A 72,089-nucleotide genomic window follows, 5' to 3' on the forward strand; every position below is an offset into this window, starting at 1 on the left:
TCTTTCTATGCCTGCGAATGTGCCGGCAATGTCAGGAAAACTGAGGAAAGGACACCACGCTTGGCTGCGCGGCTGTGTGAAGTGGCAATTCGGGGAGCAAGAAAAGGGCGAAATTTTTCCCGTTTCCCAGCGGATGAGAGGTTAGCACACTTTTTTTCAGCATTCGTTATGACAAAACAAGCTCTGTGCTTATCATAACAGCTCTAGGACGAAACGAAAGATCTTCCGCGCTTGTTTTCTAGGGAATATCTTTTTTGATTTGGCGTGGCGCATTTTTCAGCGGTGTTGTAAGAAACCGAAACCATTTGACCGGTCGATGCTTCCCGACGCGCAGACGGAAATTTCGCTTCGGTAGATGTTAGCGGTTAATCTTCATTTTTTCCACGCGTAGAAAACTTGCAGTTGATATCTGCCGAAGGTATTTGAGCGCTTGCTGCACAAATTGGTTACGCTGGAGAGCATTCCGGTGACCAGTTCTTTATTACATTACCATCTTCCAATGGTCATGAGCACGGCAGAAGTAAAAAAAAAATCAATTACGTTGCAGTCACCGTTTGCGTTTGGAATTACGAAAAGTTTGAGTTACCTATGTGAGGACATAGGTTCGCTTCACTTTTTAACCTGTGCCTAGAAAGACAGAATATTTTAGTGGCTTCTTCGTACTCTGAATTTAGGTTTCGGTTTTAAGAGGAAGCTTTAGCTCGGCTGCTCCTATCTAAATACATGTAAAAAGAGAATTCGTTTTTCTCGGCAACCACAGCACCAAATTTGACTGGGTTTGTTGCATTTAAAAGAAAAACTTAAAATCTAGTGACTGTTGGTTTCGCATTTTCGATTTAGGTCGTCAATTTTTTATTAAAAATTGGCGAAAATCGCAAATTTTCAGAAAACGAAACTATCAAGTTTACAACTCTGTAACTCAGCAAGAATAGGTGATATCGCAATTCTGTGAATTGTACCTAATAGCACATCTAAAGCGGACAAATTTTACATCTTATACATGAATCTCAAAAAATTTATTAATATGTAATTACAACTTTTGCAGAACCCTCGTAAACAACGTAACAAACTCACGTAAGATGTAAAATGACATATGAAATTTGTCCGCTTTGAATGATCTAATGGATGCCGTTTACAGAACCGCGATATCTGTTCTTGATGCAGAGCTATTACTTTGTAAACTTCGTGCTTCTATTTTTTTCAAAGTTCTGAAATTTTGTAAATCTCTTTAACAAAATTCAAGCCCTAAATCAAAATTCCGCTTCCAACAGTCACTAGAATTTAACTTTCTCTCTCAAAAGCAACAAATTTCATTAAAATCGGTCCAGGGGTTATCTCAGAAAAACGTTTTTGCGTTTTTACATGTATTTGAATAGGCCGCGTCGGAGTTGGGCCCGAGCTAAAGCTTCCTCTTAAATGTTCTTCAGTGATGACCACGCGGTATTTTGCCCCTTTTTCAGATGTGACATACGGCGAAATGACGCTAAATGGGGAATCCTGGCCGGGCTGACATGGGAGCAGATGTATAACGGCTACGGCCTCTGCTCGGACCACTTCACGGAAAGGCACTACACCGACCCTGTCGTGGTCGGCTGTGTCGGCTATTAGAGCGAAAGAGCGGTCCCTTGTTGATGAAGGTAAAGAAAAGAGGTTATCAGTGGTTGCCAATCAGTGCTTCAGTAGTTCATTATTTTCGTACAAAAACCACTTGACATGGGTCGGCGCAAATGTCATGAGCACGGCAAGCGCTGTATTTTCCTCGTCGGATGCTACGGCGCCGGGTGCCCTGTGACGTTGCGCAGCGAAATTGGCTCCGCGTGCGCCAAGAAACCGCGTGCTTGTCAGTTTCTCGTTGTCGTTTGCTTGTCTGAGGTGCGCGATATTCCCGATTATAGGCGAAACTAAAAAGGCGAACAGTTTTTACTGACAACAAGCGAATTCACGTTAGTAAAATGTCGCGCAGAAGAGTGGACACTCGAGCCGTTTCGCGGCCGAGCGATAGAGAAGGAAATATGGCCGAGCTAAGGAGCTTCGCCGATTCCGCCAGGTGGCAGAGCACATCAAGAAAAATGTGGCTGTGGCTGCGGCTGCGGCTAGCAGCTTGACAGGCGGCCCGACCCAACACGTGCGAAGCCTAGTCAGGCCCCGTCGCTGTGCTCTTTCTGTAAAATGCGCGCGAGGATCGTTGTTGGGTTCTTCTGCCAGCGTCTGGCATAACTGCTTCGTCGCCGTTTCATGGTAAGGCCACAGGAAGCTCTTTTGCACGTTGTTAAAGACTTATTCTCTTCGTATTTTGTTATGTCACCGTTAGCCGCATTATCAAGTGACGGCGGCCTTGAAGCCATAAACAGCTGCTGCCCATTTGCTACGCTGAGTTTCATTTCGCAGTCTTTTTTTTTATGCGCAGCAATGAGCGGTGATGCTAGCGATAACAGCGACGCCGCAGTGTCTGAGCTGCGAGGCACGTCCGATACAATAACGAAGTTAGAAAAGAAAATGGTTCCTTAAGAAATACGGCCTATGAACACATGCCTTTCGGGGCAGATAGCTTTATGTTACGCGCGGCGGCTTCTGAAAAAGTATGGCGCTCCACTTTTGCAAAAGAAATGTAGCTATTTCTAATTGTAGCTATTTCTATTTCTATTTCTCCGAAACTCTGTAGCAGGCATGTGCGCTCGAGCGTTGTTAGCTGTTTTGCATTGGGCTGAGGATACGTGTTTTCATGTTTTAACTGAGTATGTAGTCCTTACCGTAGAAAGTTTCTTGTTTCTTAGCATTTATAACAGTGCTTCCTTGACCTTAGATCAGAAGAATATGCATTACATGAAGGAACGCAGTATCCCCATTCTAAAGCTTTGAAGGCTCTAGTATTGCTTATACGAAGGAACGTAGCATCTACATTCAATTGTTTAGAAGCCTCTAGTATTGCTTACCTTCTGCCTGTCATTCTACGTATTGCAGGCATCTCCACTATTTCCTCAATATACATTCTACAGCCAAAGGACATCATGCATATTCCAGGGCAAATTTCCAAGTATCAGAAAACGATTGCCAGGCTTCGAAGACAGCGGGTGAAGACGTCGAACACAAAGTGCTTAATTGGATCTGTTTAATGGCGGGCGTACTCGTTTACACATTCGAGATGAGGATGTTGGTGCGCGCCCAATTATTTTTGTAGCCAATTTATTGTGGCACTCAACCATTCACATAATTTTGATGCCTTTATTAAGTACAAGAAAAGTGTTATATTTTTGCTTGTAAAACAATCCCCTTTTGAGCAAATTAATTGCTGGCGGGTCTGTGTACTATATTTTTATTATCTGGATAGTTGCAACACGTCTTATATGTGTCTTGCTTGGGTAAACTTATTGCCATCACGCCATTAATTTCCGACTATTCCTCATTATACCAGTGCCACACGAGCACTTTCGATCGCGATCAAGCCCGATCCGGATCTAAATTCTCGACTGCGATTGGCTCCCTCGCCCAGCTTGCGCAAAAGAACCAATCGCGACCGAGAAATTCAAATTGGATCGGGCTTGATCGCGATTAAAAGTGCGCCCTGTGACACCCGTATTACTTGCATTTCGCGGTTTCTTCCAGTTTTCATGTATGTGGCTCTTAATTTTGCTGCAATAAACTGTTGTCTGCTATTTTCGTGTTCTTGGCTGTGCAGCAAGTTGATTTATATTTAAGGGACGTGGCACAATTATTTACGATGCTCCTTTTGGCGTAAGTTAGTAGACGGACAATATCACATGCGATAAAGCTCTACTTCCACAACAGTTAACAACCCGCCGTGGTTGCTCAGTGGCTATGGTGTTAGGCTGCTGAGCACGAGGTCGCGGGATCGAATCCCGGCCACGGCGGCCGCATTTCGATGGGGGCGAAATGCGAAAACACCCGTGTACTTAGATTTAGGTGCTCGTTAAAGAACCCCAGGTGGTCTAAATTTCCGGAGTCCTCCACTACGGCGTGCCTCATAATCAGAAAGTGGTTTTGGCACGTAAAACCCCATATATTATTATTATTCCACAACAGTTAACATGATTGTTGCGCTAAGTTACAGCTTGAAACAGCAAATGTAAACTTAAATAAAACCAACATAAACTGAAACACCTTTGCGCCCTCGTCGTCGCAACATATAAAAGCGGCACAAGCGCCTGCATGAAACCACTCGATTGAAGCAATGGTAGGGCTGGGTCACAACAAAAATAAATAAATAAAACGAAACTGAAATTAGGGCCTCCGAGATTCTGCGGCGTGCGGTGACCATCTTGGAGGCTGATGCGTTTCGCCGATTCCGCTAGGTGCGCTGAAAGCCAAACTCGGCTAAGGTCTTTAAACTCGGCTCGTGTCCCTGTATATGCTCCCGCAGGGAGCACAGTTGCGCATAGGTCCACCGTTGTGCTCCAGCTCTACAATGAAGCAACTCCGAGCGCGCAGGAGGCAAATGCAGCGCGGTGTTCCATTTGCTTTCTTTTCTGCTGGTCGTGAGCTACATGCGCCAACTGTTCGCAAGTGGTGAGCAAGATGACACTTTTTAATGCAGGCAGCTCTCGAACGATTGGCGCAGCCGGAGGGGTGCCAACCGCCCGAAATTTTTAGTTTGTATGTACATATACATATACAAACACACGCCACGAACGTACATATAGGAGCCCATTCGCTCCATCGAAATCAAATCGTGATTGCGCCCGTGACTCGAACAGCTCCAAAATTCGCGTGTAAACGCGTAACACCTTGCAAAAAAAAGCGGTGCAATGTTTTTCAGCATGCATATGAAGTTTTCTCGCGGAGGCCGGAAGGCAAGAAATATATAAAGGGTGTTAAAAGTAAACTTCGCGCATATGTGGTGGACAATTATGTGAGCCCATTTTGCCAGCCGAAACCAAACGAATAATGACCGTGGCCAAGAGAACTATCGCGCCTGCAGTTATGTCAGTGACCGTTAACCATGACCGTCATTCGTCGCTAACCGTCATTCACAGCTGCAGCACGTTTTCGATATATGCGGTACAGACACGTATATTTAAACGCATTTCAAAGGTTCACCTGCGCACATTTTATGCAGAGCTTATTTTTATGATTCATACCGCAAACTTAACAGCTGCTTCGTAGCAGCGAATTTATGAGAAGAAAAGTATTCAAAATGCACGAGCTTCTGCATCAAATTTATTTCGTACAAGGTAAGGGATGAGCAATGGCTCGTGGCAGCAGGGGATGAGTGCCGGTACTTGGAGCCTTGGGGGCAGAATTCAAAGTCACTGGAAAGGTAACAAGTTATTAAGAGTAACAACAGGTTATTTCTTATTGCACTATAATCACATAAGATGGCAAACTTGCAAAGTAATTATTCACAGCGTGCACAGGAGTGTTTCAGCGTGCACAGGAGTGTTAGTCGAGATGAATGCCGCTTTAGTTTAAACAAGCCGAACTCACCTCTGTAAAGAAGGCGAACGGACCTCGCATATCCTGGCCCCTTTCGGAGCCGGCCGGTCTCGTCCGTCCGCACGGCACCGCGTAAAAAGCTTTGCCAGCTTCCGTGCCATTTGCGTAGTTTGGTGCGCTGCAGCCCGTAATACTGCAATACAAGTGTCAAAATGATCTGCTTCGTAGCACTTCACCGAAGTCATTAACTTATTGTCCTCGAATACCGTACCTGCAACCAGGAGCCGATCGTTGCTACGCGCGCTCGACGGTCCGCTGATTGCAATTTTGATGGCACTGACGGAAACGACGAGTCGGCGCCGTGTCCGTAAAGTTGGCTTCGAAGCGCGCGGTTGATCATTTGACGTCATTTTGCACCACGTGATCGCTCTCGGCGAATAGCAGTGCGAGCAGCGCCGGAAAAGTTATGCGCAACTCTGCTCCCTGCAGGAGCATATACAGGAACACTAAACTCAGCTAGTGTTCCTGTATATGCTCCCGCAGGGAGCATATACAGGAATATACAGGGACACTATATACAGGAATATACAGGGACACTAAACTCGGGCGCAGGCGCCTACGGGAGTGCCCATTCTTTTACGTTTTCTAAATTACTCTATCTTCGCGCCTCGCTTGCCGTTACAGCATACGACACGGCTAAGCCAGTTCTTGTCACGCGCTGCAGTCTTCTCTCTGAGCTTGGTTTTCCGCTCTATAGCAGAAATTCTTTCGGAGCAACAATTCCGATGATCAGTTGCCCAGCAGCTTTAAACTATTGGAACTTAGTTGAAGACCTGATGCATTGAATGCAGCCGACTTGCATTGGTTTCAGAAAATATTTCTCCACGTCTCGAAGCTACGCATTCAATGATGCTGTTGTGCATTACTCTGCCCTTGCCCAACCTCTACTGACAATGAACAGCCGATTGACACATGCTTCTCCTGCATATACTGTTTCTCGACAAAAACAAAAAACAAAAAAAAAACTTAGCGCTATTTGTTGTTATCGTGTTGGAACTGTGGCATTTATGCCTTGATCGCGATAAAACAAACGAAGTGCATTGCATATCTTAATTTGATTTAATTGTGGGGTTTTACGTGCCAGAACCACTTTCTGATTATGAGGCATGCCGTAGTGGAGGACTCCGGAAATTTCGACCACCTGGGGATCTTTAACGTGCACCTAAATCTAAGTACACGGGTGTTTTCGCATTTCGCCCCCATCGAAATGCGGCCGCCGTGGCCGGCATTGCATATCTTAAGAAACATCTAGAATGTGGTCGCGAGGAATTTCTTAATGATACCTTGTTCGCAATGCTATAGATCTGAATGAAGCTCTAGTGGTCTTACATGTTGTACTGCCAAACAAAACCACACATGAAAAAAGGCTACAGACATTTTCAATATAATCTGCTGAATATTCATCGGCACATTAGCACAAGGAGAGCTATGCAGGAAATTGATTAGGTATAGCATGTTGTTCGGACTGGCAAGTGTACCCTTTGTATAGAATAAAAAAACAAAGGTGTTGTTACTGGTATGCGAGAAATGTGGATCTGCTGCTCTTCATAATCCTTTTATTATTCACAAATAACTGTTATGACAAAAACTACTTCGGTAGAGTTGTGTTCTGCACATCAAACAAACATGGCCTCTGTAGCAATTTTCTGTATATGAGAAATTGTAGGAAGCTGTCGTATGTGTGCCTGATCGTAGTACAGAATGTGCGCATTAGTGCTGAATAATGAATGAAATACTCAGATCTACGTTATTGTGTTGTGTATGAATGCCATAGGTGGGCAATTTTAAAGTGTCTAATCGGAAAATATACAGGCGTCAAATTCACTTCGGTTTTCATTCGTAAATTCTTTTTGCCGCTGGTCGGCTGCCTTTGCTAGTGACATCTGCAACGTAATGATTGGGTGCGCCTCCGCTCTTACGCACAATTCTAGTGTATGAATGTTTTCTGAATATAGGCGCTGGTTGCATTTTGGAAACGTGAAATTATTCTTATAGAGGTAGTTTCATTTACCCAGCCTGCCACTTTCACTAGGTAGTCTAAAATTTAAAAAAAAATTGTAATATGTAAGGCCTCCTAATATTCAGTCGGCAGTAAATTCTGTTTAAGGTAAACATTTATCTTGCTCCAGGTGCGGAGTCCAAGTGATGCCGTGTCGGGCTTATTTCCGGATTGATCGAATATCTGAACTATTAGAATATCTAAACTGGATGGTCTTTGACTGACTAATTGAAACTTGACAATTCGATAGATTTGTGCAAGGGCAGCAAGGGCCGTATTCAGAAAAAAACTTATTCCCTTATAAGTGTTCGTAAAAGAGCATGTGCGGGCCAATCGTGTTGCTGGATGCATTCATTTGTATTTATTTATTCATGGTACCGATATAGGCCCGTTACTGAAGGCAATAAATAGGAGAGGGGGAGATAACACGAAAAGAAGAATGTTCATCATCATCACCATCTTCTTCTTCTTCTTCTTTTTCTTCTGCTTATTATTATTATTATTAATTATTATTATTATTATTATTATTATTATTATTATTATTATTATTATTATTATTATTATTATTATTATTATTATTATTATTATTCGCGATTGAAGCCGACCAATTGGAAGCAGCGCTTATGAATGACAGGCCTTGTGAATTCCATCCCTCCCCTCCCCCATTGGCTTCTGGATTGTATTCACAAAACTTATCTAACGCTAGCGCTTCTTTTTTACCAGTGCGGTGGTACCCACGGCTCCTGGGAGTGATCGGCATTGTAACAAGATGACCGCGGCGACCAGTCACGTACGTCAGTTACGTAAAGAATGTATTTCTATACGGGCCAATAATAGCAAGGAGTCGTGCTGTACATTTTTTACCGAGTTAACCCGCATAATACTTTGTGGAAACAAACTGTTTCGCATTTGGCCGTGGTATTGGTACGTGTTTATCGCCGAAACCTTTCCTTTACAGCAAGTCAGCAAACAAGCCTATCAGGAAGACGATGGCATGACCTAAACACGGAGAGTCTTGCGTAATCGGCAATTGATCATAGCGGCTGTTAGATACGTTCAAATCTAAGAGCACAAACATAATCCGAACGTATCTACCCAGCATTATTAAGGATCTGCGAAGCAAGGTGGAATTGAGTAAAGAACTTATGAACAAATTTCGGCTTAAGAAAGATATTACGAGAAAAATTATTCACAAAGCTCAAACTGTTGCTAAGATCAGGTAGCTTGCAATGCCCTCCTCTGCAGAGACGAGCGCTAGAGGAAGCAAAAGGTATAAGGGTGGCACAGGTGCGAACTTCAGTACTTCCGCCAAAAGTAAGCATAAGTTGATTCACAAAACTCAAGCAGCCGTCGCAACTTCCAATGCAAGTAGGAATTCGAATTGCTGTTATTGGGCGTAGAAGTCTTACGAACGTAATTATGTCTATGTACGCCGCTCTAGCTGACGCGGGTAAGCGGTGGAACGCGCTGTTGACGCCGATTGGCCAGACGCCACATATGATAGCCGAGGATGGCGCGTGCTTATATCTTTGTGACACAAAAGTATAAGCACGCATTTATATATATATATATATATATATATATATATATATATATATATATATATATAAGATATTCAGAAAGAAGGGCCAACACCTACCTTGCGTCCCTCTCGGCCTGCCTCCGGGAAAATTGGCTGCAGCTTGACATAGCGAAAACAAAGTGCATAATATTTAGTGCACTTACCAAACCACTAAGTACGGTAATAGTTTGAACTTTTGAAGGGACACCTATAACCAGGGTTAAGGAGCTAAAGTTTCTTGGTGTTTGGTTCCAAGAGCACCTTTCATTCAATCTACACATTAATAATTTAGCTACCGAACTCTCCCGATCTGTTGGATGCTTGTATAAAATTGCACACTTAATACCTCTCTGGCTGAAACAAAACATATATACTTCACTGTTCTACTCCAGATTATCGTACTGCATATTGGTATGGGGGGCATCACAAGAAAAAAAAAAAACTAACTACAACTTGCTCATTACTCTACAAAACAAGATAGTGCGCATTTATGAAAACTTTCGGGGACCATGTATGTTATGAACTAAGCACATTACCATTATTTTTTAAATACCGAATGCTTAAAGCTAACGTCGTTTCCGATTTTAAACTACTACAGTACATATATAACAATGCACCATATATACACGAAAAAATTATTGAATTTCCTTACGATACGAGACTAAAAAGAAAACGGAGGCTAAAGACAAGGACCAACTATGGTAAACAAACAACCAGGTATCAAGTACTAACAATCCTAAATAACCTAGAAGATAACATTGATTGCAATATGACTAGAAACGCCTTCAAAAACCATGTGAAGGAATTGTTACTAACACAGTGCTTGAGAGAGTGATTATTGCAACATAGATATATTTTTCCGTTTTTTCCGTTTTTTTTCTCGTTTAGGTACATACATACATGTTCATGGCCATATATTGCACCTTAGTGTACAATGGTAATTTACATGTTGAACCTGTGCTTCACTGCTTGTGAATGGGGCGAGGAAAGGGGAAGAGAGGGAAAAGGGGAACCTTTATTATTTCACCATCTATATTCGTAAACCAACTGTAGCCAAATAATTTGAAAATTTCTGTTGTTCTCGGTTTCTGCGTAAACTCACGTGGAATGTGTAAAAATATGTGACGTTATGTGTGTTCGCTCACTGCCAATGAACTACCACTAAATAATGTATAATACACGCGTACTTTGCGGGTACAGAGGCTCGTGTCAGGCGCTGTGTGCCTTTTGCCCCTGCACCATTCTTGAAATTGTACTCATGATGAAATAAACATTCATTCATTCATTCATTCATTCATTCATTCATTCATTCATTCATTCATTCATTCATTCATTCATTCATTCAAAGTGCATTGAGCAGTATTTAGTGCATAGCTGTATTGGACGTGCGCTGCTGTGGACCGCTCTTTCATATTACCCAGACCCCCCATCCACCTTTCACACTTGCGAATGTTTACAATTTCCCGAATTCCACCACCATTCCGATCCTCTCTTTCGCTTTCTTCGAGGCTTTCCAAAACATCATGACAACATTCTCGGTGGAGACTTCAGTGCCCCAAATACCATCTGGGGCTACTCAAACACTCTGCGCCCTGGCCGCCGTCTTCACGCACACACTATACAGCATTCATATGCCCTCATCAATCCACCAGACACACCCACACGAGATGGACACGCGAAACAACGCCATACAACGCCTGACCTCACCCTTCACCATGGCCGCAATCCTCCATAGACTTGGCAAGTCCTTGCGGACACCCTCCTATCCGACCATCACAAAATTTAAATTAAACTAACCCTCACTCACAAGCCGAAATTACTTATGACCCAGACCAAATGGGACCTCTTTCGCAGCTTTCGAGTCTAGGAGTCAACTCCCAACTATGATGTGTGGGTGGACTCGCTGCGGCGAACGAGGTCCCAGGTCACCACCGCTACAGAAGCTAACGCTCCCTCGGACCACTCTGATCCACACCTCATGCGTCTCTGGAGACGCCGTAAACGTCCGCTTAGTCACATCCGCATCCTACCTCGCAACACCAAACTTAGACACACTCAACACTCATCTACTAATACACTGCTCCCACCTTGACACAACCAACTGGAACCGCATATGCGATTCTATCAACTCTTCCCGCCAAACTAAATCAGCCTAGCTGCTCCTCCGGTCCCTCCTTGGCCTTCGAACAGCTCTTCTCCCCACAATCCGGAAGCATCTTTCCGAGCATGGTGTTACTTCCCTCCTTCAACAGGTAACGGATATGCACATCCCTCCCCTACTCCCTTCCCAGTACCCCAAATACACAGGGCCTCGCAATAGCGGCTTGGACTGACGCTTCGCTCTACCTGAGCAGGAAAGGGGCTTTGCTCAAAACAAGGCTGGAACCAGTCCGGGCTCACCTGCTCCCTATTGAAGAACATGCCTGATTTAGATAAATAATTTCTTTTACGCAAAATTAATCAACGCATAACCACTGGCACTCTTCCCGATGAATGGACAACTTTCATCATTCTGAGATTCCCCACCTATGCTGATGCTGATGGTACAAGCTAGTGGCGTACTCAAGGGTCACCGGGAAAGTGCAAGTCACACCGACATCTGGCCGTACCCTCATTTCCGAATTCCATTTCCGAATTTCCGAATTTAAGTGTTACTTATTGTGGAACACTTCGCTATCCGTTTGCAACCTGCCGCACGAGAGAGGTTGTCCACGCTGGAGAATATGTCGCGAAATAAAAACATGTATAGCTGCGCTGAAATTTCGTATTGTGGAGTATTGTCATCATCGGTGAATTTTTTTTTCAGCTCAATCGGCCTTTTCCCTCTGTTTATTTCTGCAAAGTGTGTGTCTATCGCTGTGGTTACCAAATATGCCTAACGGTAAGCTATCATTCAAGCCTTCCTGGCCACCTGAGCAACTGCAGTAGCAGGCTTTTTTCAACACGGCGTCGACGTTCAACATGGCGATTCTACAGTATCTTTCAGTGACTTAGCTCACCGCTTTCTCTCCAATGCCATCGCGTACTCTACGCGCTCGGGCTAGACACACTACAAACACTGAACGATTTTAACGAAGTATCACTTACACGCTAGTCGACATGCTGTCAATGTACAATTCCACTGATAACCAGGATAGGAACGTGGTGCTGTATTTCGTGACATCATAGTTCCTGCTTCACATTTTATTTCTCTGCAAGAAAATTAGAAAAATACTTTTCAAGAAAAGTGTCACGAAAAGAGGCACAATCTCTCCAATGCTGCTTACTACATGCTTAAAAGAAATATTGATGCTATCAGACTCGGAAGGATAAGAGAGAGGTTCAACGGATAATATGTCAACCACATTCAGCCTGCATATGACATTGTCGTGTTCAGCAACGCTGGAGACACATTGAAATGTATGATTGAAGCCCTTAACCGAGAAAGTGTAAGCGTAAGGGTGAAGAGTAGTAGGCAGCAGACAAACAGAATTCATTGTACCATTTGAAACAGCACGAAAGGAATATGTTCAAGGGAATAAAAATACGACAACACACCGCCATGTTGTCGTGTTTTTCTTTCTTTGTCCGCTGTTACAAAACGTACTATGAATCCTAAGCAATTCGACCATCTTGCTATTTTGCTCCGACGAAGCTAATGTTGAATAGCCTTCCAAGCCAACAAATATTCATGATCCGCAATCAGTCTCTGGAATCTGCGGAAGAGCAGCAAATATAATGGTCAATTATTCACAGCGACCCCTTATCACGAGAAGTAAATTACAGAACAATGAGAATGGATCGGTGGTTGCATTCTACCGGTACTAACATATAGGACAGAAACTCTAAAGTTACCAAAGAAGCTTGAGAACATGTTAAGGACCATCCAACGAACGATGGAATGAAATATGTTAGGCGTAAAGTTAAGACAGTAAAAGAGCGGTATGTATCAGAGAGCACACGGGGTTGCAAATGTTCTACTTGACATTAAGAGGAAAAAGTGGAGCAAGGCATGTCATGTAATTCGTAGGGCACATAATCGGTGGTCCATTAGACTTACAAAGCAGCTGCTAAGGGAAAGGAAGCGCTCTGGAAGATGGCAGAAAATTAGGTGGGGTGATGAAGTTAAGAAGTTTGCCGGCACAACTTGGAATCGGCTGGCGCAAGTCAGGAGTAATTGAAGATCCAACGAAAAGGCCTTCATACTGCAGGGGGCAAAAATAGGCTGACAATGTTTTACAACATGCAAAATTCATCCTGAATTTTAACGCACTGTCGCTTTTGAACCGCAGTACGCTTCGTACTGCGATGCCGCATTCACATCATGTTTACAGAACGGCATCTGCCGCCGATTGGATACCAAAACGTGAATCTTGGCCTCGTATTACATGCTCAATCACGGCTTCGTACAAAGTGCGTTAATATAACATGATCGAGGAGCTGATCCGATTTAATCTGGAACCCGCTTTAATGTTAAACAGTTATGTGTTTTGCGCGTGAGGCACGGTGCACTATTCTGACGTGCCCTTGAGCGTGTGCTCTAACGAAGCTGGTAAATTTATGGAAGTGTTGGCGCTCTTCATTATGCTGATGCTTACTGATTAACCATGTCTTCCATGAGGTGCCGCTTGGGCTATGACAGATACCGTAGTTAGGGGCTCCAAGGCTTGATGTCACCAAGATATGATTTATTACTGGTGAAAAAGATCCAGTAGCCGCTCCACTATGCATTTTGGTTTGGTCATAAGGTGGTCACCTGAAATTTAAAAGCGAACTCTTGGCTTTGTGCGAATCATCACCGTGTTTCATCAGCTGAGGGGAAGCCAAGGAGAAGCGATAAACGCTCATACGATGTGAAAGTGTGAGATGCAGCGAAACTTGCATGTACGGATGTTACGTTGCGAATTTTCTGTCATAAATTTGGCAGTCGCGGTAGCCACTGCTTCTTCTTTGATTTGTCTTTCATGGTCTCTTTCATAGCTTTCCATGTCTTCTACAGGGATCCTATGCGAAGGGAGTGCGCGTTTCGTTGTCGGTGGAAGCTCAACAGCATCGTTAACCAGTGCATTATACAGGGTTCCGGCTGCCGAGGATGCTGATATTGAGCCTATGCGTGACATTAGAACCGCACCTGCAACCGTGTGCAGCACAATCACATAATATCCCAATGCGAACATTGTCTACCATCGCCGGTACCGTGAGCATTAGCGCTCGCCGCAGGATCTGCATCGAACGACAATCCCTGCTGTGTGCTGCTTGACTTGCCTTGAGGCCATATGAACTATTTATTATGCAGTTTTCTTTTGTTTCGGTTCCCTAATTACTCTAGAAAGAAAGACATTTAAGCACTTTCTAATATGATGGTGGCGGTGATGTTGCTACTGGTGGGGTTAGCCTGGCAGATCTGGCCGGCAATTCCAAAGCCCAAGAGTGTATTTCTATACGCCAAATATATCACCATGTGCCCATCGGTCCTGTCTCCCGCGGAAGTGTGAGAAGGATGCGTTACACTTCCACTGCCCTTGTCATGACGGCGGCACGGTGAATGGGATAGTGCGATTGCTCTTGTCGGCGCTGTAGTAGACGCCCGGAAAAGGAAGTAGTCGACAAGGCGTGTGTAGCAATTTGCCCTGAGAATGTAGCCTCAACTACATATGCATGATGTGCGATTATGCTATCAATTGACCACACTCATTTCTTTCCTTGTCGTTTAATTCACCTTTGCTTTCTAACTCTCATACGACGCCGTAAGTTTAGTGCGCTTCCACTTCTGTAGCGCTCTTATCTTAGCGTAGGAACTTCTTGGCTAAGAAATTGCATATGAATGGTGCAGCTTAGTGCACTCCGCCCCAGTTCCACAACGACTTTTTGGAGGACTGCATGCGGGGTTGGGGTCAAAAAAAAAATTTGTCGTAGTTATTGTATAGTTTTCTCATGCGAACGAGTTTTCTGGAGAGATTGAAGGGGAAAAAAATAAAGAACTTCCCTCGACATACAGGTTTGCATTTCGCCTTCGCTCAGGTCATCTAAAGAATGTTTTGTACAAAGAAAGCAAATGAGACTTTCAAGGCATTTTTGTTCAAAAGTTCAATGGCCAGTCTCCACAAACACACGCAACCGCACCGCTTAGAGCTAAACCGCTATGTATGGTGGCTTAAGGTAGAAAAGAGACCGACATTGTATGGCGTATGACAAAGAGCGAAGAAATATTTATTCTTGCAGCCCGCTAATTTCGGGAACCTCAAGAAATGAGCCACCCAGAAGAGACAACGCTAAGGCGTTAGCTATAGTCACGTGTTTGTACCGTTGGTATTGTCATGTCCTCGTCATAATATTTCTGTGTTCGACCACGAAGAATGCGGAACATTCTTTTTTTTTTAGACTATCAAAGCGAAGATGTGAACATGAACATGATAGTAGGTTTTAGTAACTGGGAAATGAATAGTGGAGGTCGCCTGCAATAGCTCACCCCTCTTTATTTTCGCCTTGTTATGGTTTTCGTAAAATGAAAGGCATGGACTTGAAACTGCCGTTCAAAACTCTAGCTGCACCTGGGGCTGCGCAAAATTCTGTAGCTGGACGAGTCCATTAAATCGAAGACCACAGCGTTATCTATCATTCTTTTTCTGTTGATCATTTCGAAACTCAGTATCCGGTGTTCATCCTACTCGGAAGAGTATTCAGTATGGATGTTGTTAAAGTGGCGTTGGTTAGCATCCATAACACTGAGATTCATCCCTTCTAGTGGACCGCATATGGATACTTTAGATACACCGATAACAATTATATTATTAATAAGGAATCCTGTTTTTTCGGTTTCAAAGAAAATATTTATATAACTGTTGCGTCTTTTTTTTTTCACCCGCCGTGGTTGCTCAGTGGCTATAGTGTTGGGCTGCTGAGCACGAGGTCGCGGGATCGAATCCCGGCCACGGCGGCCGCATTTCGGTGGGGGCGAAATGCGAAACAGTTCAACGCCACAGAGCTTTATACAGGCTAACTCACTAAAACACCGGTTGCTCGACTCCCTGCTATTCTTGGATCGATTACTAAAGAAAAGGAAAATATTTTACTTAACTGGCATTTCCAAATTATTATCTTATTATCGCGCCGATCACTCTCAGGAGCAGCAGGTCACAGAACACTAGTCAATAAGGATACGCTCTAACCCAAGAGACGTTTTGTGAATACAGCCCAAAGGCGTGGGGACTAAATTACAATGTTTTTCATTCGTAAGTGCTGCCTGCCAATGGTCGTTTTCAATCGCTAATATATAGTAATCATAATGGAAACAACACTGTTTTTTTTTTCGTGCTACTCCCCTCCCTTATTTAATGCTTTCAATGGAGGACATAAGTTATCAGTACCATGAGTAAATAAACACAAATAAATGTATCGAACCGCACGATAGGTTGGTACGTGTTCTTGTACGAATACTTCAAACGGACGAAGCATTTGCTGGATACGGCCCTTGATGCCCTTCCGTAAACGCATCAAATCAGCAAGTTGGACTGAGTCAATCAAAAGCCATCTAGTTTAGATTAACAGTCTTTAGCCCAAGCTCTAGCAATCCGGAAAATGCCCAATACAGCGTCATTTCGACTTCGAACCTGCAGCAAAATAAATGTTTATCTCTCTCTCTTTCTGTAGGTTAGCGTCACCTAAACACGCTGTATTACCCACTGAATAGTATAACGTCTTATATGCTACGAAATTTTTTTAATTTGGAATTGAATTTTGGGGTTTTACGTGCGAAAACCACGATTTGATTATGAGGCACGCCGTTGTGCGGGACTCCTGATAAATTTTTGACCTTATTTTGGCTTCTAGCGCGAAGTGAAACACGGACACAGAAAGGAGCAGACAGGATAGCGCTCGTCCTGTCTGCTCCTTTCTGTGTCCGTGTTTCACTTCGCGCTAGAAGCCAAAATCATGGTACCGTACCAACTGTTTAAGCACCTCCCTGATGTTACCCTATGCTTACATAAAAAGAGCTTGCGAAAAAGATAGAAATAGGTAAAAAACTGCTTTGTTTTGCCTCTTTTCCGCAGTTCAAGAAACAGGGTGAATGACTAAACCAGTAGCAGCTTCGAATGTTTCTTCGTGGGCGGCTGAGACGCCTTACGTGCTTTTGGTTTATTTTTTATTTAAGTAAACCCGCGAGTAGCTCTTTTCTGGTCTTCCGTGAGCTGTTATTTTTTCTTTTTCGGGCTATTTTGCGCACTGTTTCTTTTAACATTGGTTGAATTTCTTTTGTAGCTTTGTTTCATGATACGCGAAAGTTAAAGCTATCCCGAGTGCCTCATGACCGAGGACAACATTCTTGCGTCCGCAGATGCTTAGGCTTATCGCACCACGCTAGTTAGGTCGCGAAACCTCTCGAGCCATCCTACGCGACGAAGCCTTATACGAAGCGGCGATAAACGAATGCAGCGGTATATCTTTCAAAGGTTGCTTGGAGGCGCTTGAGTAGCGGCGCGCGAGTGCGCATCTATTTCATATTTCGCGTATTTCGCGGGCTTTTGTTCTTTCTTGGAAAAACAACCAGGCACACTTCAGCACGAAATAAATGCTTGATTCCGAGATAATTTAAGGCGCCCCACAACTTTGTAATTGACATCGTTTGCGATACAAGCAATAATGAAAGATTTCGCTAATTGAAATCAATTAATCAAACAATACTTTGTGAGTGCACGCGACTGCCGCTGCTGTGCACTCAGTACGACTTCTATAGAGCTCTTGTTTTTTTTTTTTTTTTGAGTATTGGCCCAAATTAACTGGGACACCCGGTATAACTGGCGATGAAGTGAGAAGGGCCTTGCAAGACATGAACCGGGAAAAAGCGCCCGGAGAAGATGGAATAACAGTCGATTTAATCACAGATGGGGGAGATGTTATGCTACAAATGCTTGCGGCCCTTTATACGCAATGTCTCACGACTTGAAGGGTTCCAGAAACTTGGAAGGATGGCAACATTATACTAATCCACGAAAAGGGAGACTTTAATGAATTGAAAAATTATAGGCCCATTACCTTACTTTCAGTAATGTACGAAATAAAAATTATGGGGTTTTACGTGCCAAAACCACTTTCTGATTATGAGGCACGCCGTAGTGGAGGACACCGGAAATTTCGACTACCTGGGGTTCTTTAATGTGCACCTAAATCTAAGTACACGGGTGTTTTCGCATTTCGCCCCCATCGAAATGCGGCCGCCGTGGCCGGGATTCGATCCCGCGACCTCGTGCTCAGCAGCCTAACACCATAGCCACTGAGCAACCACGGCGGGTACCACCATGTAGACTCAGGCCCAATAGCGTAACTCAGGTTTCCCGTTCCTAAAGCCACTTTTTTCCGGCTTAAATTCCGGGATTCTCAGTTTTTTTTTGTCCCTCATTCCTAGCTTCGCGGACATCGGTTCCTTCCTGTAATTGGAGATGATCCAGTCCTTATTGCCGTGCACTCTGCAACAGCTTGTGCGGACCGTACGTAGTCGTCACAGGACAATGCTTCGTAACATAGCATAAATTATGCATGAGAGATCATCACATAATCATTTATCTAACCTTCCCTCGTACTTTATGGTTTGCATTTCGCTGGGAAAGGATCACCCGAGATTACCACACCGTGAACGATTGAATGGGGTGAGGGGGCGAGGGAGAAGAAGAAGAGAGAAGCAAGAAACGAGGAGCAAAGAAGAAAAGTGAGCGAGTGAGCCCTCGGACGCCATGAACCAGCCAAGGAGTACGGGGGAAGGGCAGCAGCTGGACGGGGGGGGGGGGGGGGGGTGGAGTACCCACCGTGTCCGCGCCAATGCTCGTGCCCGTGCCACCGCGTGCTGCTCACAGCATTTGCAAGGCCAAATGAGCCCTCGCCCTTACACCCTTGCGCCGGTTGCGTCCATCTTTGTGTGTCGCGCGCCTTTTTCTCGCGTCGCGACGTCATTCTGTGGCTCGATTCCCAGGTTTTCCTTCTTTTTCCTTTCGAACCTCTCTCCACGCAATGTCTACCTGTCTATAAAAGCAAGTGCGCTCTGCAAAAGCTTTAGATCAGCTCCGAAAGACCGAGTCAATAGTATTTCGCTGATCGCAGACGACTGGCGCACTGCATAAACATGAAGGTGAGATTTGTGGTTTCGCTTCTTGTACCTTTCGTGGCTAATTTCTCTTTGAACGAAAGTGCTGTTGAAATCGGTTTATCTCAGTAAACAGCGATGTGCTTGTATGATGACTGTTGTTTTGATCTTATCATTGATGATGATGGTTTCTGATGACATTACCATTGAAACGGGGCGGTGACAAATAGTCACACAGTCTCCTTGAGTTAACCAGGTTTTACTGCAGCCCTCGCACTCACGCGTTTTCCATATCTTTACTTTATGTTTCTTCTTTTCATTAAAATTTCTATCTTTATCGTCCGCAACAGTCCTCATATTTCGTCCATTTGCTATAGAGCTCTTTTCAATAGCACAGTAGCCAGTTGTACACTGAAAATGGCTAAATGTTGAGGACAGAGATCACTGACTACAATGTTTATAATTTTCTTTTATTTTTCTTTTTTCATTCAGACGTTCGCGTGCACACACACAAATGTTGAAGCTTGGTCGGGGTCATAAATGTGCATTGGACATTTCCCTTTCGCCCTCATCTACTACCCATTGCAATTTAGAGCACCAGTCGACCTCCTGGTACTCCCAGTTGCATTATCCTCAATTGATATATTTTTTTCTATTGAAGTGCCTTTGCGTTATCTGAAGCTTATTCGTCTGGACTGAATTTATCTTTGTCTTGTCGTTCGTACAGCTTCATACGCGCAGCAGGATCTAATTTTACCTTGCTGAGACCTCTACTCTCGTAAAGGTGCACCATCGAAGAAAAAAAATATATTAACACATGTACAAGCATGCACATATAGTCCACAACTCCCATCAAGCGAGTAAAAAAGAAGAACCATCTTTCTATGTTATGAACGAGTAGAATGGACGAAACAAAGCTTGAGTTTACAGGGTAGCTTTGATGAGTCAAATGAGGCACTGATATGAATTGTTTTGCCGCTGTCCACCCGCAGCTCCTGTGCCTTGCTGTGTTCGCCGGCGTAGCGTGCCTTGCCCTCGCCGATGAAGCCAAAAAAGACGAGAAGGCTGCCGGAAAGGACGAGAAGGTCGAAGCCCGCGGAGGTCTCATCGGAGGGTATGGTGGCGGTCACGGTGGCGGGCACGGTGGCGGTCACGGTGGCGGTCACGGTGGCGGACATGGAGCCGGCTACGGGCAATCTTCCGGAGGCTACCAAGGTGGCTTCAAGCAAGGAGGTGCAGGATACAGCCAGGGCTCGGCAGGCTTCGCTGGAGGCGACTCGTCTAGGAACGTTCAGGGCTACAACAACCAGCAGGGGTACAGCTCCAGCTCAGGCTTCTCAAAGACCGACAAGAATCGCCACGGAAGCGGTTCTAGCCAACACTCGGGTGGCTTCGCTGGTGGCTCCGCGGGTCACAAGTCTGGTTTCGGAAGCCAGCAGCACGGCCACGCTGGCGGAGGCGGCTATTAGAAGGCAAGGAAACCATCCTTATCGGCATCGACTACTCTCCTTTGCCTTCTATGGGTGGCAAAGAGAAAATTGATGCCATGCATGCGAAACACTGGCGCGCTTTCCGTCATTGTTTTTGATATCGCGTGTTATCGAGCGTTTTTATGCGTTTGTTTATTTTGAGCTTAGTTCTAAGTTGAGTGCTGGCTGAACCCAACTGATTTAGTATGGAGAATTTCTTCTAGTATGGGTATGGGGTATGACGGGTAGAACCATAGCCACCGGAGAGCCTATTTATATGCAAGTTTCCGTTTAGTTAAGAAAAAAGTAAACAATGCGGGTATCAGGAAGCAATTGACTTTGATAACGGTAGAGCCTGCTGCGGTATTGGAGAACCGGGCACCTTAGATAGGGTTTAAGCAATCGTCTGCTCTTTGTATTCATGTAACAGACGAATAACTCCAAAATATTTCTCTTTCTTATCTGTATTTTTCCTTGCCATTTTTTTCAGGTCTGAAGCATCACCTCTAGTCGTCTTTTAAACATCGCCTACTGTTATCCTCTACTCTCGTGCTCTTCCATACTCCACCGCAAGACAGAAGAAAATCACAGACGCTGAGAAAGAAACTTCAGATCAAGCTACCAAACATGAAAATGCAACGCCATAGAACGTAAAACCGTTCTTTCTTTAAAAGAGATTGTATTTTTATAATAAAAGTATCCACTTGTATTCCAAGTCTGTGTGACTCGTTTTCCTTGCATAAATGCACGCTTTGGCCCGACGCGCTCCTCAATAAGGCCGAACTTCTGAACCTTAAAACTTATAAATATGCGTTCTTTTTCTCTCTTGGCTACAAGATTAAAAGAAAACGAAAAGAACTTTGACAATTTGTCAAATCTAGCGGTAAGGACGATACTGGCATCCCATCGTTTGTGCACAGCGATGCAACTGTTGCGGATAGTGATGAGGCGAACCACTTCAAGCAGTATTGTGAATCAATTCTTTTTTTTCGCGCTACATCTAAAAAATTACCGCATTGGTTATGCCTAGAGTGTGAATATATGCCCTAGATGATAATAAACGGCGGTGGCATCATAAAAGTGCTACAAAATGTAAGTAATAACATGGCTCTGGGCCTTGAAGACATCCCCAAAGTTGTTTTAAAGTCTTGCGCCTCTGTCCTGTCTTAGTATTTTGCGTTATTATACAATCTATCCCTCGACACGTGCTCACTTCCACAGGATTGGAAAATGGCCAACGCTGTACCTATTAAATAAAGAGGCTCTCGCAATTGCGTTGTTAACTACAGACCGACATCCATCAGAAGTGCCCGTTGCAAAACTTTGCAAAGTATAGTACATTACAGCATTTTTCATCACCTTCAACTTATTTGGGGATTACCAATAACACGGTTTTAGGGCAGGTTATTCTTTCACCACACAACTAAACGAATTTTATTATAGTCTGTTCAAATCGTTCGACCTTGGTCGTGAAACTCATTGTGTATTACTAGATTTTAAAAAGCATTCAACAACATTTTGCATGTTCTGTTATTGCATAAATTGTCTTTCCTCGGATTACCTAGAATCATTCCTCGACAGCTGCAGTCACTACCCCTGTGGTCTATATCAAGTGGTTGGGGTCAACGGAATGGAATAGGCGACAACTTCTGTGTCTTCTGAGGTCCCTCAGAAGTCAGTGCTGGGGCCACTGTTATTCCTCATTTTTAATAATGAGACATCGGCATAACATCAACAATCAGGCTTTATGCAGATGACTGCGCCACATATAGAGTGATTAATAATGATTCTGATAAATTCGCATTACGAGCCGACCATGACAAAATATACACTTGGTGCAACACGCTGTCTATGTCTTTAAACATCGCTAAGTGCAAATACATACGCTTTTCTCGGAAACGCAAGTCATTTCTAGCCCATCATTATTTATATAACCAGCGCATTCTGCAAACGACTAAAGCAAGATATCTAGGCGTCATCTTTTCATCAGACCTGACTTGGAATCGCCACACAAAATAAGTAACTCTAAATCTACATGCACTCTCAACTGTATTCGCTAAGTTTAGACGTGCCCCTCAAAAAGTAAAGGAACGATTATATTTATCAAACATTTGTCCCATTCTCGAGTATGCTTGCACTGTATGGGACCCACAAACGCAGAATCTCGCCGAACGCCTAGAAAGGTTTCAGAATCGAGCGTCTCGTTTAATGTCTGATAATTTTAAGTTTCCTAGCAGTATTAGAGAAATAAAGAACTCGCTCGGTTAACCTAATCTGTCATCGTGGCGGAAGCTTGCCCGCATCACCTTTCTACGCGACGTCTACCTTAATCGCACAGCCATAAACAGGGGCATTTATTTGGAATCGCCAGCTTTCGTGTCTACTCGCCGTGACCACCCATTCAAGATGAAAGAAATAGCCCGACGTACATTTCTCTTTATAAGTTCAACTTCCCCTTTTCTTTCAAGTAGGATTGTTTCCCAATAAACAGCGCCAACAGAATTGCGCCGATGCAGAGTTCGCTACTTTGAATGTTCAAAAGTCAACCCCCAACCCCATTTCTCAAGAAAATAATGAAAAGTATTTATTTTCAAGCAACTTAAAGGGCCTTCGAATTTCTTTATCCTAGTTCAACGGTTATTAATGATTTAAAGGAGGTGAAGGAACCCTGCATACTGCAAATTCACTGCGGCCCCCAAAGAGTTCTAATCGCATTAAAAGACTCCACGTTTGATATTACAAATTTTTCTTTACAGGCAGCCTTTCTCTTGCTGCTATGACAGTGGAAATAGCGCTAGTAATTGTTTTGTCACGGCAATCAAACGTCTGCCGAAGTAAAAAAAAAAAAAACATCTGTTGCCTAAACCAGATGCACAGAGTAAAACCCAACTTCGCGTTTTATCGAGAAAGAACGAGCCAAACAGCGCGAAAACGATGGCTCGATGTTCTTAAAGGTATTCCTTGTGGTACGAAGAACATCGCAAAGTTCTTCATATTTCCATGGTATTTATAGCAATTGCCCACGTGTGCGCAGGTCCTTTAGGCAGCACGCAAACTTTCGTAAAGAGCGATACCAAATTCCGCTCTTCGGCGTACCTTACGGCCGCTATAGATGTAGTGTGGAAGCACAATATATTTTTTCCGCCTTAAATTCATGACCTTCACTCTAAACTTATTCTTCATATTGTAACTTTACTTCAAAAAGCCTTTGAACAGAGATATAAGAAAAGTTTGCCTACTTTTATGGCAGAGAAGGTTCTGCGTGGGTGTATGTGTATACGTGCTTGCTTGCGTCCATCTGGATACGTGTGAATGCGGGTGCGTGCTTCAATCTGTACGAATTTTTTTATTGTTTACAAAGTTACGTGTACATAAGTGTGCCGGTCAGAACGAAGAAGCGGTCAGTGCTTGCGACATTCAGTTGCTCACAAAATAACCACAACAGCGTGACATCGCTACAAATCATGCCCGTTAGCAACCTTGTCAAATGGACTGGTGCCAAAAACGTGACTAAACCTACACCACCGTTTATTTTGATTGCGTATCCGGTTTAGTTAAATCTCACGCAGTTCTAAGTGTGCGCGTGGCATACAACTAAGTCAGACACAACCATGCAGAACGCGCGCTAAGCGCCTTTTCCTTTCTCCAGCAAACGTTTACGCTGTGGCGGTAAGCACCAGCTATTGGGGTGTTTACCGCTAACAGTTCTCTGAAATGGCCAGTCACGTCGACTTATTGTTAGAAACCCACATGCTTGATTTGTACAGAGGGCATTCGTAAAGTAAGACTGCGTGCTTGATCGTGACGCCTGCGCGTGTGGTAGCTAACTGAATGCAGGCACGCTTTTGCTTAACTTGCTACTTACCTGTGTCTCTGCTGTACGTCCGCTGATAAGACTACTCGGAGGCGCTGCAATTGAATAGGTTAGTCACGAAGCCCTATTATTGCGTGAAATTATATGGCATTGCACGCACCGCTATAGAAATATATAGGTATGCGCGCAGGTTATATAGATTATATATGGTAAAGGCGCCACGATTTTTATTGCATCAAACTTGCAGCGAACTATACACAAGCGATGTGGCGTCAAATGTTCTATTATGTTACAAAGCAAACGTATTCAAAACCCTGTTTGAATACCGACAGATAAATGTAAGCTAGCATCCGGGACAGTGCGCTTGCTCTATATCAAGTAAACCAAGTTGACCGATCGCCTAAACTAGTTGAAGCTGATATCACGTAGTAATTACTTGTGAGTGGATACGCTCAGATTTCGTAAAGTCTGCTAAGTAAGCTTGTAGCGGCGCGAATATCGCCTCCAGAGCAGGTGAAGTAAAATACGGGTCACGAGCAAGGAGCGCAAGAATTGAACACGCTGTCGCGCTCGACCTTAGCGGCCGCGGTAGCTGGCGCTCCAGAGATTCCGCGGCACCATGGCCGGCCAGCCTAAATAAGCCGTGGCCACGGCAGTTACCTCTTCACGCCGCCTCCCACAAATTGGTGACCTGGACGACTAGCCTCAGCCATGGCAGCGCCAGCGCACTGACTCTACCAAGGCGTGAGTGACGTGGCCTCACGCGGTCCGGCAGCCGTCCCGCGGTTGTGGAGTGTCAGGGAATTCTATATCGACAATGCTGAACATCTGGTACATTCAGCTGGACAGAAAGTTCCGTCTCAACAAGGTTCCAGGCTCCGGCTGCGTTCCAGGCTCCAGCTGCGACTTCTACGAGGACTTCCGGGCCGCCGTTCTTGCTCACTACACCACCTCGATCTCTCAGTCGCAACAGTTCTCGCTATTTAAACCATCGCATCATTAGGCGCTTTGTCGTTCCACACCGTCTGCGTCCACCTGTGTCGATCGTTGGCACGCGCTGTCCCCACCATCGAACCTCTACTCTGTCCGTGAGCCTCCTCCTCATAGCAAAGGCAGCTACGCGATGACTCTTTCCAAGTAATTCACTAGGCCAAACGCAAGCACTTTCAGCTATTGTACGGCCTGCAGCACTCATTCCTTGGACATTATCGCAAGCTGTCCGCTTTCCTTTCGGGTGCACCTCACTCATCACCTATTTAGAGGCTCTTCCACCGGCGCCACTAGACGCAAATTTCGCTCTCGCGCAGGAACGGGACGCCACAAGCACAACCTTGGCGATGCCTTCAGCGAACGCTGCAACCCGATGCTATCGGCATTTGAGATTTCGCCGCAAGCAGCAGCAAGCGAGCCTTTCGATGTTCTGTGCTCGCACCTTGAGCGGATGCATGGCCTATCGAAGTTCTGCCGGAGCCGCTCTACCATATGGTTCCTTCAGCTCGAGAATCACGTCTACGTCAACAACGTGAGCGACCAATACTTGTGCTATCTCCACGCAAGTTGCATGCATCCAGAGGGTCCTCTTTCGGAGCTCCGACACCTACGGGCCCAGGAATCTATGAGAACTTGCGGCAGGTCGTGATTTCGCGCCACGGCATCACTGTGGCTGCGCCTGGCTCACAACGTACGCTGCCGGTGCTGCCTGGTACGTCCCTTTCGGACTGCGTAAACCCGGCAATGTCCTCAATGCACCAGACAATGGGCCCCGGTGTCACGACTTGGGGTTCCTGCGGCACGGCCCGCACATTTTATTGGACTCCTTTACGTGGACCTTACCTGGACTTATTACCGGATGCTAATACGTTAAGCGTAATCATGCTTAAGCGTTAGGCGTAATCATGGGGGGGGGGTGAAGGGGCTGTAACGTATAGCGGCGGGACTGTCGCCTCCAGAGGTGTTGAAGAAGACGGCTCACAAACAAGGAGCGCGAGAATAGAACAGTGCACATGCGCGGTACAACATGCGCAGTGGCGTCTGCGCTGGCCCGCTGAGCTATAACTAATAACACAGTCGCCGTACGCCCAACGCTTTACGTGCAAGCGTAAATAGTGAAAGCGTGCGAAGGGAGCCGACGATCGCGGCTCAATCTCGTCCGCGCGAAAGAGCAAGATGGAAGCACGCCTTCTTCGGGTCGCGCGCGAGGCACCCATCGTTGTAAGGCACCGGGAGAAGGTGAGAGAGGGGCGTTGTTCTACTCCGGCTTCAAATGCGTATGCGGCGGCTGGGCGCGGTCGCGTGGCCGTATCTTGAGAGCGATTTGCGTTTTGGGCAGAGTCTAGGCAGTGGGTGGACAGTGGGGCTAGTTTCGGTATGGGCAGCAAAGCGTCGCCATGACGCTGGTAGCCGAAGGAAAATTTAATAACTTTCGCATATGTGGTTCTATCTTTTCAATTTACATAACAATAAAGTGAAGTTATGCAATTATGTGTAGAAATAAAATGCGCTTCTGGCTATTTTCTTTTCTGGCGTCTTTATTTGACCGCTTCATTTCTTGCGCCAACGGGCGGCGATTTCGCTCTGATGGCTTCGGCTGCTCCTGCCGCTTTCTATGCACGTGCACGTATTTTCGTGCGCTCTGCAGTTTAAAACGTTCTTTCTTTGCCTGCGAATGTGCCCGCAATGTCAGGAAAACTGAGGAAAGGACACCAGGCTTGGCTGCGCGGCTGTGTGAAGTGGCAATTCGGGGAGCAACAAAAGGTCGAAATTTTTCCCGTTTCCCAGCGGATAAAAGGTTAGCACACTTTTTTTCAGCAGTCGTTATGACAAAACAAGCTCTGTGCTTATCATAACAGCTCTAGGACGAAACGAAAGATCTTCCGCGCTTGTTTTCTAGGGAATAGCTTTTTTGATTTGGCGTGGCGCATTTTTCAGCGGTGTTGTAAGAAACCGAAACCATTTCACCGGTCGATGCTTCCCGACGCGCAGACGGAAATTTCGCTTCGGTATATGTTAGCGGTTACTCTTCATTTTTTCCACGCATAGAAAACTTGCAGTTGATATCTGCCGAAGGTATTTGAGCGCTTACTGCACAAATTGGTTACGCTGGAGAGCATTCCGGTGACCAGTTCTTTATTACATTACCATCTTCCAATGGTCATGAGCACGGCAGAAGTAAAAAAAAAAGAAAGTCAATTACGTTGCAGTCACCGTTTGCGTTTGGAATTACGAAAAGATTGAGTTACCTATGTGAGGACATAGGTTCGCTTTACTTTTTAACCTGTGCCTAGAAGGACAGAATATTTTAGTCGCTTCTTCGTACTCTGAATTTAGGTTTCGGTTTTAAGTGTTCTTCAGTGATGACCACGCGGTATTTTGCCCCTTTTTCAGATGTGACATACGGCGAAATGACGCTAAATGGGGAATCCTGGCCGGGCTGTCATGGGAGCAGATGTATAACGGCTACGGCCTCTGCTCGGACCACTTCACGGAAAGGGACTACACCGACCCTGTCGTGGTCGGCTGTGTCGGCTATTAGAGCGAAAGAGCGGTCCCTTGTTGATGAAGGTAAAGAAAAGAGGTTATCAGTGGTTGCCAATCAGTGCTTCAGTAGTTCATTATTTTCGTACAAAAACCACTTGACATGGGTCGGCGCAAATGTCATGAGCACGGCAAGCGCTGTGTTTTCCTCGTCGGATGCTACGGCGCCGGGTGCCCTGTGACGTTGCGCAGCGAAATTGGCTCCGCGTGCGCCAAGAAACCGCGTGCTTGTCAGTTTCTCGTTGTCGTTTGCTTGTCTGAGGTGCGCGATATTCCCGATTATAGGCGAAACTAAAAAGGCGAACAGTTTTTACTGACAACAAGCGAATTCACGTTAGTAAAATGTCGCGCAGAAGAGTGGACACTCGAGCCGTTTCGCGGCCGAGCGATAGAGAAAGAAATATGGCTGAGCTAAGGAGCTTCGCCCATTCCGCCAGGTGGCAGAGCACATCAAGAAAAATGTGGCTGTGGCTGCGGCTGCGACTAGCAGCTTGACAGGCGGCCCGACCCAACACGTGCGAAGCCTAGTCAGGCCCCGTCGCTGTGCTCTTTCTGTAAAATGCGCCCGAGGATCGTTGTTGGGTTCTTCTGCCAGCGTCTGGCATAACTGCTTCGTCGCCGTTTCATGTTAAGGCCACAGGAAGCTCTTTTGCACGTTGTTAAAGACTTATTCTCTTCGTATTTTGTTATGTCACCGTTAGCCGCATTATCAAGTGACGGCGGCCTTGAAGCCATAAACAGCTGCTGCCCATTTGCTACGCTGAGTTTCATTTCGCATTCTTTTTTTTTATGCGCAGCAATGAGCGGTGATGCTAGCGATAACAGCGACGCCGCAGTGTCTGAGCTGCGAGGCACGTTCGATACAATAACGAAGTTAGAAAAGAAAATGGTTCCTTAAGAAATACGGCCTATGAACACATGCCGTTCGGGGCAGATAGCTTTATGTTACGCGCAGCGGCTTCTGAAAAAGTATGGTGCGCCACTTTTGCAAAAGAAAGGTAGCTATTTCTAATTGTAGCAATTTCTATTTCTATTTCTCCGAAACTCTGTAGCAGGCTATGTGCGCTCGAGCGTTGTTAGCTGTTTTGCATTGGGCTGAGGATACGTGTTTTCATGTTTTAACTGAGTATGGAGTTCTTACCGTAGAAAGTTTCTTGTTTCTTAGCATTGATAACAGTGCTTCCTTGACCTTAGATCAGAAAAATATGCATTAAATGAAGGAACGCAGTATCCCCATTCTAAAGCTTTGAAGGCTCTAGTATTGCTTATACGAAGGAACGTAGCATCTACATTCAATTGTTTAGAAGCCTCCAGTATTGCTTACCTTCTGCCTGTCATTCTACGTATTGCAGGCATCTCCACTATTTCCTCAATATACATTCTACAGCCAAAGGACATCATGCATATTCCAGGGCAAATTTCCAAGTATCAGAAAACGATTGCCAGGCTTCGAAGACAGCGGGTGAAGACGTCGAACACAAAGTGCTTAATTGCATCTGTTTAATGGCGGGCGTACTCGTTTACACATTCGAGATGAGGATGTTGGTGCGCGCCCAATTATTTTTGTAGCCAATTTATTGTGGCACTCAACCATTCACATAATTTTGATGCCTTTATTAAGTACAAGAAAAGTGTTATATTTTTGCTTGTAAAACAATCCCCTTTTGAGCAAATTAATTGCTGGCGGGTCTGTGTACTATATTTTTATTATCTGGATAGTTGCAACACGTCTTATATGTGTCTTGCTTGGGTAAACTTATTGCCATCACGCCATTAATTTCCGACTATTCCTCATTATACCAGTGCCACACGAGCACTTTCGATCGCGATCAAGCCCGATCCGGATCTAAATTCTCGACTGCGATTGGCTCCCTCGCCCAGCTTGCGCAAAAGAACCAATCGCGACCGAGAAATTCAAATTGGATCGGGCTTGATCGCGATTAAAAGTGCGCCCTGTGACACCCGTATTACTTGCATTTCGCGGTTTCTTCCAGTTTTCATGTATGTGCCTCTTAATTTTGCTGCAATAAACTGTTGTCTGCTATTTTCGTGTTCTTGGCTGTGCAGCAAGTTGATTTATATTTAAGGGACGTGGCACAATTATTTACGATGCTCCTTTTGGCGTAAGTTAGTAGACGGACAATATCACATGCGATAAAGCTCTACTTCCACAACAGTTAACATGATTGTTGCGCTAAGTTACAGCTTGAAACAGCAAATGTAAACTTAAATAAAACCAACATAAACTGAAACACCTTTGCGCCCTCGTCGTCGCAACATATAAAAGCGGCACAAGCGCCTGCATGAAACCACTCGATTGAAGCAATGGTAGGGCTGGGTCACAACAAAAATAAATAAATAAAACGAAACTGAAATTAGGGCCTCCGAGATTCTGCGGCGTGCGGTGACCATCTTGGAGGCTGATGCGTTTCGCCGATTCCGCTAGGTGCGCTGAAAGCCAAACTCGGCTAAGGTCTTTAAACTCGGCTCGTGTCCCTGTATATGCTCCCGCAGGGAGCACAGTTGCGCATAGGTCCACCGTTGTGCTCCAGCTCTACAATGAAGCAACTCCGAGCGCGCAGGAGGCAAATGCAGCGCGGTGTTCCATTTGCTTTCTTTTCTGCTGGTCGTGAGCTACATGCGCCAACTGTTCGCAAGTGGTGAGCAAGATGACACTTTTTAATGCAGGCAGCTCTCGAACGATTGGCGCAGCCGGAGGGGTGCCAACCGCCCGAAATTTTTAGTTTGTATGTACATATACATATACAAACACACGCCACGAACGTACATATAGGAGCCCATTCGCTCCATCGAAATCAAATCGTGATTGCGCCCGTGACTCGAACAGCTCCAAAATTCGCGTGTAAACGCGTAACACCTTGCAAAAAAAAGCGGTGCAATGTTTTTCAGCATGCATATGAAGTTTTCTCGCGGAGGCCGGAAGGCAGGAAATATATAAAGGGTGTTAAAAGTAAACTTCGCGCATGTGTGGTGGACAATTATGTGAGCCCATTTTGCCAGCCGAAACCAAACGAATAATCACTGTGGCCAAGAGAACTATCGCGCCTGCAGTTATGTCATTGACCGTTAACCATGACCGTCATTCGTCGCTAACCGTCATTCACAGCTGCAGCACGTTTTCGATATATGCGGTACAGACACGTATATTTAAACGCATTTCAAAGGTTCACCTGCGCACATCTTATGCAGAGCTTATTTTTATGATTCATACCGCAAACTTAACAGCTGCTTCGTAGCAGCAAATTTATGAGTAGAAAAGTATTCAAAATGCACGAGCTTCTGCATCAAATTTATTTCGTACAAGGGAAGGGATGAGCAATGGCTCGGGGCAGCAGGGGATGAGTGCCGGTACTTGGAGCTTGGGGGCAGAATTCAAAGTCACTGGAAAGGTAACAAGTTATTAAGAGTAACAACAGGTTAGTTTTTATTGCACTATAATCACATAAGATGGCAAACTTGCAAAGTAATTATTCACAGCGTGCACAAGAGTGTTTCAGCGTGCACAGGAGTGTTAGTCGAGATGAATGCCGCTTTTGTTTAAACAAGCCGAACTCACCTCTGTAAAGAAGGCAGACCTCGCATATCCTGGCCCCTTTCGGAACCGGCCGGTCTCGTCCGTCCGCACGGCACCGCGTAAAAAGCTTTGCCAGCTTCCGTGCGATTTGCGTAGTTTGGTGCGCTGCAGCCCGTAATACTGCAATACAAGTGTCAAAATGATCTGCTTCGTAGCACTTCACCGAAGTCATTAACTTATTGTCCTCGAATACCGTACCTGCAACCAGGAGCCGATCGTTGCTACGCGCGCTCGACGGTCCGCTGATTGCAATTTTGATGGCACTGACGGAAACGACGAGTCGGCGCCGTGTCCGTAAAGTTGGCTTCGAAGCGCGCGGTTGATCATTTGACGTCATTTTGCACCACGTGATCGCTCTCGGCGAATAGCAGTGCGAGCAGCGCCGGAAAAGTTATGCGCAACTCTGCTCCCTGCAGGAGCATATACAGGAACACTAAACTCAGCTCCCGCAGGCGCCTACGGGAGTGCCCATTCTTTTACGTTTTCTATATTACTCTATCTTCGCGCCTCGCTTGCCATTACAGCATACGACACGGCTAAGCCAGTTCTTGTCACGCGCTGCAGATTTCTCTCTGAGCTTGGTTTTCCGCTCTATAGCAGAAATTTTTTCGGAGCAACAATTCCGATGATCAGTTGCCCAGCAGCTTTAAACTATTGGAACTTAGTTGAAGACCTGATGCATTGAATGCAGCCGACTTGCATTGGTTTCAGAAAATATTTCTCCACGTCTCGAAGCTACGCATTCAATGATGCTGTTATGCATTACTCTGCCCTTGCCCAACCTCTACTGACAATGAACAGCCGATTGACACATGCTTCTCCTGCATATACTGTTTCTCGACAAAAACAAAAAACAAAAAAAAAACTTAGCGCTATTTGTTGTTATCGTGTTGGAACTGTGGCATTTATGCCTTGATCGCGATAAAACAAACGAAGTGCATTGCATATCTTAATTTGATTTAATTGTGGGGTTTTACGTGCCAGAACCACTTTCTGATTATGAGGCACGCCGTAGTGGAGGACTCCGGAAATTTCGACCACCTGGGGTTCTTTAACGTGCACCTAAATCTAAGTACACGGGTGTTTTCGCATTTCGCCCCCATCGAAATGCGGCCGCCGTGGCCGGCATTGCATATCTTAAGAAACATCTAGAATGTGCTCGCGAGGAATTCCTTAATGATACCTTGTTCGCAATGCTATAGATCTGAATGAAGCTCTAGTGGTCTTACATGTTGTACTGCCAAACAAAACCACACATGAAAAAAGGCTACAGACATTTTCAATATAATCTGCTGAATATTTATCGGCACATTAGCACAAGGAGAGCTATACAGGAAATTGATTAGGTATAGCATGTTGTTCGGACTGGCAAGTGTACCCTTTGTATAGAATCAAAAAAACAAAGGTGTTGTTACTGGTATGCGAAAAATGTGGATCTGCTGCTCTTCATAATCCTTTTATTATTCACAAATAACTGGTATCACAAAAACTACTTCGGTAGAGTTGTGTTCTGCACATCAAACAAACATGGCCTCTGTAGCAATTTTCTGTGTATGAGAAATTGTAGAAAGCTGTCGTATGTGTGCCTGATCGTAGTACAGAATGTGCGCATTAGTGCTGAATAATGAATGAAATACTCAGATCTAGAATATTGTGTTGTGTATGAATGCCATAAGTGGGCAATTTTAAAGTGTCTAATCGGAAAATATACAGGCGTCAAATTCACTTCGGTTTTCATTCGTAAATTCTTTTTGCCGCTGGTCGGCTGCCTTTGCTAGTGACATCTGCAACGTAATGATTGGGTGCGCCTCCGCTCTTACGCACAATTCTAGTGTATGAATGTTTTCTGAATATAGGCGCTGGTTGCATTTTGGAAACGTGAAATTACTCTTATAGTGGTAGTTTCATTTACCCACCCTGCCACTTTCACTAGGTAGTCTAAAAAAAGAAACATTGGAACGTGTAAGGCCTCCTAATATTCAGTCGGCAGTGAATCCTGTTTAAGGTAAACATTTACCTTGCTCCAGGTGCGGAGTTCAAGCGATGCCGTGTCGGGGTTATTTCCGGATTGATAGAATATCTGAACTATTAGAATATCTAAACTGGATGGTTTTTGACTGACTAATTGAAACTTGACAATTCGATAGATTTGTGCAAGGGCAGCAAGGGCCGTATTCAGAAAAAAACTTATTCCCTTATAAGTGTTCGTATAAGAGCATGTGCGGGCCGATCGTGTTGCTGGATGCATTTATTTGTATTTATTTATTCATGTTACCGATATAGGCCTGTTATTGAAGGCAATAAATAGGAGAGGGGGAGATAACACGAAAAGAAGAATGTTCATCATCATCACCATCTTCTTCTGCTTCTTCTTTTTCTTCTGATTATTATTATTATTATTATTATTATTATTATTATTTTTATTACTATTATTATTATTCGCGATTGAAGCCGACCAATTGGAAGCAGCGCTTATGAATGACAGGCCTTGTGAATTCCATCCCCCCCTCCCCCATTGGCTTCTGGATTGTATTCACAAAACTTATCTAACGCTAGCGCTTCTTTTTTACCAGTGCTGTGGTACCCACGGCTCCTGGGAGAGATCGGCATTGTAACAAGATGACCGCGGCGACCAGTCACGTACGTCCGTTACGTAAAGAATGTCTTTCTATACGGGCCAATAATAGCAAGGAGTCGTGCTGTCCATTTTTTTAGCGAGTTAACCCGTATAATACTTTGTGGAACCAAACTGTTTCGCATTTGGCCGGGGTATTGGTACGTGTTTATCGCCGAAACCTTTCCTTTACAGCAAGTCAGCAAACAAGCCTATCAGGAAGACGATGGCGCGACCTAAACACAGAGTCTTGCATAATCGGCAATGAATCATAGCGGCTGTTAAATACGTTCAAATCTAAGAGCACAAACATAATCCGAACGTATCTACCCAGCATTATTAGGGATCTGCGAAGCAGGGTGGAATTGAGTAAAGAACTTATGAACAAATTTCGGCTTAAGAAAGATATTACGAAAAAAATTATTCACAAAGCTCAAACTGTTGCTAAGATCAGCTAGCTTGCAATGCCCTCCTCTGCAGAGACGAGCGCTAGAGGAAGCAAAAGGTATAAGGGTGGCACAGGTGCGAACTTCAGTACTTCCGCCGAAAGTAAGCATAAGTTGATTCACAAAACTCAAGTAGCCGTCGCAACTTCCAATGCAAGTAGGAATTGGAATTGCTGTTATTGGGCGTAGAAGTCTTACGAACATAATTATGTCTATGTACGCCGCTCTAGCTGACGCGGGTAAGCGGTGGAACGCGCTGTTGACGCCGATTGGCCAGACGCCACACACGATAGCCGAGGATGGCACGTGCTTATATCTTTGTTACACAAAAATATAAGCACGCGTTTATATATATATATATATATATATATATATATATATATATATATATATATATATATATATATATATATATATATAAGATATTCAGAAAGAAGGGCCAACACCTACCTTGCGTCCCTCTCGGCCTGCCTCCGGGAAAATTGGCTGCAGCTTAACATAGCGAAAACAAAGTACATAATATTTAGTGCACTTAACAAACCACTAAGTACGGAAATAGTTTGAACTTTTGAAGGGCAACAGATAACTAGGGTTAAGGAGCAGAAGTTTCTTGGTGTTTGGTTCCAAGAGCACCTTTCATGCAATCTACACATTAATAATTTAGCTCTCCCGATCTGTTGGATGCTTGTATAAAATTGCACACTTAATACCTCTCTGGCTGAAACAAAACATATATACTTCACTGTTCTACTCCAGATTATCGTACTGCATATTGGTATGGGGGGCATCACAAGAAAAAAAAAAAACTAACTACAACTTGCTCATTACTCTACAAAAGAAGATAGTGCGCATTTATGAAAACTTTCGGGGGCCATCTATGTTATGAACTAAGCGCATTACCATTATTTTTTTAAATACCGAATGCTTAAAGCTAACGTCGTTTATGATTTTAAACTACTACAGTACATATATAAGAATGCACCATATATACACGAGAAAATTAATGAATTTCCTTACGATATGAGACTAAAAAGAAAACGGACACTAAAGACAAGGACCAACTATGGTAAACAAACAACCAGGTATCAAGTACTAACAATCCTAAATAACCTAGAAGATAACATTGATTGCAATATGACTAGAAACGCCTTCAAAAACCATGTGAAGGAATTGTTACTAACACAGTGCTTGAGAGAGTGATTATTGCAACATAGATATATTACCCGTTTTCTCCGTTTTTTTTTTCTCGTTTAGGCACATACATACATGTTCATGACCATATACTGCACCTTAGTGTACTACGGTAATTTACATGTTGAACCTGTGCTTCACTGCTTGTGAACCGGGCAAGGAAAGGGGAAGAGGGGGAAAAGGGGAACATTTATTATTTCACCATCCATATTCGTAAACCAACTCCAACCAAAATATTTGTCAATCTCTGTTGTTCTCGGTTTCTGCGTAAACTCACGTGGAATGTGTAAAAATATGTGACGTTATGTGTGTTCGCTCACTGCCAATGAACTACCACTAAATAATGTATAATACACGCGTACTTTGCGGGTACAGAGGCTCGTGTCAGGCGCTGTGTGCCTTTTGCCCCTGCACCTTTCTTGAAATTGTACTCATGATGAAATAAACATTCATTCATTCATTCATTCATTCATTCATTCATTCATTCATTCATTCATTCAAAGTGCATTGAGCAGTCTTTAGTGCATAGCTGTATTGGACGTGCGCTGCTGTGGACCGCTCTTTCATATTACCGAGACCCCACATCCACCTTTCACACTTGCGAATGTTTACAATTCCCCGAATTCTACCACCATTCCAATCCTCTCTTTCACTTTCTTCGAGGCTTTCCAAAACATCATGACAACATTCTTGGTGGAGACTTCAGTGCCCCAAATACCATCTGGGGCTACTCAAACACTCTGCGCCCTGGCCGCCGTCTTCACGCTCACACTATACAGCATTCATATGCCCTCATCAATCCACCAGACACACCCACACGAGATGGACACGCGAAACAACGCCATACAACGCCTGACCTCACCTTTCACCATGGCCGCAATCCTCCATAGACTTGGCAAGTCCTTGCGGACACCCTCCTATCCGACCACACAAAATTTAAATTAAACTAACCCTCACTCACAAGCCGAAATTACTTATGACCCAGACCAAATGGGACCTCTTTCGCAGTTTACGAGTCTAGGTGTCAACTCCCAACTATGATCTGTGGGTGGACTCGCTGCGGCGAACGAGGTCCCAGGTCACCACCGCTACAGAAGCTAACGCTCCCTCGGACCACTCTGATCCACACCTCATGCGTCTCTGGAGACGCCGTAAACGTCCGCTTAGTCACATCCGCATCCAACCTCGCAACACCAAACTTAGACACACTCAACACACACCTACTAATACACTGCTCCACCCTTCACACAACCAACTGGAACCGCATATGCGATTCTATGAACTCTTCCCTCCACACTAAATCAGCCTAGCTGCTCCTCCGGTCCCTCCTTGGCCCTCGAACAGCTCTTCTCCCCACAATCCGAAAGCATCTTTCCGAGCATGGTGTTACTTCCCTCCTTCAACAGGTCACGGATATGCACATCCCTCCCCTACTCCTTCCCAGTACCCCAAATACACAGGGCCTCGCAATAGCGGCTTGGACTGACGCTTCACTCTACCTGAGCTGGAAAGGGGCTTTGCTCAAAACAAGGCCGGAACCAGTCGGGGCTCACCTGCTCCCTATTGAAGAACATGCCTGATTTAGATAAATAATTTCTTTTACGCAGAATTAATCAACGCATAACCACTGGCACTCTTCCCGATGAATGGACAACTTTCATCATTCTGAGATTCCCCACCTATGCTGATGCTGATGATACAAGCTAGTGGCGTACTCAAGGGTCACCGGGAAAGTGCAAGTCACACCGCCATCTGGCCGTACCCTCATTTCCGAATTCCATTTCCGAATTTCCGAACTTAAGTGTTACTTATTGTGGAACACTTCGCTATCCGTTTGCAACCTGCCGCACGAGAGAGGTTGTTCACGCCAGAGAATATGTCGCGAAATGAAAACATGTATAGCTGCGCTGAAATTTCGTATTGTGGAGTATTGTCATCATCAGTGAATTTTTTTTTTTCTGCTCAATCGGCCTTTTCCCTCTGTTTATTTCTGCAAAGTGTGTGTCTATCGCTGTGGTTACCAAATATGCCTAACTGGTAAGCTATCATTCAAGCCTTCCTGGCCACCTGAGCAACTGCAGTAGCGGGCTTTTTTCAACACGGCGTCGACGTTCAACATGGCGATTCTACAGTATCTTTCAGTGACTTAGCTCACCGCTTTCTCTCCAATGCCATCGCGTACTCTACGCGCTCGTGCTAGACACACTACAAACACGGAACGATTTTAACGAAGTATCACTTACACGCTAGTCTACATGCTGTCAATGTACAATTCCACTGATAACCAGGATAGGAACGTGGTGCTGTATTTCGTGACATCATAGTTCCTGCTTCACATTTTATTTCTCTGCAAGACAATTAGAAAAAAATTCTTTTCAGGAACAGCGTCACGAAATGAGGCACAATCTCTCCTAATGCTACTTACTACATGCTTAAAAGAAATATTGATGCTATCAGACTGGGAAGGATAAGAGTGAGGTTCAACGGATAATATGTCAACCACATTCAGCCTGCATATGACATTGTCGTGTTCAGCAACGCTGGAGACACATTTAAATGAATGATTGAGGCCCTTAACCGAGAAAGTGTAAGCGTAAGGGTGAAGAGTAGTAGGCAGCAGACAAACAGAATTCATTGTACCATTTGTAACAGCACGAAAGGAATATGGACAAGGGAAGAAAAATACAACACACCGCCATGTTGTCGTGTTTTTCTTTCTTTGTCCGTATTCCTTTTGCGCTGTTACAAAACGTACTTTGAATCCTAAGCAATTCGTCCATCTTGCTATTTTGCTCCGGCGAAACTAATGTTGAATAGCCTTCCAAGCCAACAAATATTCATGATCGGCAATCAGTCTCTGGAATCTGCGCAAGAGTATCAAATATAATGGTCAATTACTCACAGCGGACCGTTATCACGAGAAGTAAATTACAGAACAATGAGAATGGATTGGTGTGCATACAGCAGGCATTACGAAATCATTACCCGTAGCTCACCGCTGTACTTGAAACTATCTGTGCACAATGATTGCATTCTACCGGTACTAACATATAGGACAGAAACTCTAAAGTTAGCAAAGAAGTTTGAGAACATATTAAGGACCATCCAACAAATGATGGAATGAAATATGTTAGGCGTAAAGTTAAGACAGTAAAAGAGCGGTATGTATCAGAGAGCACACGGGGGTTGCAAATATTCTACTTGACATTAAGAGGAAAAAGTGGAGCAAGGTAGGTCATGTAATTCGTAGGGCACATAATCGGTGGCTCATTAGACTTACAGAGCAGCGGCTAAGGGAAAGGAAGCGCTCTGGAGGATGGCAGAAAATTAGGTGGGGTGATGAAGTTAAGAAGTTTGCCGGCACAACTTGGGATCGGCTGGCGCAAGTCAGGAGTAATTGAAGATCCAACGAAAAGGCCTTCATACTGCAGGGGGCAAAAATAGGCTGACAATGTTTTACAACATGCAAAATTCATCCTGAATTTTGACGCACTGTCGCTTTCGAACCGCAGTACGCTTCGTACTGCGATGCCGCATTAACATCATGTTTACAGAACGGCATCTGCCGCCGATTGGATACCACAACGTGAATCTTGGCCTCGTATTACAGGCTCAATCACGGCTTCGTACAAAGTGCGTTAATATAACATGATCGAGGAACTGATCCGATTTAATCCGGAACCAGCTTTAATGGTAAACAGTTATGTGTTTTGCGCGTGAGGCACGGTGCACTATTCTGACGTGCCCTTGAGCGTGTGCTCTAACGAAGCTGGTAAATTTATGGAAGCGTTGGCGCTCTTCATTATGCTGATGCTTACTGATTAACCATGTCTTCCATGAGGTGCCGCTTGGGCTATGACAGATACCGTAGTTAGGGGCTCAAAGCCTTGATGTCACCAAGATATGATTTATTACTGGTGAAAAAGATCCAGTAGCCGCTCCACTATGCATTTTGGTTTGGTCATAAGGTGGTCACCTGAAATTTAAAAGCGAACTCTTGGCTTTGTGCGAATCATCACCGTGTTTCATCAGCTGAGGGGAAGCCAAGGAGAAGCGATAAACGCTCATACGATGTGAAAGTGTGAGATGCAGCGAAACTTGCATGTACGGATGTTACGTTGCGAATTTTCTGTCATAAATTTGGCAGTCGCGGTAGCCACTGCTTCTTCTTTGATTTGTCTTTCATGGTCTCTTTCATAGCTTTCCATGTCTTCTACAGGGATCCTATGCGAAGGGAGTGCGCGTTTCGTTGTCGGTGGACGCTCAACAGCATCGTCAACCAGTGCATTATACAGGGTTCCGGCTGCCGAGGATGCTGATATTGAGCCTATGCATGACATTAGAACCGCACCTGCAACCGTGTGCAGCACAATCACATAATATCCTAATGCGAACATTGTCTACCATCGCCGGTACCGTGAGCATTAGCGCTCGCCGCAGGATCTGCATCGAACGACAATCCCTGCTGTGTGCTGCTTGACTTGCCTTGAGGCCATATGAACTATTTATTATGCAAGTTTCTTTTGTTTCGGTTCCCTAATTACTCTAGAAAGAAAGACATTTAAGCACTTTCTAATATGATGGTGGCGGTGATGTTGCTACTGGTGGGGTTAGCCTGGCAGATCTGGCCGGCAATTCCAAAGCCTAAGCGTGTATTTCTATACGCCAAATATATCACCATGTGCCCATCGGTCCTGTCTCCCGCGGAAGTGTGAGAAGGATGCGTTACACTTCCACTGCCCTTGTCATGACGGCGGCACGGTGAATGGGATAGTGCGATTGGTCTTGTCGGCGCTGTAGTAGACGCCCGGAAAAGGAAGTAGTCGACAAGGTGTGTGTAGTAATTTGCCCTGAGAATGTAGCCTCAACTACAGATGCATGATGTGCGATTATGCTATCAATTGACCGCACTTATTTCTTTCCTTGTCGTTTAATTCGCCTTTGCTTTCTAACTCTCATACGACGCCGTAAGTTTAGTGCGCTTCCACTTCTGTAGCGCCCTTATCTTAGAGTAGGAACTTCTTGGCTAAGAAATTGCATATGAATGGTGCAGCTTAGTGCACTCCGCCCCAGTTCCACAACGACTTTTTGGAGGACTGCATGCGGGGTTGGGGTCAAAAAAAAAAATTTGTCGTAGTTATTGTATAGTTTTCTCATGCGAACGAGTTTTCTGGAGAGATTGAAGGGGAAAAAAATAAAGAACTTCCCTCGACATACAGGTTTGCATTTCGCGTTCGCTCAGGTCATCTAAAGAATGTTTTGTACAAAGAAAGCAAATGAGACTTAATGCAAATGAGACCTTCAAGGCAGTTTTGTTCAAAAGTTCAATGGCCAGTCTCCACAAACACACGCAACCACACCGCTTAGAGCTAAACCGCTATGTATAGTGGCTTAAGGTAGAAAAGAGACCGACATTGTATGGCGTATGACAAAGAGCGAAGAAATATTTATTCTTGCAGCCCGCTAATTTCGGGAACCTCAAGAAATGAGCCACCCAGAAGAGACAACGCTAAGGCGTTAGCTATAGTCACATGTTTGTATCGTTGGTATTGTCATGTCCTCGTCATAATATTTCTGTGTTCGACCACGAAGAATGCGGAACATTCTTTTTTTTTAAACTATCAAAGCGAAGATGTGAACATGAACATGATAGTAGGCTTTAATAACTGGGAAATGAATAGTGGAGGTCGCCTGCAATAGCTCACCCCTCTTTATTTTCGCCTTGTTATGGTTTTCGTAAAATGAAACGCATGGACTTGAAACTGCCGTTCAACACTCTAGCTGCACCTGGGGCTGCGCAAAATTCTGTAGCTGGACGAGTTCATTAAATCGAAGACCACAGCGTTATCTATCATTCTTTTTCTGTAGATCATTTCGAAACTCAGTACCCGGTGTTCATCTTACTCGGAAGAGTATTCAGTATGGATGTTGTTAAAGTGGCGTTGGTTAGCATCCATAACACTGAGATTCATCCCTTCTAGTGTACCCCATATGGATACTTTAGATGCACCGATAACAATTATATTATTGATAAGGAATCCTGTTTTTTCGGTTTCAAGGAAAATATTTATATAACTGTTGCGTCTTTTTTCGTTTTGGTTGTTATACGCTCTCCTCTCACATCAGTCTACAGCACATTTCTGTTTTCTCATATATATTTCCTCTGGCATGTGAGTTCAGGGGACTATTGATTCTTTACAAATTTACCCGGTAAAAGAAACAGCAGATGGAGATTTATTGTCCTTTTTTCAAATTGTTCCAGGAATGACTGCCTATAATTATTCTGTGCATCCTTTCGCGGGCACTCATGATGTTCGCTTTATCCTCATTTTCCTCATCAGTCTCCCTGCCACTTATTTCCCGTGTAAGGTAGACATGCGGACATTCGTGTTTCTTTTGCTGTATTTGATCAACCTGTGTCACTTTGTCTCCGTTGATGAATCCGTTAGAATATCACACAAGCAGAGTCCGAGCGTTCCTTCAAGGATTGACGCTGCATCCTGAAGAACTTGGTCGACTCGCTTATTCATTACCACGACAGAAATGGAACCACCTGAGTTTCACGCGCTCCAGGCTGCAATCTGCACTACGTCGCTACAGCACTGACCTCCACTCGACTCCCTCGTCGCGGGGCAACTTTCCTGCGTGAACTAAGCCTCCGACTTGCGTTTACGAAAGCTTGCACCGGCATCACAATAATGGCTCTCTGTGATGCAGGCTCTGTTTGCTGTAGCTCCGAAACTATATCGACGGCCTGGTGCGTGTCTCAGTCGACAACTGATCGTCTACGCATTACCACCGTTGAACCACCGGCCTTATGTCTACCGAAAGGATTCTAGAAATGCAAACCTGCCGCGATGGCTCAGTGACGTGTGGGGCTGCGCTGATGAGAATGGAGTTGCCGGTGCGATTCGTAGCCGTGGAGACTGCATTCTGATGGGGGTGAAATGCCAAAATACTCATGCTCTCCAATCGTGTAGTTCCTGGAATTTTTTATACAATTCGCAAGATGTAGTAATACGTACTATGCGTGAATTTTACATGTGGGAGGAGGGAAGTGAAGAACAACGTAAGAATGAAACATGCACGTGCGTCACATGCTGATCGGGCGGCACTTCACGTTTGGCAAATGATCGACAATCTAGCACAAAATTGGAGCAAATTGGTAGGCTGTAATCGGAAGCCTGGATTGGTCGCCTTCGAAAATGCTTGAAGGGCTGTGTATGCGTGAACACGTTGGGACGCGCGACCAAGTTGGAAATATAAAGTCGTTCATAGTATTGTCATCCTTTTTTTTTTATCTCTCTCAATATCTCTCGTGTTCATCACTCACTATTCTTTTTCGATGTACCCTATCTTTTTTAGCACCGGCAGGCGTTCTAGCCCTCCTGGTGGCAGCTAGCGTCTTTCTCTCCTGTGGGATTGTTTCTATTTGTGAAAAATAATAATAAGTATTAATTTCGCGTGAATCTTGTAGGACACATTAGAAAAAGATTGAATAAAGCAAATACAGAAGGAATAATTTGGACAGAGTATGAGGGTTCTAGTTTAAATGAATCTAATCTCGTAACGCTGCAACTACATTACCATGTGCCGAGTGGCGGGACCTAACATAGGCTTCTGTAATACGACAACCCGCCATGGTTTCTTAGTGGCTTTGGAGTTGCGCTGCTAAGCATGAGGCCACGGTATCAAATCCCGGCCGCGATGGTCGCATTTCAATGGGGCGAAATGCAAAAATGCGCGTGTACAGTGCATTGAGTGCATGTTTAAGAAACCGAAGTGGTCCAAATTAATCCGGAGTGCCCTACTATGGCGTGCTTCATAATGATATCGTGGTTCTTGCACTTGAAACCACAAAAAATTAGTTAGTAATACGGAAGTATTAAATGGCTCATGAGGCGGAAAATCCGGCGTTGGCGGCTTGGCCAAACGGTGGTCCGAAAAGGCTACGAACCCTCGACCTTTATTGGGAATCAAACCAACGACTTTTGTTCCTAAAGAAGGCCACGTTAGTTGAGCCGTTTAATTAAGATCGAGTAAATTAAGGCCGTTGGACCCACAAGCTCTGGTGTTAATTAAGGCGAATTTAATTAAGCGACAATTAATTAATACAACGTTAGTTAAGACACTCGAACCCACAACCTAGGGTAGGAGTCAAGCCCACGACCTTTGTTGTTAATTAAGACGAAGTTCATTAAGGCACAGTTAACTAATATAGCGTTAGTGAAGGCACTCGAGCCCATAACCTATGGTTCGAGGCGAACCCCCTGACCTTTGGTGCTACTCTTAAAACAGTTGCACCCATTGGGGTGTATATTTGTCCCACAACAATAATCGTCATCTGCCTTGCTTGCGTTTCCTTTCTTGAAAACGCAGCGCTCGCTACTTTTCTGTGGGCAATGCTGTCACGCTGAAAACGCCCAAGCCCTTTGTGACTTGGAAGTACCGGGCTCGCAGCGCTAAAGAAATGCGGGCAAGACAGATGACGATTATCGTTGTGGGACAAGATACGTCCCAAAGGCTGCAAATTTTTTAAGAGTGTAATTAACCTACATTTAATTAAGGCATTAATAATTAAGATAGAGTTAATATAGGCCCTGAAACCCACGACCTTTGCTGTTAATTAAGGCGAAGTTAAATAAGGCGCAGTTAATTAAGATGGCATTAGTTAAGGCACACCAACCCAAGACATTTAGTGTAAATTAAGGCGCATTGCATTAAGGCACAAATAATTCAGACTGCGTTGTGGCATAATGTCTGAGCATAGCGTCGTAATCGCAAGGCTTTCACAGTCATTTATCCACATAGGGATAAGTGCCACATGACATTGATTAATGCTGTAGATATATATATATATATATATATATATATATATATATATATATATATATATATATATATATATATATATATATATATACCTTCTGTAATAGCACTTCCAGAATCAGGATGAGCTGAAGTTTTATGTGCCCAACAATTCAATATTAAGTTTTTTTGTGTGTGAAAATGGGCCAGAACTGTTATGTTCCAAGCAACCACAACGCCAATGCAGATGTCACGGTCGTATCTCACAAACTATAGGTAGTGGTCCTAAAGAAGCACGATTGAACTAATCTACAGAAAAAGGAAATTAGAATATAAAAGTTAGAAAATAAAAGGAGAAGGGTGGGGGGGGGGGGGGGAATAAAAGGTGTATTGAAGCCACAAAGCTTGGTCTGTCTCAAAGTTTCTCGTCTGTTGCAAGACACGTTACACAACTGGTTACAGATAGTTGCTGCGATGAGACCGCATACAGGAGACGCTATAGCTGACGCTATAGCTTTCCTTATAGATAGGCTGTTGTTATTGCAGCTGCTGCGCACAAAGACGCAGAAGACTCAGCTCTGGAATCGGCCTTGGCTTTATTTTTTATTCTTTTGCTTTATTGACTCGCCTTAGCCTTGCTTTAATGAGTGTCGCCCCTGCCTTGTAACGCCACATTTTTTTTTTTTTTTTTTTTTTACCTGGAGCGTCTGAACAAGGATAAGTGGTTTCCTTAGTGTGTATCGAATACGGCAGCTATGCATACATTTGCTCCTCAAAAAAAGTACGGGTGCGATAAAGGTACTACGGAAATATATCTAACAAGAAATTACGTGTGCAATGGAAATGCAACTTTCAGTGACTCACCAAACGATTGACTGGCCAGACGCTAAGAAGAAAGATTTTGCTAGTCTTCGACCATTTACTTCTTATATTCACAGCCAGCGTGCACAGCGTTGGGCAAACTACTTTCTTTTGCTTACTGATGGTTCGAAGCAAGAGCGTACTATTCAGAAGATGTCAAGTTACTAAGATAAATAGGTGTATTTCGAGTTTACACTGTTGTTACAAACTATATAGACGTTGCACATCTCCAATAACTTATAGACGTATGTTTGTCTTTCGTAGCGGGAGAAGGACCAGCTTGTAGTATTCAAGGCAGTAGCTTATCACTGGAAAAGAACCGCTGAGGTTCGGAACGGTTCATAATGAGGACAACTAATATCATTTTTACGTTTCACAGAATGTTTAAAAATTGCCTGTGACTGATAACACAATTCTAGTCATTGAACTGGATTGTATAAAGAGGCGGACAATGCTTGCGCATGAAATCGACGCACATAATCCACTAATAACGAAAATTCCATAACTAAGATATTAATTTATTATTTTATGGCATATATTGCAATTTACGAATTGTAACCGGTGAACTTGCAAGTATATTCACTTGGAACAAATTTTGAGGATGGCAAGCGTTCTGAGATAAGCGCCACCAAACTAGCGCTAAAAACCCACTGCTGTTCCACTTACTTTTTCAATAAAACGCTCTTTCATGCATTCAAGCACAAAAGTAACTGTAACGCAAGTGTATTTCGTCCCATAATAGTTTGGGCACTAAAGTCTCGAAACTGGTGTCGTCTTGGAGATTCATTTTAAGTGGATAAGTCTTTCGGACTCACTGGATCCAATTCGTAAAGTGCAATATGTGTTGTAAAGTAAGTAGTAACAACTTGTTTAGTGACTTCTTGATGAGTAGAATATGTGTTTCGATTTCTTGTGGAAGTAATATTCGCCTTTGAATAATGCAGCTCAAGGACCAGAATTGATTATGCAAAAAAGAGGTGAGGTGTGCAGACAGGACACATGAGTAGAGAAGTGGACAACACGAACGCCGACTATCAACTGAAGGGAGCACTGAGGCGAAAGAAGAAAGACACAAAACTCATCTGCGCAAGCTCAGGAATGGTATCACCACGTGTCAGTCGGGTACATGTGCCGGTCTACGTGAGAGATAACTGTTAAGGCACTTATTCTCTTCCGTACGTAAAGTAATCGAAGGCTGACTCACGCACGCACTTCCACCATTATATATATGCCATGCCTCTACCATAAGACGCGTAACTTCATTCTTATGCCTGTAAAATATCGCGCATTCATCTAACTCTGGCGTGCAGTTACAATCTTGGCAATGTAGGGAAAGATTAGAAGGCGATCCACCGGTTAACGACCTTTTATGTTCCATTAGCCTCTGATTGATACACCGTCCCGTTCGCCCTACGTAGAAGTGGCCACAACTAAAGGGAATTTTATAAACCACACCCATACGACAGTCAGTAAAACTGTTGTTCTTATTGTGCTTCACTGGACAAATTTCTGTTCTTTTTTTACCTTTTACCTGCTCCTTTTTCCTCTGTACGGCAGCGCATATCTTACCTAGCTTATTCGGAGCAGTGAAAGCAACATTAACTTCATATCTACTTGCAACTTCTTTAAGCCTGTGCGACACTGAATGAATGTACGGAATAGCCAGTACTGTTATTTTGCTATTACTGCTTCCTATAATCACGTTCATCTCCCTCGAAATCGACTTTTTTAGGCACTGAGCCACATTGGCCACTGCTACACTAGGATAACCTGCTTCTAATAGGCACCGGACCTGGGCATTAAAACCGGCGCTCATTTTGTGTATGCAGGATCTGGTGAGAGAAGACTTAAGGCTTCTCTACTCTTGTGTCCTCTGCACGCCTCACCTCTTTTTTGCATAATTAATCCTTACGAACTAGCTCAGCTTTCTGTCGTTCTAAGACCAGGATTGTGCTATCTGCCACAGACTGTAATTAAAAATTCTGTATAACTGAGAAACGATTGCCTGTTATAGCTATCAAAAGCTACGAGGTGGTATGAGATGTCGAGCGTTCCGCTTAAAAAAGTCATTCACCATTACGGTGAATGACTTTCTTCATGGCAGTACAAAAAAAAAAAAAAGGTTGGAAGTGATCAAAATACTTTTTTTACGAGATCTACTCGTGACTAAAATATGCCGAAGTGTCAATTCCCTTTATATAAATATTTTATTACGCATAATTATTATTTCCGCTCTCAATTTTATAAATGTAAAATACAAAATCTCTCTTCCTCGCAATTGCGCACAGTTTCCAAGAAAGCAACAGCTACTCGGGGCATTTTCGACACGAGGTGTGAACAACGTCTTGCCCCTAGACTGGCGAACCTGATGACTACAAGAGCTCTACTCACTTTGACATTACCATTGGCATTGAAATCTGTTCAAGGTTTGGCACTTTCCAAGAACCGGAAGCGCGTGAAATTTCGTAACCGCATACGTTGTTTAGTGACTTCGTTGTCTGCGCCTTAACAACAAGATCTGTTCGGCGAACGCACCAAGTTGCTCCCTTGGAAGAACGAAGCGAGGCTCCCTGTCACCAGACAATGACACCACTGTGGCACGCCTTCTTTCTCATGAAGACGTATAACTCATGGGTATAGCTTGTTCGAAGGTTGCCTGAACTATATTGTTGCGGGCTCTGGGTGTTGCCATTGAAGTGTGTCAAGAATGATGCGAGGAACGGCTGATGTAACAGCATGCAAATCTCTGTAGGCATGTGATGGTGCATCGACTGTGTCGATCTATTTCATTTGCTTAGTTCATTTCGGTATTTATTTTAAAGCAAAGCTTTCTTTAAGCCTAGCTCACCACGCTTTTGTGTACGTTAGTCGGCCTGTTGGTCAGTATCTCATATGATGGAACACAGACAACCGGCTGATATAGCATGGAATTCCGACCAAAAAAGTATTGTCAATAAGCGCACCTTTGTTCTGCGTAATCAAACGAGAAATCACTGCACAAAACCTGTAGGTATAATGACGGTTCATAGGTAACTGTATCCTTCAATTGAATGGCGCATGCTACTTAACGATTACGTTCAATTTTCTTTTCCCCTATATTTCACCTGCCCCCTTTTGTGCCACTGGGTATGTGCTCATTTTTGGCCAATCTTCCCCACCTGAAAACGCGCGAACGCACCCAGCGCCCCTGCCACCACCAACCCTACACCTGAACAGCGAGACACCATGCTGTCCAGCTCGGACCCACGAGACCAGCGATAACTGGCGTGGCGGGCCCGGGAGACTGCTCAAGCAACAGGAGTCCTGGGTGAGCAAAATCATTTCATGCTTAACAAGGCAACGCAATTATAGTAATAAAGCTCAAATGTCACCAAAAAGTGAATTCGCACTTGAGATGTTCCAGGACTATAAGTGGTAAAAGAAAGAAAACAAAACCAAATAATTTTACCTTAGAGATTTAATGACATATAATTGTATCGCTCCGATTAAATGCTTACAAATGAGTGTGAAGTTAATTATTTATTATTATTACTTTTTTCCTATTTCTTTTCTTTTGAAAGGACTGAGATGCAGGGGCGGACCGGTTATGGGCCGATACGTTGAAGTTCAGTGAAAAAAGCAGAAAAATCAGCAAATACGGAAAGATTCTCTAAGAAAGAAATGTTTATTAGGCTTCAGCATCCTCGATACTAAGATGTAAAAGCTGCATTTTCAAAGCAATAGCTTCGATACCGTTTGGAAGGAGGCCCATAAACTCGAACTCCCAACTCACTGCTTCCAAACGGGTAAAATCCGGTTTTATTTCTCATCAAGACATTGCATCACGTTTCCGCTAGCAACAGGTGTGCCTGTGACCACCAGCACGCACCCAGCATCCTGTAATTTCCAGCTAAGAGCAATGACATCACATGCGTGATACCCTTCTCTTCTTGCTTCTCATATGTGCCTCGCGCATCAAGGGCGCTCTAGGCAATCTCCACTTACTCAAACGGAACGGGGCAAAAACCGCCGCCCGTTCCGTACACGCTTCACTGGCCACTGGAAACAGCGCGTCAACCGCCGTACGTATTGTCCCCAGCATTTCTAATGCAAGGCCTCCCCAAGCCTTCTCTGTATGACCCAGACGAAACGGCGTGAGTGAGAGCGTGCGCTGCTTGATGGAGACACCTGGGTTTAACTTTCGTATCTTTTTTTCTTGTCTGGCAGCAGAGTGACGTAACACTTAACCCGTCTTGAAACTTCCTCTCATCTTCATTTTGTGGAACCTGCCTTTTTTTTTTTTTGCGCCGTATATAAAACGGACAGCTTTCTTATCGCTAAGCCATACGAGCCCTCTTGGCGGAGAAAGGAACCCACGTTCAGAGATGAAGGTGAGAGACGGACTTTCCTGTAGAAAAAGTATTTCTCAACGAAGGCATTGCAGTTTGGTGAAGTCGAAGTTGCAGTGCCTTCAATGGACGAAATACGTGCTCTACAACTAAGGTATTGCAAAAGGTGTCGCAATGCTTATTTATTCCCGTTTCTTTATGCTGATGTTTCTTACCTAAACTTCCCCACTTCTTCCACAAAGAGACGAGCCTGTCTCGAAGAACAAGTTCAACTGGAAAACTTCTGTGTGCGGACCGAGTAGTCACATACAAAGTCGCCTCCAATCGTTCTACGTATTCAATGACGCGAATAGAGTTCTTCAGTGACAAACCCTGACGAAGTCTCACAGCCTCACTTTCCACACCCGTTCGTCGTCATTAGCCTACAAGCACTTTGTTCATGCAACCAGCAAGAAACATATTCTGATGTATATCGCCGTTATTTTGACAAATGAGAAAAGAAAAGTGTAAGCCGCTTTAAGCTGACTGGACGACAGAACGCTCACAGAGGAAAAAATACTGGGGCCATGGATTCAGCTATCATCCGCACAGAGGGCCACAATTGAAAGCTCTACTGCACATTTTGAAGACGTCTGAGCCCGGCGAACGCCTTTCCTTGAGGGGTAAACGCAGTTGTGCGTGCGCGCATCACCTGCTATTCCTTTCATTTACCCTGTCCTTTGCCACGGCGGCCGCATTTCAATGGGGGCGAAATGCGAAAACACCCGTGTACTTAGATTTAGGTGCACGTTAAAGAACCCCAGGTGGTCAAAATTTACGGAGTCCTCCACTACGGCGTGCCCCATAATCAGAAAGTGGTTTTGGCACGTAAAACCCCATAATTTTTTTTACCCTGTCCTTTATTCATTTCTTCCCGCTTCTCCTTCCTCAAGGGTAGGCTGCAAACTAGGTGCAACCTGGTTATATTCCATGTCTACTTTTCTTTCCCTCAATCTGATCGGCCTGCGCTGTTTTGTCAGTTGTAGTTCAATGTAAGCTCTTCAAGTCGCACTGATTCTCATTCGTTGTTCGCTAGCTCCTGAACATCGCCGTTGTGTCCGCCGTGGTCTGCCTGGCTGTCGCTGGGCCTGCGCCCAAGATGGACGCCCCAGCAGCAGCACCAGCTGCAGGCAAGGAAGAGAAGATTGAAGGACGAGGTGGTTTCTTCGGCGGCCCTGTTGGATACGGAGGTGGCTACGGAGGTGGCTACGGAGGCGGTCCCGTGGCACTTGGAGGCGCCGCCTACGGCAACGCCGCGGGCGGCTACCAAGGTGGCTTCGCTAGTGGCGCCCAGGGCTTCAACCAGGGATCCGGTGGCTTTGCAGGTGGCGACTCATTCAGGAACGTGCAAGGCTACAACAACCAAATGGGTTACAGCTCCAGCACTGGCTTCTCGAAGACCGACTCAAACCGCTACGGAACCGGTTTCGGCCAGCACTCGGGAGGCTTCGCCGGCGGAGCCGCTGGTCACCAGGCTGGTTTTGGCCAGGCTGGCTTTGGACAAGTCGGCGGAATTGGCCACTACTAGCACAGGTTTGGAAAATTAATCAGTTGCGTGTGTGTGCGCTTTTCAAGTCTTCTTAAAGCGCATAAATGCATAGTAAGTTGAAGATGGTTCGCTTTTGGAATGTGGGCCCGTATTCGCAAGACGTTCTTAAACAAGAATTGTTTGCAAGGAAAAAAATCAGCCAATGGTGATGGTATACGCGTTATTAGCGAAGGCGGCCAGTCAGTGACAAAGTGCACTTATGTACTGAAAGCTTTGTGAATTCGGGCCCTTAACTATGGCATGCACTTACATTGCATGAAGCAGGTGTGTGTGCGGATTCAATCCACTCCCCTTCCATTTTTGCGTTTTGCAAGAGTATTGGCTGCTCTCGATGCAATTAGGTTCGTAAAACGAGACGTGCACTTGTTTTCGGTTTAGTTCATAAATCCTGTTGCAGTTCTTAAGTAGTTGTGAATCTGCTTTCTACCTCTGCTTAGTTGCAAAACACTGCTAACGTAAGTAGTAATGCTTCTATAGCATTACGTGTAAACCATTTTGCTATGTGCCGGCGTTGGCGACAAGCAATGTCCTCTGCGCACTGGGAAACTTGATAAGTTGCTGCTGGAATCTGTAGTTAATTACACACCTCATATCCACGAAACAAATATTTTGTTACTTTAGTTTTGCAATAGTACTGGTGCAGTGTAGTTATCTACGATCTTTGTGAAAAAGCTTGAAATAACGTCTATTTGTTTATGCTCGGATGGAATGCTGGGGTGAAATACTAAATTAAAGAGGGAAAGAGATCAGTCAGTCTGCTGAGCCTGATGCATAACTGTGCGCGAAACCAGAGACTCACTAATATTTTTGTCAACTTCTGTTCAGGGCATGAAAACGTTCTGTGTAGTTGGGCTGACAAAATGAATCCGCTATATCCATTTTTTTCTGTGGCTTTTCTTAAGTCGTTATCAAAGTTCCTATCGAGGTTGCTTTGTTGAGCAACTCAAAGTCCTTCACTCAGATATTATTATATCAAGTATCTCGTTGGCATAATTGTACATTTTTTTCTTTGCAGGCGCAAGATCTAGTCGCATGGCTCACATCTAAACCCGTGTTCAAGCTGGAAAACATAATTTCTTGTACAAATATTGTGAATAAATTATTATTATTTTGCTTTCAAGTATTTCTCATAATTGTTTCAACTTTATGCGGCGACATACAAGTTATACCTAAGCCTGAACGAAATCGTCGAATGTTCAGTAGAAGATATACAATACTGTTGGAACGAAGGCAACAATGTGTCTACCACAAGAGCCGATAATGTTTGTCTTAGTATTGTTGCTAGGAGTTCCAAAAGAAATAACATTTAGGCGTTGGTTACAAGCTAGGCAAGTGAACTGCACCCTGCCTCGCCCTTGCTTGCTGTGACTCATAATCATTTCTTCAACAAAAATGCTATGCCAACAACACGTTGAAATAAACTCAAAACAGGCTATCTTGGAAACGGTCTTAATATTTTAACTTTTGCAGTATCGATCTTGAAAGGGAACATAATAGCACATAGTTTCGTTTCAAATGTAAAAAATAAGCACCTTCTATTGTAGTGCTACGGCGCGCAAAAGCACAAGAGCAGCGAAACCGACGCCGTGGAATCGCTAACTTTATTACTAAACTGTCTAAATAATTCGAAGTTTAAGCGTGCTTGGAAAACCACTCGTGCTTTCGCTGTGTTTAAATCTGGCGCCAAAACGGATGTCGCAAACTATCGGCCGATATCTCTTCTCTCTGTGATTTCCAAGCTTATCGGTTTAGCTATTCACAGTGTATTGTCGTTCAATATAAAAAAAAAAATGTTCTCGCTCCAAATCAGCACGGATTTCATTCCGACCACTTGTCTTGTCAGTTCTATGAAGCATATTACCACGCCCGTCACGCAAAGCGGGCAAGTTGATGCTGTATACTGCAACCTCAGCACAGCCTTTGATGTAGTTAATCATCGCCTTCTGCTTGCGAAGCTTTCACACACTGGTGTTGAAGCCACTGTTGTAGTATCTTCTCTATAGATCCTGCTTCATGAGCATCAATGATTGATCTTATTTTCTCTATACGCTACCTAGCGGCGTTTCCCCAGGTGCCGCGTTAGGTCCACTTCTATTCTTCATTTCATCAATGGTGTTTCTTCGACAGTCCAGAAGTCTTCATTTCGTCTTGACGCCGACGACATGAATGTATTTACTGTAATATACACTATTGGGGACTGCCACACTCCACAGTCCAACCTGTATTTATTCTCTGAATTGTCCCAATGAAATGGGCTCAATCTAAATCCGTCTCAAACCAGAATTATGCCATATTTGCGTAAAACACATAATATTGCCCTCCCTCATTTGGTTGATCGGGCAGTTTAGACCGGGGTTGAGACAAGCAATCTCGGTGTGCTATTTGATGGTACGTTAAGCTTCTCCGCACACTCTAAGCGTAGGAACACGAGGCAGGCCTCGTAGGAACACGAACCCTGCGCACGCTCGATTCCGTCTTGAGACTGACAAGAGAATTCCGTACCACACTTCGCATTCTTTAAATTGTTCTCATAGTTACGTATCCCTTAACTTCAATGCACCTCAGTGTTGTGGAATGGCAGAAGCAATATAGGCAGCATACTTATCAAACGTGTTCTGAAAGAGTTCATGAGTATACATATAAACATCTTTTTCTGACCGTTTTCAGAACAAGCAACTTTTCAGGTTGGAATAATTATCCCACGTTTGCGTCACTTTGCGGAAGGCCTAGTCGTACTAACGTCTTATTTTTGTGTAATGTCTTTCACGGAATTATTTCTTGCACGGAGCTTATAGGTTTCTATTTTACTGCGGGTTCAGCAGAAGACTACCAGGGAACATGGACCCCTGGCTATTTCGGCGAACCACCTCCTATCCACAAATTGCAGAGTGTGTACAACTGTCTATTTCTCCGTCTTGATATTTTTCAAAACGTGTTCTCTTCTTTCTGTTCCGAACTTCGAGCTTCGTCTTAAGCCTTCTTTCTTGCAGCCCTCCTCTCCTGTCCTCTCATAGTTTATTTTTCTTTTCGTATAAGTCACTTCGTTGAACGTGCACTTCTAGCCATCGACTGGCGTTCACGCACTGTTATTCCTTCTCCCACGTACTGTGTAAGTATGTAGGATGTCTCTCAATTTTGCGTTATTGCTGTATGTTTGTTCAACATGTAGCTGTTTGTCCTGTTCGTTATTTTTTCATTCTAGTTCTTACCCATAACTTTTCATTGTAGTTGGTATACCTTTTTTTTTACCTCATTGCGTCAGTGTTCAAACATCCAGTTGTTCCAGGACACATATAGTTATTATTATTATTATTATTATTATTATTATTATTATTATTATTATTATTGAACTCATTGAGCACCTCTCAAGCGTCATAGCAAAGACCGTCGTTAAGACCTCAAGACGATGCATGATTCGCACGCCTCGTTCCAAGTCTGCGTCGATGAAGGAACATTTCTGCAACTGCAAGACCACTTCTCGTGGTCGAAAAACTGCTTAATTTAGCCATTTGAAGGACCTCTCTGCAAAGGTCTGCTTCACGCATGTGCTTTATAAAGCCTTACCAACGATGATCATGAATGGAGATCTTAATTGTTACCATGAAAGTGTTCGCGGCCTGAGAAAAATGGGTAATAAATTTCTTTGCGATTTTATCTCATCCGCTTCTATATAAGTTTTGACAGAGACGTGGCTTTCTTCAGATATATCCTCATTAGATGATTTTCCGCCTAACTATAACGTCTTCAGCAGTGACCGTCGCAGCATTGGTGGCAAGAGGATGGGAGGAGCTAGGAGTTGTGACCACGCTTCTTAGTACGTTTGCTACGCTTGCATGCATGCGGTTGGCGGAATTGGAGTACGAGCCCACATCTGTGTAGGTTAATCTGTCCTGCGGCGTAGGAGAGCGCATGCTATTCGGTAAATTTTACATATTATCCTCGACAATTCCATCTTTGTTTCATGAGCGTATACAACCAACTGAGACTAATATCCCTTCCCAACCTAAGCATAAAATTATAGTACTTGGAGATTTTACCGTAACTAAAATGCAATAGTACAACCATCAATATCTCACATTAACAACTAGATTACGAATGAAGAAACCGTTCTTCTTGATTGTATTTTTTTGAAAAACGTTTTACAGTTGAAGCCACGTGCTGAATTCGCATGCTAACATATTGAACTGATGTTTGTCGAACAAAGAAAGCGTGCGTGTCTTCTACGATGACAGAAAACTGGTTCGAGCCGACAAGTGTCATCGTTTTCTTCCAATTGTGAAAACACTCTGACAAAGCTTTAAAGAAAAGGCACAAACAGCGTTCGCTTCTCCACCGTTTCATTTCGCCATAGGTGATTACGTCAGTTTTTATCACTATCATTCCAATGCCAGCCTGGTCCCGTATATTAACTTCAGATAGTGCAAGTTATCAAGTTTCACATTTCCCTGGCGTTCTGCAGAAGGGAATGTGTATTTACGTTAGCCCAAAACGAAGTCACTTTTGACGCTACTCATTTTTGTTTTCGAAGGGGCTTCGCAAATCATTGAAATGCAAAGAGCACGTCTACTAAATAACGAAGAGCGGACTGAGAAACGGAAGGCTTAATTCATGCAGTGACCATGGGCGCTATAACGTAAAACTATTCCAAACTTTTCTATTCCAATTCGGCTATCAGCCTTTCACGATTGGTCAAAAACGTTTTTCGACCACGCCCACTTCACCTGTCTGTCACGCGACGTCACGAAAACCACGATACCTCCCCATCTGACATAATGTGTACACACTGATTATGCATGATTTGACAGAAAAAAGAAAAACAGTTATTTCTGATTCGACCCCTTTTCGCCATTAGCCCTCGGCTATTGGTGAAAAGTTTTCGGGCTGCACCCACTTCACCTGCCTGTCGCGCGACGTCACAAAACCGCACAAACTCACCGCGTCAAAGTGACGTGTACGCGATAAAGATGCATTAATATGCCGAACAAAACTGAATTTTCTTCGGAATAGCCGCAGGCTGCCCCGTTCCGAAAGGAATAAAAGACGGCTGCCGCCGATCGCTGAGACGCTGGCTACTCGCACCTGCCGGAGAGCATGGGTGTATTTGCGTATAATAAAACTTCTTGCGTGGCCGTGTAACGTGTTGGAGCCATTTCGGCACGTTTACCACCTCATTCTCCCAACTCTTCTTTGCTGAGGGTCAGTTTTAGCGTCATTCTTAAGCTTCCGTTGCATGCCGCCGTGATTTTTGAAAGGCCACCACAAGCTAAGTAAGGGAAAGCCGACCAATGGCAGACGCCTGCACCACCCTCTTCCTCCGGTTATCGATTTTCAGTGCACTGGCTCTGCCCCAGTGAATCCCTCTCTACTTGAGCGTTATCCTCGCCTCTTGTCAGCCAATTAGATACGACAAGCCGCTCAGTGTAGGCAATGTTATTCGTTTTTCAAGCAAACAAAAGTGACCTCCTATCATTGAGGAGAGCGTTTGATTGGTCTGTTCAGACGACACTGCGCGTGACCGCCCGGTGCTTGCGTCGGTGGTTACGCAAATTTGACGTCAGCAGATTGGAATAGAAACATATTGGAATAGTTTTACGTTATAGGGCCCCATATTGTTGCGAAAAACTGTGTGACCGTGATCACATAACTACAATAGCTCATTCGAAAATGATCTTTCTAAAAACCTAGAAATGCGAAACATGTAAAACTAAAGTCTACATCAAGTAAAACAGATACTTTCTCTCTATTAATAAGTAATCATGAAACTATGGAGGTTGTCATTCAATCAGCTTTCAGCAGGGGCGGTGGCCCCGCTTAATCCCACCTTCCACTGCTCAATCGTGATTGCGTCAAGCTCTGGGTCTATTAGTGGAGAACTTATGGCCATAAATATTCACAGCACAACACCGTAGCGGTCATGTGGCCATGATAACATTCCTATGGCTTTTAATAAATCATTCAGTGATGTGCTTAGTCCAGTCATACCTTGCTTACACAGCATCTGCCTCGAAACACCTACATTTCCTGTGCAATGAAAAATATCTCCTCTCATTACCTTCCACAAATATGGTTCCATAACACACGTACAAAATTACAGACCGACACCTCTCCTCTGCTCTGCCTCGAAAATTTTTAGGTCTGTATCCAGCACAAATTCATCTTATGCTCCGTACGGAACAACCTAACAACATGGGTTTATACCTGGTCATTCACCAACGACAAACCTCGTCGCCTTAATGACCGACGCGTCGGAAGCGGTCGGGAACAGGAGTCAAGATTACACTGTTTACTGTGACCTAAGCAAGGCTTTTGAAGTGGTCAGACATGCCCTGTTGCTCCCAAAACTCAACGAAAACTGTGTTTCCTCGTCACTAATGCCTTTGCTGCAGGACTATTTCTCAGACCGATAATGCTAGGTCACCTCCAACGAAGAGTCCTCAAGCATCTACATAGCTAACAGTGGTGTGCTACGGGGCTCTGTCGTTGGACCGCTTCTTTTCTGTCTCTGTAAATAATGCATACAAATTCATAAAGAACTCGTCTTCCCTGCGTTCGGCGGACGTCATCAAGATATTCAAATAAATTCGCAGTCTCCGAAACTACACTCTAATTCAACAAGTGATATCCGCATTTGCCAATCGGTTCGTGCAAAACAAGCCAGTGTTCAACGGTCAAAAGACGAAGATGATGTCGTATACACGCAAGACGGATGAGGCCCGTTTCCGTTTACCACCTGGGCAAAGCCGCACGCTCTCGGGAGTGGGAAGTGACTGACCTTGGAATAGTTTTTCATTTTAATAACACCTGTGCGCCCAACATAGAATGTTTAGCAAGGCGCGGCTTCCGCACCATGGGCAGAGCAAGTCGAAGCTCGAAGCTGGAGTTCAGAAATGCAGGTGTATCTCGCAAGCTATACACACCCCTCTACCGACATCTGATGGAATATGTCGCTGTCGTTTGAAACTGTACCTGCTGGTCGAAAAAAGGTAGAGTAGACAGTGTTATAAGAAAATTTGTCCATAATACGCTGTTATACTGGTGCTCCTGGAAAGCCTGCCGGGAACGACAGCCTCGCTCTCAGCCCTCGCTCGGTCTACAAGACCTGGACTGCAGACGCACGAAAGCTGATCTCACTTTTTTTATTCACACGTGTAAATGACCTCACTGACTGTACAGAAATATTCGACAAAGTTTGTATGAGAATTCTGCGAAAAATAATCAGGGTGTCTAGACGTTTTCGTGTATCTATACTTCTTGTCTCTCAAAGCCTCCCTTGGCGAAGATTCAGTGGTTCTGCAATGAACACTCACACAAAAATGACATGTTCCACAAATATATGCCAGCTTTGCAAGCAGCACTCGAGTGGATTTCATGACCTATTTCTAAAAATGTCAATGGTCTTTTTGTATGTTATGTGGTGGACCATTTCTGTATGACATGAGTGTTCATTGCTGCATGTTGGTGTGTATTTGTCCGCCTTATTCCATGTGACAGTTACCATGTACTTGGGGTCCAGAATTCCAGAAACGTCAATTTTTTTTTGCATGTAATACATTATACTTTGTTATGTTACGGTAGGCTATATTATGCCAATTAATTGAGGAAAGATGAGACATCCACCTAATAGTAGCAATTGCTACAAAGGAAACCCGCAAGGGGTTCCTCGAAAGAAAAGCCTCGCAGTTGAAAGAAAATTCGTCCTGGTTCGGGACTCGAACCCGGGACCACCACCTTTCCAGGGCAGCCACTCTCCCATATGAGTTAACCAGGCGGCTAGCAGATGGAAGGGCGAAGTCGAATTTGCCAACAACTCGAAGGAAAGGCAAGAGCTTGACGTAATAGTCCTGCGGAAACCCAATATGTGGAGCGGGGCAACTAATTAAGGGAAAATGAGACATACACCCAATCTTAGCAATTGCTACAATGACAACCCATAGGGGTTCCTGAAAAGAAAAGCCTCGCAGTTTAAGAAAAATTCGTTCTGGTCCGTGACGAAATGACGGTCTTTCGCCCTGCCAACTGCTAGCCGCCTGGTTAGCTCAGATGGTAGAGCGGCTGCCCCCGAAAGGCAGCGGTCCTGGGTTTGAGTCCAGGACCACGACGACTCTTTCTACAACTGCGAGGCTTCTTTCTTTCGAGGAACCAGTATGGTTTTCCTTTGTAGCAAATGCTACGATTGGGTGGGTGTTTCTTCCCTTAATTGACTACCTCTCTCCACCTTACGGGTTTCCGCAGAACTATTACGCCAAGCTATGTTATGCTATATTTTGCATTATGGTAGTTATGTTATATATCGTAAACCGCAACCGTATAGAATATGCATGTTTTTTTCCTTCTTGTTGATTTATATAAAGGGTGTCCCATTTATCATGCACCAAGATTTAAAACATATGCAAACACCACGTAGCTAGAAAGAACCAAGGTAATATTGTTTGCCGTCGCTTGGAGATACTCAGATTATTTCTTGCAATCCGCCTAATTACACAATTAGTTTTAATTAACTAATGAACTTACCAAATATTATATTCAAATGTAAAGGCTCAATGAGAAAATTGTAGAGCAACATGAAAAACTACCAATCCAGCTTTCTGTTGCCCAATACGTGCTACAAAAAAGTGTTTTTGCGAGCATGACTGAAGCCCGCGAATACATGCAAAGTGCCTCGAGCGGCCCGTCGCGAGGCAATAGAGCGGAGTATTAAGAGTGTTAAGAACGTGGAGGCGCTGTTAAGAACGGCCCAGCTGAGGTGCAAGTTTTGCCAGCCAGTTGCGACAGCGGCGTCAACTTTCTTGGAACGCCACCGTTACGCTCTAGCCTCGTTGCCGTTGTGACTGAATGCGATCAGCGGACCAACTATTGTTACTGAGCCCGCCACCGCCGCCCTGGTCTGCCGTGAGCGGGAGAGTGTTCGCGGGAACGTAGTTCGAGGCTCCTTCCCACGCGCCGTCCAAGACGCAAGACAATGGGCACCCGACCGTGCTGCGGGGGTCAGCTCGGGGAATAAAAGGCACCTTTCCTGACACAAGCCCCGAGTTCTACGAAGTCCTTCTGACGTCGGCTCCGGAGCGTGAACCTGTGCGGAAGTGTGTGTGTGTAAGCCGTCCCGCAGAGAGGCGGCTTGTTTACGATGGCTGGACGAAAGTTTCCGTCACCTTGGGATCGAGGGGGGACCGAGTGTTTATAAACCGCTGTTGTGCGGCTGCTCAGTGTACTTTCTCAAGCAGTCATGTTAGACTGAGGTACTTTTTCTCGCAGTCATGCTAGACTGATGTAGATACTGTAAATAAACCCATATTCCTCGTTCTCGATGAGAAGCAGTCCTTCCCTTCATCAACGTCCTCAGTGTGGACAAGTTGGACGACGGCATGGCCCAGCTACCTTCTAATTCATGCCGGACTCCAATCTTGACAACGGGTTACGGACGATGGGATTGAGCCCCTTATCCTAACAAGAGGAAGCTTTATCTCGGTTGCTCCTATATAAATGCATGTAAAAGGAGAATTCGTTTTTCTCGACAACCACAGCACCAAACTTGACGAGGTTTATTTCATTTAAAAGAAAAACTTAAAATCTAGTGACTATTGGTCTCAAACTTTCGATTTAAGTTGTCAATATACAATTAAAAATTTATAAAGATAAAAAAGATTACGGGAACGAAACTATCAAATTTACCATTCCATGACTCAGCAATGAAAAGTGATATCGCAATTCTGCGAATTACATCTCATAGTACATCTCAAGCGGACAAACTTCATATGTCGCACATGAATCTCAAAAAATTTAGTAATGTGTGCATAAAGCTTTTGCAGAACCCTTGTACACAGCGTAAAGAATGCACCTAAGATATAAATTGACATATCGAATTTGTCCACTTTGAATGATCTAATGGATGCCGTTTACAGAACCGCGATATCCGTTTTTGACGGAGAGCTATTGATTTGTAAACTTCGGGCTTCTGTTTTTTTTTCACACATTCGATTTTTTTAAATTCTTTTCACAAAATTCAGGCTCTAAATCGAAATTCCGCTCCAAACAGTCACTATAATTAAAGTTTCTCTCTCCAATGAACAAACTTCGTTAAAATCGGTCCAGGGGTTCCTTAGTCGCAGCTTAAGTGGAAGCTAAAGCTTCCCCTGAACCCGTGATTCGGCTGGTTGAGTAGTGGGGAGGCCCCACATTGTTCTCAGCTTCCAGAGCGCTGCACACAAGTCCTTGAGCACCACGCTGGCACAGAGCCCAAAAGTAAAGTGGAGCGCGTAGAGATGGACTTCTCACGAGAAACTGCTACCTCGGTATTATAGAGCCTATCAGTGAATATAATCCCATGGGACGCGGGACGGAAAGTGTTGACAATATGCCAGAGAAAGGCCCGGATCCTGTTCCATAGTTGTCACTATATACTCTCTGACGCCTAAAAATATGCCCCGAAAGTGTGTTATCCCAGCCCTGTTTTCCGCCTGGAAAATGCTGTTAAGTCTGTACAGAGAAACAAATAAGTAAAAAAAAAAAGGGGGGGGGGAGTTTATTGAAAAATTAAAAAAAGAACACGCTTAGCGGAGAACTGCCATGACAATTTTGGCTTGTGATTTCTTTTTGCTTTAACTGATGGCCCAAGTCCTCCAAATCATAGAAATCATACCCGCGAGCACCCCCTAAATAATTTACTATGATAATTGTTTCTAGAATCCTGAGCCCATATCCACAAAAGGCTCGTAGGCCAGAGTGGTACACTGCAGCCAGTCTTGGCGCTGGACATGTTATTAGTGAAGGCAACTGACTCATGCCAAATGAGCATTTACGAACGAGAGGCTCTGTGAATTCGGCCCCAGTTTCGGCTTCGGTACGCAGAAGGTGTATGTGTCATAACGTCATGATACATTGATCTCGCTTCGTTCCGTGTGATCGATGTGGCTGCCCCACGCTAGAGCGACCAAAGTGAACGCGCGCGGCCCACTCGTAGAATTTTTTGCAAGCAAAATCATCATACCAAGACTCATTGCTACAATGCGTCAGAAAATCTTGCTCTGTGTCATGTGATCAAGTACCTGGCGCAAGGTTCGCATTCATACAACAATTTTAGCAATAAATAAAATTACCGTATAAGCGTTTCGCAATCTTCACACCTGTTAAGTGTCATCCTGTTACACGTGATAACCATGTGGCAAAGCTCTTAGAACTTAACAAAAATTTGTTGGTACTCCTGTCGCGTGTTTCGCGCGTGCAGAACAGGGGTCGGTATCCACAAAGCTTATTGTTTGTAAGTGCTCTTTCCTATTTGGTGGGTCGCCTCCCTTAATAATACGCGCAGCATGAGGATTGCCAAAAATATTATCTTAAGAACAATTCTATGGTGTAAGAGCTAAACCTTTGAAGCTTTAGTGTGAAGCGTCGATGTGACACACAAAAATGTGGGCATAAACACTGTCATGTCGGCCACTTGGCATGACGCGAAGCACGCACATCCTGATATGTCTTTTTTTTTTCTTTCTCGCTGTATTATTTTGACTTCCGTATCCGACTGACACCAAGATGCCATACAGTGAGTTTTCCCGGAAAAGATTGTCGAAAGCTCCTGGAATGAAAACCTGTCCGGATGGGAGATATGGACTTCCTGTCAAACCGACAGAAGCTGTCACACTTTCCTGCATTTCTGATACCACACCTTTGTCCAAACCGGATGCCAAACCGGAAGAGATACAGCCTGTAGCGTCTCAACAGCGACCATTTTTTTTAAAATCTCTATCCCTTCTATTAGGGTACTTCTGCATTAGGACACCACGTTGACACACGTTATGGAATACACAAGAAACTGCCATCGAACTGTATAGGACTATTAAGTAAGCGAAGTACTCAGCGAAGTCCGTATGTCCATCGTGTCGAAGTTGCGTGAGTCAAGTAGTCATGTTAGACAGCGGCTCATATACGAAACAGCAAAACATTGTAAACAAATCTCCTCTGAACCAGTTCATTTCCTTCCGTCGTCTCAAAAAATCTTGCGCTATTTCATTTAAACGCCAGAATTTTCCAATCACTCGCAGCAGCAATGCTATGGTGACGGCTATATGAAGCTCTGTATTACTGGAAAAACTTCCCCGGAATTGTTTGTAGTGCCAATTTTCTGTAAAGTACAGCTGATGTGCAAAAAGCTGCGAAAGTTGTTGCGCAAATGAAATCGCTTACAGCAGCAAGTAGCGTTGAGAGAGCGAGAGGTTCGTGGGACGTGATAGGTTGAGCCATCTACGCAGATCCCGCGTAAAAGATGACCCAGTTCCAGCCAGGATCGAACGCGGGCCCGCGGCGTGGGAGTCAGCTACTCTACCACTCAGCCATGCCAGCGCTTGTTTTTTATTCTTTTTCTTTACTACATGCAATTATGTGTAGTGTAATTCGAAAATTGTTACATTACATTTGAAGAAAGGGTGTTAGCTGAGGGGCCCGATTTTTATTAGTCATATCAACTGAAGCCAACAAACACTGACACCAAGGATAACACAGGGGAAATTACTTGTGCTTAATAAATTAATTAAAGGAGCGATAAATTAATCGAAATGAAAGTGGATGAAAAAACAACAACTTACATTCGCATTCCTTTAGGATGTGCTGATTGTCGTCCGGATTTTTAGCTGTAGCAAATACTTGCCTCTTCTCATAGCGGATATTTGCTCCGGTATGTTTTTTTCCTTAGGCAACCAGCTCGAGCCTCAAATAGCAATGCACTGCCCTCTGTGTTATCGTACACATTTTCCCTTATAATTTCTTTCTTCTCATTCTTGTAAATCTCCGTGGTCTTTTTTTGTTTCCATTCTTTGCATCCAATTCACCGTTTCTGTTTCCCTCACTTTCCTTCTGATGACTCCTCGTTGTCTATTTACACTTCAATTACCCTGTACTTGGTTGCCAAATTTCCTGACCTCTTCTTCCATTTTGTATCCACGCTTCCCATCTACAGATACTTGCGCACTTTCGCCGCTCATTTATTTTGATCCATGTTCCGGGCCTTTCTTCAAAAATAATTTTTCTCAACTATCCCGAGCGCAGGCTACAACTTTCCGCCTGCTACAAACCAATACTTACCTCTCGTTACAACTTTACAACAAGATCTACCCAGACATTTACCCCAATCCCACGTGCCATATCTGCAAGACACAGCCAGCAACACTTCCACACATGCTTTGGGACTGTACACACCAATACCCCGACACTAACCCCACGACCCTCTCGTCGAGATGGCACGCCGCCCTGCGTAGCCCCAACCTTGACGACCAACTCTGGGCGACCCAGCAGGCCTGCGAGGTGGCGAAGAGGCAACACCTCGACTACCCCACGTGGGAGGCCTAGGCCCAGCCACCATCTCTTGCTGGTTTCAATAAAGTTTATTCAGTCAGTCAGCGCATCACTGACTTCAAAAGCAGCCCAACCCATGTCACCCTGTACTACCTCATTTATGGTTTTGCCCTGGGCTCCCAAAACCAGTCGGTCCACCGACCTTTCGTTTACTTCCAGCCCTGACAAAGTATCCGATTTTAAGCCCGGAGTGGTACTTGCAAGCGCTAGCACTGGCACATTTACTCCTTTCCAGATTCCACGGACCACCTAATATTTATTGTGGCCCCTAAAGTGCTGTACATTTAATTGTTGCTGCCATTCCGCATTCCCTTTGTTTTCATAATATTTTGATGGCTGCTTAAGTAAGTCTTTCCCTCGTTTATGTATACACCGAGGTATCTATATTACTTGACTATGGATATGACATGACGTTGATTTGACACCACGTAATTACTCGCCCCTTCATTAAAGATCATAATTCGCGATTTCTCTGTGCTAAACTTAAGGCCTAGATTTGTCGCTGCGTTGCCGCACAGTTTACGACTGCAGCGACAATGTCCATTGCGCCGCTAAGCATATCGTAAAAAAAAAAAAAAGCCAATGTAAAGAGTGGATAGCTCGCAAGGTCCAAAAAGACTTCAAGTTTCCAGGGGCAGTTAGAGGCAAAATTCTGAATAGTGTGCTCGAAAGTAAACAGAATTAGCAAGAATCTCACAGGTCACCAAAAGACGAAAACAATAGAAAATTATTCGGTGTTCGACAATAAATATTTTAGAATATGACGTAACAATTATTTGACGCCGCGGCGTCCAGCAGCAGCTGGCCGGATTTCGCACCAGCGTAGCCAGGTGATTTTCAAATAAAGCGTAGGCATATTTCGCTGATGCAGCATGCTCTTCAAGAGTGCTCCTCCCTCCCTCCCTAAGTAATAGTCGGCATTGTTGCATAGGCTTATTTTAGCAGCATTTTGCAGAGATTATCTCGCTACTGTCATTATATTTACATAGTTGTAGATGAAGTACAAAAACAAAAGGGATGGTTCAGGCATGTTGATGCATATCTGCGCGGCAGCTGAATCCCCGCCCCCCTTTATTTCCCTAATCTCTGTAATACTTGCCTATAATCGCATATCTTCCCAACTATACAGCAAGATCATTTGATTTCTCATTCTTTGCAATGTAAAACAAGACATTCCTGCGAGGTTTGTCCGTCTTACGCATTTCGAATCGAAAGAAATACATATTGCCGTAGCTCGCAGGATTGTGTCTTGTGAGCTTTGCATAAACTCAGTTGCGAGATGACGCATGTATTCATATCGCGACCGGAATCACGCATTAGCAGAATAAAACAATAAGTAAGATCACTTCACCAGAAAACCCATTACGGCGGCCGGAAATGTTCTGAGGGCTTGCGTCAACACTCCGAACGTCCGGTGACATTGAGCTCCGTTTACGTGCGTGTAGGAAGCATCACACCGTAGTAGGGATTTTCCAAAGCGCCTTGGCATCAGAGGCTGGTTTAGTTGACTTGATAAGATTCTTCCTATAAGGAAGACGTCTGCTAGCGAAACGGATGTTTTGAATGAGACGTGCTTAGATTATCCAGATACGCGTGTATTCTCGAGCTTCATAGCCCCGGTGAATGATTCCGTCCATCTTAGTAACCTTGTCCTTGATATTTCGGGAGTGTTTCTTAGAGTATGAGTGCGTAATAAGTTTAGACTCGGAGAAGAGCTCTATCTAATAGTCAGGATGGGAGATGATAATATGATAGAGGGGTACTGGAAACTCTAAAATAATAAATAACGAGGTTCCCTTTCTGTATCCTACTCTATCCTATGCCCGCGGTGAAGCCGAAATGACTAATGATCTTTAAAAACCAAACATTGTTTCCGCCAACAACTTTCCTCATGGAGCAGTATCCGTTATAGCATTAGTTACCCACTAGGCGGTTGTCTCGGATGCAGCTATTATCTTCCTTATGTTTTCCCGGGGAAAAATTTCCGATCATAAAATAAATTTTCCTTCGCCCGTTCAGTGTGTATGAGCAGCTGTAGGCATTTCCATTCAGTTGGGTTTTACGAGTTACGTAAAAAAAAACGCAATATGTGTTAATTTACACGCAGTTATTCTAATACTTAGATTAGAGCCAACACAATACAATAAAGAACACATTTTGTACCTTTAAAGGTGTCTGTATTTGCAAGAAAATGGTCAACACGTGCCTTCTCCAACCACTCATACTGCTTAAACCTGTTACCGACTAGCAACATCTAGGACTGTATAGTATTTTAAATCTGCCCGTTATGCCCTTACATACCTTATCACACCGAAATGTTCTGTTGGGTACGTAGTAGTAGAAAGCGGGCGTTGATTAAGCTATATAAAAAATTGGAAGGAAGCGAATAGCTGCTCTCGATACCACAACTACATATAGCTCGCGCGGCTGGCTGAAGAGGCAGCCAGACGAGGAGGTAAGATAATGGCAGAGCAGGAGAGGGAGAGAAGACAGATGAAGAGATACAGTAGTACATGATGAGAGGCTATTACCATTGATATATATACGGATTGTGACTAAGCCAGATTGTTCGCCACATTGCACGTGTTTGGCACAGCATACTGCGTGTCTGGCACGGCTTCGCACGATGTCACTGAAGTCAATTACTGTAGTACACTACAAACTTCACACGCAATGTGCAACGCATTTTCTGGCGAGAAAAACAGCCCCACTCATATGGGATGGAACTTCACTTGCGTATAGTCTGCCTCCTCCGGACACTTTTGGACAATCGCATCTGCGATGTGATGAAATTATTTTTAAGAAAGGGAAGATGGCGCTTTCCTATAAAAGCCGGCCTGTCTCGATTTCGCAGGCCCTAGGGACGCTAATGACTATGTTTCGATGATGACAAATGCTTTCTACGCTTAAAACCAGAGACCTTTAGGCTGGAAGTTAACCAATTGGCCTTGGCGGTCCAGAGTAAAACCTGAAAAGAGACATTGCGGGATGGCATGACTTGAGCCTCTTTCGAAGTCAGAGAAGCGCACAGGAAAATAGTTCTAAAGACTCATGAGCCACAATGAAAGTAAATTGCAGGCTAAAGAGCACAATTATCTCCACCTCAAAAGTATGGACTCCAAATGGAGGGGGAGGTCAAGAAAGTTGGCAAACAAGAATACGGTAATTGCCAAACAAGCGCAAGTAGCTGGATGCGGAGCACAAAACTATACCAGAGCAACTATTCGCATTAGGATGGGGCATCTGGCTGCTGCGGCAAAAGTCTGGAGACGACTCAGTAAAGATGAAATGATAGTATATAATGTCAATCTATTCACCCAGCACGAACCGCCCACCTTTTAGAAGCAGTGAGATTCAAAGCGGATGGAAGCATTAACTTGTCAGCGGTTGAATTAAGCAAGAGACGCTTAGATCACTAATGGAGAAAAAAAACAGAGAACAAATAGTGAGAGATGGGGTTGTTACAGACGTTATAGAGCTGCGTCAATTACTGCTGATTATAGGAACAGAGGCGTTAATGAATAGAGAAAAGTTCAAGGAGAGGCAGGCAAAATGGTACACTGCAATAGATGTAGTAAAGACTCATCAGCTCAAGCAAACTGGATGATCATTTGTTCCCGTCCCGGGCCGTTTCACAGGAACTGCAATTGAAATAATAATCATCATCACCATCATCATCACCCCCCCCCCTCGCCATTTAATGCCTGTGCACGAAAATAAAATAATGCGTTCTTGTGAGATGAAATGGAGGCATTGTAACCACCAAACAAAAACGGAGAGCTGAATGCAATGCGAGGAACGGTAAAGAATAATAATGAAAAGAATATCTGCTGGAGATGTTTAAGGTCAGAACAGCGTCAGCAATCGTAAGGACGCAACCTATTGACTTGCTGCAGCAAGTCCTTACGCCCCAAGCCCTATGACGCGGTCTGTGAGAGTGTGAGTTTGTGTGTTCAAATCCTCTGTACAAAGCATTAACAAAAAAAAAAAAACATGCCACCTTATTATGCTATAGTAGCATGTACGGATGTTTATGCGGTTCTCACATCGTTATATTAAGCTATTAGATGCTGAGCTTGTAAGGAATGTGGGAGTTTAAATGCGACATACTGCAAGTGAAGCGCGATAGACCTGGACGGACAGAGTGTGCAACACATGCGCTCTCCGTCCGTCCCTGTTTTTCGCGCTTCACATGTAGCATGTCGTACGAACAAGGTCGAATTTCCACCCTTATTTAAGGAGGAAAGGAGCCATTGCCACCAGTGTCTCCTCGGCATATGTGGGTGGAATTAAAGGATCTGGAGGGCCATCGCCCACGTGTGCGTATCTTCGAAGTGTCTATATTTCTTCACGTGTTCACTCCATTTACTAAAAAAAAAAAAGAGAAACTACGGCACACTCAAACAAAATTTGAGCTTGATTTCTCTTAATGTTCCCCGTGTTCTTGCACTGTGCCTACCATTGACCGTTCGTATATATATATAAAGCATGATCTTCGACAACGCACATTGCACTGGTACGTTTTGCCCGGGCAAGAAACCGCCAGAAGCGCGTCTGCGGAATCTCAACTGCACGTAACGCGAAGGTTTTCCTTTTTAACCTTCCTGCACAAACCCACGCTCCTGTTCCAAACCTTGAACGCGGCTCCGCTACAGCACGTGTCGGTTGTGCTTTGAGAAAGGGCTGCTACGTTTTCACCTTGAGTTGACCGGCTTATTCCAACCAGCCAAGCGGCGACACGTGCTGCCTCGGCAGGCTCGGCCAGTGACGCGTAGCGCGGAAGCGCGGCTGCCTCTGCCATCTTTGACGTACATCTATACCACGAAACCTGTTTAGCCTCGCAATGTGAACACACCGGCGCCGGCTTTTTAGGCTGGCCATCAGAGCTTTTAAAGTCTGCCGGGGAAACGTGCCGATAACACGCACGGCCTCTCTTGAGCGATAGCGACGATGCTTAGCCGGCTCAAAGCGTCACGTCTTTGTTTTTGCCTCTTGCGGCTCACCACATTTTAAACTCGACCTTGAAGAATGCGAATGTACTGTACCTTTCGCAGCTCAAACCATTGCACCCTTCGACTTTCTCCAGCCGCAGCTAGAATACTAACACGGGGAAGCATAGAGGCTTTCAGGGCTAACAGATGCATTTCAGTATAGATAGGGTATTGAAACCAACACGGAACACTTAGGCTGCAAGCAGTGCGCCAGGTATTGCACGACGTTAAGATAGAGGTAACCGGGAAGTACTCTTAAGTGAGTGTCCCAATCCTCATTTTGGAGTGAAGCTAATCACACATGCTGGTTGAAGTTTTAAGAATAATAATAAGCACCGACAACGCGGTCCTCACAAAGAAAGAAAGAAAACAAGAAAGAAGCAAAACCCATAAGTGGTGAAACACAACTTTGGCATTGTTCAAGGAAGTTATAAACCTTTGTTTAGCAGAAGCGTTATCGAAAGGCTGACATAATTCCATTCACAGTATGTAGAATATAATTTGAGCATCCTACGAGTGTACCGAGTCAAAGACTTATTCTTATCGCTTTGACTCAGTAGATTTCAGAGTAACCCTCACGTTATGTGAATAAAAGGACAAAAAATGGTACCAGGCGTGGCTTATTCGTACTCTGTGGGACAAGCAACATGCATACACTATGATAAAAGTGATAAAAACACTTCTTTCATCATAGCTGCTAACAAACATACCCACAGGCAAAAATTCCTTTGCATACGCGAAGTTTATCGCAACTGCAATACCAAAAATTCCAGAGTGCGGGAATCACATGTATAGTTACATTACATTACACGTGTAGTTAGCATAGTTCCAACTTCCTGTATCAGTGGCAAAACATTATTCTTAAATCATGAATCAGTAACATGCATAACTACTCGTAATACAACATAAATTCCTGCTATTCTGATTGCGCAAATATCTCCAGAGGCAACTCCATTGAGCTTTTTTGGAGCTCTTAAATTTCGAGGTGTTCCGGCTCCGGACCTTCACATTCATCGCTTATAAATTTTTAATTTCCTTGAATTCAGCGAAATGTTTAAATTGCGATATTCGCAATAAGTAAGATGCCGTGACGCGAAAGGTATTTACAGTACGGTGAGTAAATCATTTTGTGACAAGCTTCTTTCTTTTCTTTATTCAAGATTTTGTTTAGCAGTCGTATTTCAAAATAACTGAGGAGACCATTAAGACCATTTGAAATCCCTTTTAAAGATCCGAATTCCTACTTGTGCTGCACTATACAAATTCACAGATCATTTTCTGTTCAACTAGAGCAAGAAAATCATTAACTGGGCAGTAAAATTAACAAAACAACAATTAAACCTGATAATTGGAAGCCTGGTGAGGCTTAAGCTAAAGTTTAGAAGAGAGCATACGCTTCTTGTGAAGTGATACGTGGGCTATGGGTTAATGTCGACTGACCGTAAAGCTTAATTCCGTAACGCTTAATATTTACGGAAGATTAACCTCGCAAAGTTGTTCACAGAGTATAATGTAACCATCGCTACGACTCGAATTACAGTTAGCCTTTGCTCAGACTCATAAGCATGTCAGTGTGCTATGGGGGTCGGGAGAATCATAACGCTCACGGGATGAGAACATAGATGTCGGCTGATGAAAGGCTATAGCAAATACAATATCTTGTTATACGTACCTTTGTACAGTATCACAATGTTCTGTATAAATTAGAAGTATTATATATATATATATATATATATATATATATATATATATATATATATATATATAGTCCCTTTTGTACACCATTCCAATGAGTGAGTGAATAAACTTTATTGCAGGTCCGGCGAGGACGCGAACTCGTCGCGCACCCGGCTAGTCCCACGTCGGGACCGGCAGGTCTAGCCCACCGGCCCGGTCGCGGGCACGCCGGACGGCCAGGATTTGCTTTTCTAGAGCGGGGCTACGCAGAAGCGAGTCCCACTCCTCCTTGATGAACTTGGGGTATGTCGACCCGCACTCCCAGAGCATGTGAGGTAGAGTGGAGGTCTGGCCGCAGGACGGGCAGGCGTCGTCGCGATACACCATTCCAATCCACCACCCCAGTATTGTTACTATAGCGCCGCATATTAGCATTACCACTTGCTGCTCTGCAGCCGTGAAATACCATGTACACAGTTGCGTGGATACTAAAATAGGGACTGCCATAACTATTCGCGGTATGTCACACTCATTTATATATGTATACTACAGCTATTGTGATTAATGTAAGAATTCTCCTTAACAAAAAGAGCAAATGAGAAAAAGAAAGACACTGGATGTATAAAAAATAAATTAACAGGTTTATTTCACTTTTCTCAACTGTATTTACAGTGAGCAGTGCTTCTCTCGATGCTGAGACTGATTTTGCTTTGCTAGAATGTTTTCACAGTGTAGACGACTCAAGACAGGTCCCTGGGGTGAAGTCA

At 44.2% G+C, this 72,089-nt stretch overlaps 3 protein-coding genes across 3 annotated transcripts in view; 2 read left to right on the top strand and 1 right to left on the bottom strand.

Moving 5' to 3' along the window:
• Positions 1-19,014: 19,014 nt before the first annotated feature.
• On the top strand, positions 19,015-21,243 carry LOC129381068 (uncharacterized). The gene is made up of 3 exons (XM_055063549.1): positions 19,015-19,110; positions 20,058-20,537; positions 21,025-21,243. The coding sequence occupies exons 1-2, from the start codon at positions 19,105-19,107 to the stop codon at positions 20,532-20,534; spliced, it is 483 nt and encodes a 160-aa protein (XP_054919524.1). The 5' UTR covers positions 19,015-19,104; the 3' UTR covers positions 20,535-20,537; positions 21,025-21,243.
• A 28,241-nt stretch (positions 21,244-49,484) lies between these two features.
• Positions 49,485-52,433, top strand: LOC126547656 (uncharacterized). The gene is made up of 3 exons (XM_050195600.2): positions 49,485-49,767; positions 50,801-51,297; positions 52,329-52,433. The coding sequence occupies exons 1-2, from the start codon at positions 49,762-49,764 to the stop codon at positions 51,290-51,292; spliced, it is 498 nt and encodes a 165-aa protein (XP_050051557.1). The 5' UTR covers positions 49,485-49,761; the 3' UTR covers positions 51,293-51,297; positions 52,329-52,433.
• A 19,509-nt stretch (positions 52,434-71,942) lies between these two features.
• LOC126547661 (uncharacterized) overlaps positions 71,943-72,089 on the bottom strand; it is a 2,414-nt gene continuing 2,267 nt past the window's right edge. Inside the window, exon 3 of the mRNA XM_072284767.1 lies at positions 71,943-72,089. This exon is cut by the window's right edge and continues 38 nt beyond it. The gene's annotated coding sequence lies outside the window, so the exon portion shown is untranslated.

The sequence above is a fragment of the Dermacentor andersoni genome, chromosome 1 (assembly GCF_023375885.2).
Source record: "Dermacentor andersoni chromosome 1, qqDerAnde1_hic_scaffold, whole genome shotgun sequence".
Lineage (NCBI taxonomy): Eukaryota > Metazoa > Arthropoda > Arachnida > Ixodida > Ixodidae > Dermacentor > Dermacentor andersoni.